General features: G+C 43.8%; 1 protein-coding gene across 3 annotated transcripts; it reads right to left on the bottom strand.

Moving 5' to 3' along the window:
* Positions 1-16,546: 16,546 nt before the first annotated feature.
* On the bottom strand, positions 16,547-42,227 carry ABITRAM (actin binding transcription modulator). Of its 3 annotated transcripts, none has more exons than XM_083188424.1 (7): positions 41,998-42,227; positions 36,129-36,239; positions 28,980-29,031; positions 26,147-26,276; positions 24,310-24,386; positions 23,985-24,054; positions 16,547-17,587 (listed from the first exon to the last, which is right to left on the bottom strand). In XM_083188424.1, exons 2-7 carry the CDS (start codon positions 36,193-36,195, stop codon positions 17,444-17,446), a joined length of 540 nt encoding a protein of 179 aa, XP_083044550.1. In that variant the 5' UTR covers positions 36,196-36,239; positions 41,998-42,227; the 3' UTR covers positions 16,547-17,443. The 3 variants fall into 3 exon arrangements, with proteins under 3 accessions (XP_083044550.1, XP_083044551.1, XP_083044549.1); XM_083188425.1 differs by having other exon boundaries at positions 42,057-42,227; XM_083188423.1 differs by having other exon boundaries at positions 41,859-42,226.
* Positions 42,228-72,089: the final 29,862 nt, after the last annotated feature.

Here is a 72,089-nt window from a genome sequence, read left to right as displayed (position 1 = left end):
TAGGTTACTATTGCGTTGGTGTAATTCTCTATATAATCATGTAGCAGTCACAAGACAAAGAATTTATGTATACACAGAATTGGGGTGAGAAGGGAAACAGTGCAAGATAATTAGGAAAGGCATTATCAGAAGCAATATTACTCTATCAACCCTGGGAGATGTACCATGGACCGGTACCTCCGAGTCACATTCATTTTAAGCGATCACCAAACGGTCAATAATCCTCGAAAAAATGGGGCAGAAAATGTTGAGGAAGGAATTTTTCACAGGTTCTTTATGATCTGCGGCAAGGATCTTTGTATAGATCGTCTCATAGAAAACAGTTTAGGGGGTTATTTTCGTTTAGACCCCTTGGGGCCACAGTGTCTAGGTTATAGATCCACTGGGCTTCCCTTTGTTTCAGACCCTTTACTCTGTCACCACCCCTTGGGGGTAGAGGGATGTGGTCGATCAGCATTGATTTTATAGATGCCACCTGGTGTCCGAATTCCATGCAGTGATTTATATTACAATAAACCCCTAGCTATTATGCTCAGAGGGGAAGCGCTATATCCACCACCAATGTCTGTGGTGTAGAGCGTCCTGAAACAACTATACACCATTGTTTTACCCGGTGGAACGCACGGCCATTTTGGATATTTTAGCTCGGCTTATCTAACCTATCAGAGGTGCCCTGAATACCATGTGATATACCTAATATGTAACTGTGGGGCTTCCGTCACCTCCATACACAGCTGCATCAGATTCTACTATCTACTAGTGCTATATAAGGGAGCTGGAGGAACAGAGTCAGTGTATCCTGACCTCTGAGCTGTGTGGACGTCAAAAGTTGTGGTGTCTTGAGAAAGGCCCTCTAGTGGCCGAAACGTAGACCTACATAACCTAACTGGTAATGGATTACCAATAAAGAAATTGTCACTACGTGAATCCTGGTGAGTGCCCTTATTGGGATTTTTCCCATCATATATATATATATATATATATATATATATACAAATTGGGGGGTAGCTGGCACTCGTTCCAAAACAGGTATACGCCCGGTGCCTTCACAAAAGAGGGCTGCGTCCGCAGGCCTCCGATGGATACGGGGGGGGGGGGGAGTGCGGCACTCGGGACTCAGATCCAAAAGGACGACAAGATCACACAAGGTGTTTTCGTGACGTTTCAGCCAATAAGGCTTTTATCACAGCTGAATAAATAAATGTACAGACCAGTCCAGATCAGCGGCACCCAGCAGACTTCTCTCAGATGAACGACACGGCATACAAGTACTCGTATTTGTATGCCGCATGATGAAGGGTGAATAAACCCGAAAGCTTGCACTTCTGGTGTCCTGTGTCGTTCATCTGAGAGAAGTCCGCTGGGTGCCGCTGATCTGGACTGGTCTATATATATATATATATATATATATATATATATATATATATATATATAGACTTCTGTGGGGTAATGACGCGGCACTCCAAACTTGTAAATTTCCAATTTCTTTATTGAGACAAACAGCAACGTTTCAATGCAGGTGCATTTTCATCAGGCTCCTGATGAAAATGCACCTGCATTGAAACGTTGCTGTTTGTCTCAATAAAGAAATTGGAAATTTACAAGTTTGGAGTGCCGCGTCATTACCCCACAGAAGTCTACATTAAAAGGACGAAGGCAACCAACCAGCAGTTTATTTGGAGGTCGTGCCCGGCCAAACATACAAGTCTATATATATATATAGTGTTTTCTGTCCTTACTTGTTAGCCCGAAGGTTTGTAAATAAGGTAGGCGGCACTCCAACGGTTAAAGGTGAAAAAGGTTATTTATTCACTGATCCATAAGCCAAGCCGATGTTTCGAGGCCTTGAGCCTCTTTTTCAGGGCGTGCAATAGATGAGATAAAGTGCTGTGCAGAAAAAAGAACCTTAGACCATGTGTTTCTTACCTTTTTGTAGCCCAGGTCTGAGGTGTGTAGCGTGGGATTCCCGGCGTCTGTGTGCGCTGCTTCCTGCCGCTGTGGTTCCGCCTCCCTCTGGTTCTGGCCGTTGCCATGCAACGCTGGAAGCTTGCGCTCCACCACGGCTGCCGGGTTTCCTGTGTGTGGAATGCAAACAAAAATAATGAAGACCAGTGTTTAAAACGCACTGGATGTAAGTGCTGTGAACAACTTAAACAAAAATTATGGCTACATGTGTTCTATAATGTGTCTACATTACACCAGTACTGTGTTAACGGTGAAGTTAATATAGGTAATTTTAATATATAATGTTCTGTGCCGTTATTAACCTTGGGCACAAATAATATGCCTGGACCTCAGACCTTACCATTATCCTATATTATATCAATGGGGCAAGCTATAGATAGGGTGTTACTTCAATATTAGGGTCAGGTATCTCCTGAACAAAGGTTATACACAACAAACAGACTTAGTGGTGACCATCTAAATAAAAGAGTTCCACGCTATTTTTTCATTCAGGCCTATAGGGGCCAATGCGTTCAGTCTGTATATCCACTCTGACTCCCGCTTGTTGAGCAGTTTTTGTCTATCACCTCTCCTGGCCAAAGGTGGGATGTGATCTATAATCATACAGCGAAGATCTGCCAGTGTGTGTCCTGCTGATTGGAAGTGTTTGGCCACCGGTTGATTTATATCTCTCCCTTTCAGGATACCTGTGATGGCTGATCTGTGTAGGGCCAATCGCTCCCTAAAAGTACGTATGGTTTGACCAACATATATTTTGTGACAGGGGCAGGTTATAGTATAGATCACATATTGTGATCTACAGTGTAGAATATGTCTGATTTTAAACTCCTGGCCCGTTTGTGGATGTTGAAAGGAATGTCCCACTGTCAGATGATTGCAGGTCGTGCACGACAGGCACCTATAGCACCCCGATTTTTTCTTTTGGATGTCAAATATGGTTTTGCTGGGAGGTTTGGTGATGTTGGTTTTGACTAAATAGTCTTTGAGGTTTTTCCCTCTCCTGTAGCTCGGCATTATCCTCTTATTTTTGAAACATGGGAGTGCTGTGTCACTGGTCACGATTGGCCAAACCGCATTTAGGGCCCTTGGCAGCACTTGGCTGGCTGGCTGGCGTGTAGGTGGTAACAAACGGTATCTTCTGGGCTGTGTCGGTTGTAGTCTTCTTTGCTAGGAGTTGTGTCCTGGATGTTGATAAGACCTTAGCTTTTTGTCTCTGTAATGAATTCATATCGTAGCCCCGGATCCTGAATTTCTCAATCATAGCATCTAGGCTCGCCTCCAATTTTGAAGGGTCACTTGTGATGCGGGCTGCCCTTATCATTTGTGATTTGGGCAGACCACTTTTTAAAGCAGGGGGATGAAAGCTGCTATGCTCTAACAGGGTGTTTCTGTCTGTATCCTTGTTGCAAATATTTGTAGTTATCTTGCCTTGTATGATGGTTATTGATGCGTCCAAATAATTGATGGTTTGTTTGTCCATGTTGTATGTTAGTTTGATTGGGCAGTCCCATTGGTTGATGTCTTCCAATATGTTTACTAATCTTTCAGCTGTATCTGCCCAAATTAACAACAAATCATCTATAAAACACGTGTAAAGAATAATGTTTGAACTGATGGTGTTATCAGTAAAAAAAACTCGGTTTCCTGTTCAAACATAAAAATATTGGCAAGTGAAGGAGAGACATTTGATCCCATTGAGCATCCGGTTAACTGTAAATAATATGTTCCATTATGTAAAAAATAATTTCTGGTGAGGGTCAGTTCGAGTAACTCAAGGTAGAGAGAAATATCTAGAGCGCTGAAATTTACTTTGTACAGAAAAATTCTCATGGCATTGATGGCTTGTGAGTGGGGGATGACAGTGTATATATTTTTCACGTCCATGGTGCAGAGGACAGGATTGGGTGGAAGATCTTTGATATTTGACAATTTGATGAGCAGCTGCGTGGTGTCCTTCAGATATGACTTCTGGGCCATAATATATGGTTGTACCAATACATCCAAAAATTGTGAAATAGGTTGGAATAATGAACCCCTGGCAGATATGATGGGTCTGCCAGGGGGGTCTTTGACATCTTTATGAATTTTTGGGATGGAATATATGACCGGAGTGACGGGATGTTCTTGTTGACTGCTCAACAAGCGGGAGTCAGAGTGGATATACAGACTGAACGCATTGGCCCCTATAGGCCTGAATGAAAAAATAGCGTGGAACTCTTTTATTTAGATGGTCGCCACTCAGTCTGTTTGTTGTGTATAACCTTTGTTCAGGAGATACCTGACCCTAATATTGAAGTAACACCCTATCTATAGCTTGCCCCATTGATATAATATAGGATAATGGTAAGGTCTGAGGTCCAGGCATATTATTTGTGCCCAAGGTTAATAACGGCACAGAACATTATATATTAAAATTACCTATATTAACTTCACCGTTAACACAGTACTGGTGTAATGTAGACACATTATAGAACACATGTAGCCATAATTTTTGTTTAACTTGTTCACAGCACTTACATCCAGTGCGTTTTAAACACTGGTCTTCATTATTTTTGTTTGCATTCCACACACAGGAAACCCGGCAGCCGTGGTGGAGCGCAAGCTTCCAGCGTTGCATGGCAACGGCCAGAACCAGAGGGAGGCGGAACCACAGCGGCAGGAAGCAGCGCACACAGACGCCGGGAATCCCACGCTACACACCTCAGACCTGGGCTACAAAAAGGTAAGAAACACATAGTCTAAGGTTCTTTTTTCTGCACAGCACTTTATCTCATCTATTGCACGCCCTGAAAAAGAGGCTCAAGGCCTCGAAACGTCGGCTTGGCTTATGGATCAGTGAATAAATAACCTTTTTCACCTTTAACCGTTGGAGTGCCGCCTACCTTATTTACAAACCTTCGGGCTAACAAGTAAGGACAGAAAACAGTATTAATTATTAGGAAGGCACCACGGAATATCATATTCTTCAGCAGCAGTGCCGATCTACAGGACAAATATATATATATATATATATATATATATATATATATATATATATATAGCAGAAAAGAGCAACTATTGCTGAGTGCTGGTCTGGATTATTCACTGTGTGGGGGTGTAAGTGTTTTATACGTTCCCTTTATGGACCAGGCACCGGATGTTTTATTTATAAGATATATGGAGTGCCGCCCTGCTACCCACTGTTTTATATATATATATATATATATATATAAATCATAGTTGCCGACTTTTGAGCTGCCCTCTCCGGGAGAGGGCAGCCAGCTCTGTCAGGCAGGGGGGCGGGGCCATTTCCAGGACTGGAAAAATAGGCGGTCCGGGGGCGTGGCCACACAGAAGATGCCCTGTTGGGGGCATGTCTACAGCGTCACGGCATTTTAGCCCCGCCCCCCACCGTGCAATGCCGGTATTTCAGTCATTGCACTGCGGGGGGCGGGGCTAAAATGCCGCGATCGCGGCATTTTACCTGCGGACCCCCCCGCCGAGGGACAGATCGCAGGAGCTGGGGGGGATATGCGGGAGGATTGCCACCCTTTCCGGGGGACCCGATTTCCGGGACCCTCCCGGCCATTCCGGGAGGGTAGGCAACCCTGATATATATATACACACACACACAGTCGATGGCCACGGCACTGGGGACTTCAAACGAATGAAACAAACAGACAAGCGTTTCTGTAACGTTTCAGGCTTACATACAAATAAAGTGAACACTCACCTCTAAATACTGTGTGGCATCACCCCGGCGTCCAGGGACAGCGTGCACTTGTGTCCACGTACATCTTGGTTTTACTGCACCATGTATGGCACACCTTGGACTCTGCAAAAGTCACGCTTTGTGATTTTTTCTAAAAATTTCCACCTCTAATCTATTACTTTATACAAGTTCTACTGCTTCAGAAATTTTAGACTCTATCTACTTGCTTCATTTGGAAAAACAGCTAAGCCGTGTTTTGCATGTTGTGACAAATTGAGAAAAAAAGCCAAGATGTATGTGGACACATCTGTATATATACATACAAGACAGCAGGGTCCGGCACAGCCTCCTAAACAAACGTAGTACTCGGGTGCCTCCAGATGGGGGGTAAGCCTTGATGAAAATGCCATAGTAGGCATTGAAACGTTGGTGATTGTATTGCTTCATTAAAACTTAATTGCTTCAAAGCTCCGGAGTGCCACATTGCTCTTTTCTGCTGTTTACCCCCGTCTGGAGGCGCCTGAGTACTACGTTTGTTTAGGAGGCTGTGCCGGACCCTGCTGTCTTGTATGTATGTATGTATGTATGTGTATATATATATATATATATATATATATATATATATATATATATATATGACAGTGGGTAGCAGGGCGGCACTCCATATATCTTATAAATAAAACATCCGGTGCCTGGTCCATAAAGGGAACGTATAAAACACATACACCCCCACACACAGTGAATAATCCAGACGAGCACTCAGCAATAGTTGAAGAAAGAGGAATTTATTCCATGATATGCAGCAAAGACATACAGCAGCTGTACCCGACAGCTGTTTCAACTGGACTCTGCCAGAGTTATATATATATCTAGATCTATAGATATATATATATATATATATATATATATATATATATATATATGAGAGAGAGAGAGAGAGTACACTTTCCAATTAAGTGTATTTAGTAATTTGCCAATATTATAATGATATCTTTGGAGAACTAATCATAACATAAGTAACCTATTTATGAAGAAAAAATTCTTGAAATTATTTAGAAAAGCAGTTTGTGAAGATTATTATTAATTGTTGCTAAGTATTGAAAGTCTACTGAAAGAGATTTTCCAGAATTGATACTGACCATATTCCCCATTATGAAATGGTTTTTTTTTGGTAGGTTCAATCGCACAAGATTATAAAATTAAAGATATACGGTAGTTTTTAACATAGGCCCTCTGCAGGTATTAGTGTGTGTTTATGTAACACTTGGGGGTGCAGGGGTGTGCCACCACAGACAATTTTTGAACAGAGTATATCGAAAGACAGGGTAGGGATTGTCAAAGGTGTGGTGCACCAAAAGGGAAAAAATAATTTTTACACATAAAATATACCTTTTATTGGTTTCTTTTAAAACTGCGAAATATACAGACTAACATGTAACATGAAACGGTGAATACAGTGATTTTAAAAACTGCACGTGCGGTGTCAACATGCAATGCCTTCTACTGTGAAGATCCACTCTCCTAGTATTTTATACACATATATATCCCTTAAGGTATCTGATGACTGGTATTAGTCTTATTGCAGATATCCGCGGGTGAGTGTATTAATAAAAAAATATATTGAGTGATCTATGTGGGTGTCACTGGTGTCTCTTATTTTAATAAAGTGATATCCCTGGATCCGTGTTTGGGCTATATGGTCATGGGTGTTATCAGGTTGAACCAATCCCCAAATCTCTTGGTGTGTATGATATTCCCAATATGTATGGTGTTTGGTATACACTCAGGTTGGAGATCTGGTATTGGTCTTAGGTAAGTATAATAGACCAGTATTATTAAGGGGGATAGTGTCCCTATTGGGTCCCCTTTATCCTAAGGTGGCCGGCGTACGCTTCGCAGATCTTCCTCAGCCCCTGAGGAAGATCTGCGAAGCGTACGCCGGCCACCTTAGCCGTGCGGTCGCTTCACTTGCATGCCTCTACCTGTGTCCTGATATAGTCCTTGTAAGGACTCATATTGATATACAATCACTGTGTCTCTTATACCAGTCCTTGTAAGGACTCTAATGTCATAATTGTTACAATAATATGTCTGCTTAAGGTGAACCCTACAGCTCCTGGGACTCCGTTGAGCACCTGAGAGGGTTACAGGATCCGGTCTCCAGCCTCGCATGCGAGACCCGATCGCTCCGTTCCCACACGGCTGCTTTCCGCTGACATAAAAGTCATTCATACTTATGGTCATACCCTTGATCTAATTAAATGTAGCGGATCATACTATATGCTGTAATAACCAATGCAACGCCTCATACGGGGTCAATTAACAGCAGGACAGTTAATTATCTTAGACAAACAGTGTCTCTGTCCTTAATTTTGCTGCCAAACCCTGTGGAGAGTATCATTAAAACGCTGCTTTGGATTATATGTAAACGCCATCTACGAGGGCTATTAACAACAGGACTAATACTAATAAAAGAACAAATATTATCTATGTCCTAAAGTGTGCTGTTAAAACCCGTAGAAAGCACTCAATAATTGTTACAGCAACAGACCTATAATTAGGGGATCAATCTGATTAGGTCACCAGCAGACATCTGTATACCCTGGTAAACATTATCCGTGAAATATATGTATAGAACCATTACCGGTGAACTGAGATAGTGCAACAATCTTTAAATTGTGAAAAAGGATTGGCTTAAATAAACACCCAATCGACATAATAAAAAGTATCCTCCCTATATGTGTATAAGCACTAGTATCAGTGAATTGAGATAGTGCAAAAATCCTCAAAATTGTGGTAAAAAGGATAAAGGGGACCCAATAGGGACACTATCCCCCTTAATAATACTGGTCTATTATACTTACCTAAGACCAATACCAGATCTCCAACCTGAGTGTATACCAAACACCATACATATTGGGAATATCATACACACCAAGAGATTTGGGGATTGGTTCAACCTGATAACACCCATGACCATATATCCCAAACACGGATCCAGGGAGATCACTTTATTAAAATAAGAGACACCAGTGACACCCACATAGATCACTCAATATATTTTTTTATTATTACACTCACCCGCGGATATCTGCAATAAGACTAATACCAGTCATCAGATACCTTAAGGGATATATATGTGTATAAAATACTAGGAGAGTGGATCTTCACAGTAGAAGGCATTGCATGTTGACACCGCACGTGCAGTTTTTAAAATCACTGTATTCACCGTTTCATGTTACATGTTAGTCTGTATATTTCGCAGTTTTAAAAGAAACCAATAAAAGGTATATTTTATGTGTAAAAATTATTTTTTCCCTTTTGGTGCACCACACCTTTGACAATCCCTACCCTGTCTTTTGATATACATATTCCCCATTATTATTAATGGGAATATGGTCCCCATTGGTTCATCCTCACATGGTATAAGCCACTTTATGCCATAAGACGGTTCTACAATCCCTTTTAGTCAGCATTTATCCAGCTCTGGACACCTAATGCATGATCAGCGGCATATTCCCAGGAGAAGACTTCTCTTATGTGGCTGGGATCTAACTATCACTGTTCCTGCAAGTTACCTTTAGCCATTTAAATAAAATTTGGTATAGTTTCAAAAAAGAATCCGTACCTCCCTTACTTTATGTTTGGAAAATAATATGGTAACTATGGACCTGATTCGGACCTCTTCACGAGTATACGCAGCCTAGGTAGGAACAGGTAAACGCCATCCCGTCAAAAGGCCCCCCTCCCCTCCTCCACCGCCCAGAGTCCACTCACTAGCATGCAAGTGAATGTGTTCGTATACATATACACTCACATGCGGCCGCACAGATGAGAAATCATGGTAAACCTTACAGGTCATTATGATGAATAAAAATGTTTGCTTGGCAAATTTTGCACCTATTTTGACATTCACTTGGCACTCAAAGGATTAATATATATAGATTTATAAAGGTTCAATACAGAAAGCTATCAGATGTTGTTTACCATGAGGTCGGTACATAGGACACATGGTCACGCATTAAGGTTAGAGGAGAAGAATTTTTGCCGTCAGCAAAGGAAGCATTTCTTCAAAGTTAGGGCAGTAAAGTTATGGAATTCTCTGCCTGAATAAGTTGTGTTGGCAGAATCAATGGATACATGTAAAAAAAAAGTTTAGACAAATTTCTAGTAAAAATGTATACAGGGCTATAACCATAATTCATAAGGTACTATAGTGTACTTAGCTGTAAAAAGGATAATTATTTTGGGGTGTCAGGGATCCTGGCTTATCATTTCTAGGCAGTAATCTTAAACAGGTCATTTACACTGCAGGAAATCTTCTAGGTTGAACATGATGGACTTTTCAACCTCAACAACTATGTGTGTGATTACGTATGTATCTATAATTTTGGATGCAGATGTACAATAAGTCATTATATTAAATGTGTTTGTACAATAACATGTTAACACTTCAAGATGACTGTCTTTGGTACTTGTTTCCTAGCACGGCCACACCGATTTCCATCGGGGTGGTCGTGTCGGAAAAATCGCGTCGGCCGACCCGATTTTTTAATTGAATCAAATGTGAATAGGGTCCCCGGGACCCGATTTTACATTGGATTCAATGTAAAATATTCCCTAGACCCCAATTTTACACCGTAAACCCCACCCCACGATTGACGCCAACCCGAAGCGTGGCAAACACAGCGAGCCCGCGAGGGGCGGCGGTGCGCGTCCTCCGACCTTTTCATTCCCCTACTATCCACGTCGGCGTGGAGTTGAGAATATAAAGTGTGGCGAGCGGACGTGTATAACTTCACAGGTATACGCGTCCGCTCGCCACGCTTCGGGTTCGGTGGCTCCCTGCACTTTATATTCTCAACTCCACGCCGACGTGGATAGTAGGGGAATGAAAAGGTCGGAGGACGCGCACCGCCGCCCCTCGCCACACTTCGGGTTCACGTCAATTGTGGGGTGACGACGGGGCCATATATAATGTGAAATGGGTCATATTGGCCCATTTCACATTTTTTACTACATGCATACATACATACATACATGCCCCAGGGGCAGCTGGGACAGCCCTTGGTTTCAGCGTGGGCAGGGTTAACTCTGAATGGGGGTGACCCCTTTATTGGGGGTCCCCAATCCCACATGGTCCCTGCATGGGCTGACCAGCTATGGGGATTAATGCTTAGGCTGGGGGAACTTGCATAAAATGTTTCCCCTTGCTGTGGCATTACCCTGTTGGCTGCTGGATTCCAAACTACAGGGGACCCCTACACCTTTTGTCCCCCGTATTTTGGGAATTAGGACTGGCCCTTGAGCCTGGTGCTGGTTTTAGCAATCCTGGGGATATCCCCTATGTTTTTGTCCCCTGAATTTCTAAAACCAGGACCTGCTGGTTATGCTCAGGAGGGAGGATAACTACGCCATTTGCCCCCCCCCCCCCCCCCCCCCCCCCCCCCCCCCCCCCCCCCCCCAATTTTTACTTTTACACATTTTTGGGACAGAACCATACACAGATCTCACTGGTCTGTGTATGTTCTATCATATTCAGCATTGTTGAACTTGGTCTATTTTGTTTTGTGATTTTTGGTAATGTTTTCTTAAAATCGCATCCTATTAAATTTGTATACTTTATAATGGGAAAACATCTAGATACGAATTGAAGTGTGAGAAAGAATTGGCAGGTCAAAAAAGTGCAATTTTTACCGCAATACACATCCTATTACATTGGTGAATTTTTCGGAAAATGTGTGGATTCAGCCGCTTTTTTACTAAGAATTGCTAAACTCGAAATATCTCATCCTATTAAATGTCACCCTCAATAGATTCTAATACATAGCTGCTTAAATGAAATATTTTAAACACAGCTTGGCAAGTTGCTTACTTGGTGGGTTTTATTTAATAGACTGATCATCAGATGGTTTTAAATCAACAATAACATCTGATTCAGATATTATCCCCTTGTCTCTAAATTCAAGTTGTTTACTTTTAACTTTTAGTTTGTAATGAATAAAATTATTCATCTTATTTGATCCTTACTCCAATTTATTTCAGTATTTATCTCTGCCTATGGGACATCTGATCAGAGCATGGTTTTCCTCACATCAGGATATGGATTTTGGGTGTGGTATGTTTCACCGACAGTCGGGATCCCGACCGTCATTATCCCGACTGGCCGGTGTCAGACAGCGTGGCCAGCGCAACAAAGCCCCTTGCAGGCACGATGGTGAGATACGCTCGCCACCTATTCTATTCTCCCTCTATGGGGGTCATGGACCCCCACAAGGGAAAATAGCCGACGGCCGTCGGGAACCCGGCCGTCAGTGTTTTAACAGTCGGGATCCCGACGTCGGGTTAATGACTGTCGGGACCCCGTCCGGCACCCATGGATTTTTTGGTGTCTTGGAGTAATGGCTGTTTAGTTTGATTATTATATTTGTAAAATCTCTGAAAATCATTATTTTTATTTTTAAAATGTTCCATTATTTAATTAATGCTCGGGTAATTTTCCTTTCTATTTACTGCTGTACAGTGAACAGTTTTTTTTCTTATTTATATTCCTCACTGTCTCTTTTTACTTGATCATAGAACTTATGCCCATAAAACTGTTTTCTTTTTAGAAATCAATCGCCTTTCATTTTTCTGTATTTTGCATACAATACGGCTTATGTGATTATCCATCACATTTGAGGTGGTTGGAACAGAATTTAGGCATTTTGACTTCTTGGATGGGAATGGTTTTCACAACTTTTCTTCATATAGGGCCTTATTCTGGTTCACTCTGAGGCAAATTCCTTTTCAGATGGACAAAACCATGTGCACTGCAGGTGGGGCAGATTTAACATGTGCATAGAGAATTTAGATTTGGGTGAGTTATTTTGTTTTTGTGCAGGGAAAATACTCACTGCTTTATTTCTACACTGCAAAAGATCTCACTTTGAAGAAAAACCCCACCCAAATCTAATTCTATCTGCACATGTTATATCTGCCCCACCTGCAGTGCACATGGTTTTGTTCATTTGAAAAGGAATTTGCCTCTGAGAGTGAACCAGAATAAGGCCCATAGTGTGCAGTTAAACATTTGGATGATTCTATTGGAATGAAGTGAATTTTACTATAATCTAATTGTTTTACAATCCGAAGCATAAGTTATGTTACTTTTTCTGAATTTGCGCTAGTTGAGTATCTGGAGCATCACATTTGTGGGTTCGATTATACTCTAACACAGTGGTCAGGGAACTCGGTCCTCATTACCCCACACAGTGCATGTTTTGCTGGTAACCCAGCAGGTGCACACATGTAATAATTACTCAGACACATTTTATAAGGTCCGCAGGTGGAGTTAATTATTTCACATGTGATTCTTTGAGGAGACCTGCAAAACATGCAATGCGTGGGGTAATGAGGACCGAGTTCCCTGACCACTGCTCTAACATGATAGTTCTTTTTCTGGCCTTTTTGAAACTCTATTCTTGTTCTTCAAAATGGAGGCTATTCCATGTGAGAAATTGCCCAGAAACAGAAAACATTCAGGCTCGAACCAGAGTTGAAAGAACTGGGAGGCCCCGGTCCACAATTGCGCAAGACGACAAGTACATTAGTTTCTCTTTATGGAACTCGACACCTCATCTGACAGCTTCATCAAAGATTACCTGCAAAATGCCAGTGTCAACATCTACAGTAAAGCGGTGCCTTCATAATGCTAGCCTTCTAGGCTAAGTGGCAAAGAAAAAGCCATATCAGACCAATAAATGGAAAAAATTAACATGGGCAAAACATGGACATTGGACAGTAGAAGATTGGAAAAAAGTGTTATGGACAGACGAATCGAAGTTGAAGGTGTTTGGATCGCACTGAAGAACCTTTGTGAGAAGCAGAACAAGTGAAAAGATGCTTGAAGAGTGCCTGACGCCATCTTTCAAGGATTGTGGAGGTAATGTGATGGGCTGCTTTGGTGCCGGTAAAAAAAATTTGAATAAGGAAGGATATTTTGCAACACCATGCCATACCCTGTAGGAAATTGAATTGATTGGAGCCAATCTCCTCTTATAAAAAGGATAATGACCCAAAGCACACCTCCAGATTATGCAAGAACTAGTTAGGGAAGAAGCAGGCAGCTGGTATTCTGTCTGTAAAGGCGTGGCCAGTGCAGTAACCAGATCTCAACCAAATTGAGTTGTTGTGGAAGCCCATCAAAGCTAATCTAACTTGTGGGAGATAATTAAGGAAGCGTGGGGTAAACATTTCTTCTGATTACCTCAACAAATTAACAACTAGAATGCCAAAGGTCTGCAATGCTGTAATTACTGCAAAAGGAGCATTATTTGGCAAATGCAAAGTTTCAAATTAAAATCATTATTTCTAACCTTGCCAATGTCTATTCATTTTGCAACTCATTTGATAAATAATTCTGTTTTCAGATCTGGCTACCATGTCTGTTGGCTGACAAACACTGTGGAACACAAATTCATGGAACATTCAGATCCATCCAATGCTTCTGTGTGTACAAATGGAATGCTGTCCCTCCCCCCTCCTAAAGTATAACCAGGCTATGCTTAGGAGGGGAAACCCCACCCTGCTGGTTCTAAAAATAAATGGTACGTTTTGGGCCTTATTCAGATCTGAGCTCAGTACAAATTTGTTTGGAAAATGGGCAAAACCCATGTGCACTGCAGGTGGAGCAGATAACACATGTGGAGAGAGAGAGAGAGTTACATTTGGGTGGGGTGTGCTGAAACTGAAATCTAAATTGCAGTGTAAAATAATGCAGCCAGTATTTACCCTGCACTGAAACAAAATAACTCACACAAAACTATCTCTCTCTATACATGCCACATCTGTCCCACCTGCAGTGCACATGGTTTTGTTTGCCCATTTTCCAAACAAATTTGGACTGAGCTCAGATCTGAATAAGGCCCTTTTTGTGAGGTCCCACCGTATTTTAAGAATGAGCACCGGGCTTTTTGTTCCAAAAATACAGGGGAAGAAAGACAAAGGGTCTACTGCACAAGTGGACCGAAGGACTACACGAGATGTAGTTAAGTGTGCCTGTATGTTGAATACAATGTTACTTTCTATGTGTGTCTGTGTGTACTGTGGTTTCTGTAATATTTGTTTTACAGGAGAAACCACATGTACCAGTGGCCCCTTTAATGCCCCATATACTGACACTTGTGGTTCTCTAAGTATCAGTATGCAGGGAAGGCTTCCTGGGAACTTTAGTGCCACAGGTAAATCAATATATCTTATTTTTACACTTAATACTTTCAACTTGGCATCCACCACCCAGAGGCACTGGGGATAGCAATTGTCTTCTAGGGTTCCCTGCAGGAGGGACCACTTTATTGGGTGGGCCCCAATCCCCCAGGAACCCATCCAGGACTGACTAGTTGGGAGCAAATGATACCATCACAGGGACTACTAAAAATGTACGTATAGAAGTTTAAATACAATAAAAACAAATACCCTTGGTGCGGTGAAATTTAAATAATTTATTCTGGCATAAAACACGTTGCGCATCAGCAGGTGTGTATGCAACAAAATACGTACGAATAAAACTACAGATAAGATCATACCCTCGAAGAGTGGCGAGAGCGATGTAGTAACATCTGGGGTGCTCCCTGTGTTTGACACTCACAGGTATGTTCAGGAGGGAGTACAAGCTAATGTCCTGAGTGGTGATAAGTAGATGGTCCAATGCGTTTCAGGCTTTGTCAAGGATGTCTGCTCGTTCACTTGAGTTGAACCTTCTGCTTATCACCACTCAGACATTTTGGCAGACTGATTTCCAGTATGAAGGAGGGTAGCTTTCAAACTTGTTTTCATGGAATCTACAAAATGTCTCCCTTCCTCAGGATTGTGCCTCGGTTCATCTAATAAGGAGTCATGGAGGTTTATCTTGCAAGGAGAAGAGCTGTTCAAATTATCTCCGCTTGTGACAGAAATAACATTTGTTTCTTTTTCTAGGAGATTCCAGCCTTTCAGTGTTTAAGCCAACAACTGTCTGCAATTTACACAAATTAACATTACGAACCATGTCAGTATGTATTCTGTAAGGTTCCATTGTCTGCTAAAGGAAACAGGGGTCCTTTTCTTTATCAACTTCATCAGTCTGTGAGTAACAGGCCTGATGGTTGAAGGAATATCAGGATATTTAACAGTATTCTTAAACTTGCTTGTGATTCCACTGATTTTTGTGGTACAAAAATATAAGTCTGTGGAATGGTCATTCTGTTATATCTATACCAGGGGTTCTCAAACACATTCCTCAGGACCCCACAGAGTTCACATGTTCCTGGTCACCCGGCAGGTGCCTTCATTGACACATTTTAGAAGAGCCACAGGTGGAGCTAATTATTTCACTTGTGATTCTGTGAGATGCCCTGCAAAACATGCACTGTGTGGGGTCCTGAGGACCGAGTTTGAGAACCTATGGTGTATACCAGTGGTTCTCAACCTCGGTCCTCAACAGTGCAAGTGTTCCAGTTCGCCACACAGAATCACAGGTGAAATAATTAGCTCCACCTATGATCTTTTAAAATGTGTCAGTGAATGAGTGCACCTGCTGGGTGACCTGGAAACCGTGCACTGTTGGAAGTCCTTGAGGACTGAGGTTGACAACCACTAGTCTGTACCATTGGAACTGCATATGGCATGTGGCAAGATTTACCATTCAGCCAACTACTAAGCAATGTTTTACACAAAGCCCAAATGATAGAGGGGCTTCAATTTTACACCCAACCTAAATCTCCTACCAGTTTTATTTTTTTATACCAAAGTAGAAATATTTTAAATTCCTGATTTGAGTTAATTCACCACACAAACAAAATTGTTTGTATGATTTATACAACTCCGAGGCATTTTGTGAAGTATACACAATGTAGACTTATAAGCTGGAGGAATGAGGAATAACAGATCTACTTTATTTTCTGGCTAGACCTACTGTAAATAAATGATTCATAATCATGTGAAATACTTCAAAAATTCCGCATTTGCTTATTATGAAAGTTTAAAAACCAAAATAAATCAACTAAAAAAATAAAACACAAAAACCGGTACTTATGTAGTATCTGGGCTCCCATGTTAAAAGCACCCCATTTTTTCATACTCCTACTATCCAACTACGCATGGAGTTGATTTTATATAGTGTGGCGAGCGCAGCGAGCCACCGCGCCCGAAGCGTGGCGAGCGCAGCGAGCCCCGCGAGGGAACGCGTTCTCATAAGAAAAACGGGAGCCCAGATATTACATAAGTACCCAAAAACCTATACACCAGCAAAATGTATAACTTTAAAAAAAAAAAAACATGTTAACTACAAGAAATGTAGCCTTTAGGACCAAAACAAAACATTCTTTGGGGGGCATGCAATGCGACGCCCCTATTTCCGACGTAGTAAATAGTGGCGGCTCTCTATTCAATGCTGTTATTAACAACAGCATTGATGCGGTATCACGGCAGAACGGGCCTGACTTTAGAAGCGGTCAGGCCCGTTCTGCCGATAACGGCCGAGGATTGTCGTTATCCAGGCCGCAGATCGACAATCCACGGCCGTTTTTGCAGCCACGCCCCCTTTGCGGCCATCGGCAGGCAGGACATTGAACCCAGTCTCTCGTTATGCTGGCAATCTGACCGCAAAACGGGCCAGGATCACGGCTGTCGGCAGGGATCGACAGCCGTGATCCCAGATTGCATACCCCCCCCTTTATCGAAATCCACACCAGAAAAGATATTTAAAAAAACATTGATCAGTGAAATTGTCCATTTTTCATTTTGTAGTTTAGGCTACAGAGCCTGCTACTAATGCATTGATTTGTCACATAATGGAGATGCCCGTTTCAACAAAGTTTCTTCATATTGAGTCTGGGATAGCAGACCTTCCGTAACCGTTTTGCTTTCTTCAAATTTTGGTAGCACAACTGCAATGTAACCTTCAGTGGATGGCTGGCATGAAAGAGGAACAAAACAAAAACAGTTACTGATGCAGCAATTATATTATTACAAAGTATCTAACTCCCTCATACAAATCCTGAATGCTTAGGATGAAACACTAATATATTTTACGTTTAGTCTCCCATATTCACAAATCAGAATGCATCAGCGATAGTGACCTTGTATGAAACAAATGCACTTCATATTTAGAATAAAATCCCCAATAACTTACATTACAGAATCTGGAATTATCCAGAACCTTTCTGGTCCCAAGCATTTCAGATATTGGACACTCAATCTATGGGGTAAATTTGCTAAGATTGGAGTTCTATTGGGAGAGAATACATGTCATACATGAAAGTCAAATACCACAAGGAGGAGGATTGAAGCTCTTAGAGAAGGACTGCACAGTCTATAGATAGTAAATATCCTCACTGGGCAGTATAGTACATAATGTGGATTTGTGATGGATGAGAAACATGTTGGCTAATTCTGTGGTATAACAGAGGAATAAGCACACTGAAAGGCTTCATACACTAATTTGAGATATATATATATATATCTAGCTTTAGAACAGAAGAGACGGCACTCACGGATTTAACATCAGTTAAAGGTGTCACATCAGATAGCCCGAGGTGTCGAGGCAATGCGCCCCTTCTTAAAGTTGCTTTGCTGTTAAATCCGCCTCTTCTGTTCTAAAGCTAACTATTGACCCCTTGACTTAATCTTGCTTATAATCGAACAATCAAACAAAGAATTGGAGTCCCTTAAATTGAAATTGGCGACCTTCGAGGCAGTACATAAACCTAACCTGGTGGCCGATCCTGAGGGGGAATGGTATACTAAACTGAACACACAGATGCAGATATATAAAAGAGACTTAATTAGTTTCAAAAAAGACAAATTTTCTAAAGTAGAAGCGGACTACGAGAACCATACCGTGTACCAATGGGTCAGCAATATAAGAGAACCCAGAAATCCGGGGTACAGAAGAAAACCGTTCTACCGCAGAGGTCGCAGACAAGGCATTGACGGGGGCACCTCCAATGAAGGGGGATCTACTACTAACAGTGACTATGATGGCAATACGGATTCACAACGTGGAAAGGGCCCTTTAGGGGCTATAACCCGGTCAAAACTCACACCAGCCCTTGCTCCCGCACCCGTCGAGGTGGTCAGAGGACCAGGATCCAGAAGAGGGAGACCTCCAAAAAGCAGACCGTAATTTTTAATTTATCCAGCTACTCTCTGTCCAAAAGCGAGGTGAGTGTCCTGTCAAAAGGACTCTCGTTTGTTTCGACCAGTCGCTTTGAACCCTTACAGTGGCAGATAGAGGTACATGATCTACAAAGGAAACTACGGCTTAAAGAGCATTTCGAGCGTTACCCTTCTGTGAACAGTGAACCTGATGACATCCCCCATCAAGTTCGCAAATTATTACCAAGGTCAAAATTTGATCCCCCGTCTGTTAATCCCTCTATTAAAACTTTCCTCAGAAGATTGGAGCAGGAGTCTACACCAGACACCGCACGGAGGGAAGGGATCAACAGGAGCAACCTGACCAAAGAGGAATGGGCAGCGTTACATCGGCTGGAAAGTAATAAAGAGTTAATTTTCAGAGCAGCCGATAAAGGGGGAGCCCTTGTCATCCTTAATCTACAGGACTATCTTAATGAAATGTCTACACAACTCAGTGATGTCAAGACCTACTGCAAACTGACGGGTGATCCTACCACCGTATTTAAAAAAGATCTACAGGAGTGTCTTGATACAGCAGTGGCACAACATCTTATTTCAAAAAAATTAAGGGATGCTTTAAATACCTTTGCACCCCAAAACGCCACTCATATACCTGATTCCAAAAATCCACAAGGACCCTATAAATCCCCCTGGCCGCCCTATCATAGCGGCCAGAGGATCTTTGTTTCAATTGGTCTCAACATATTTGGACGCATTATTCCAACCGTGTGTTCAGGAACATTCCAGATTTCTGCTTGATACCACCAGTTTATTGAACAAATTATTGTTGTTGCCCACAATTCCAGACGATGTTTGGTTGATAACCATCGACGTTAGCAGCCTGTACACCTCAATACCGCATGGTGAGGGTGTACAGGCTGTTAAAAAATTTTTGTCTAACAACTCTACTTTTACAGGTCCCAATATACCTTTGATCCTACAGTTGGTAGAAATGGTATTGAGTAGGAAATATTTCACACATGCCAATGGGTACTACCTACAGACAAGTGGGTGTGCGATGGGGTCCCCAGTGGCCCCATCGTACGCGAATATTTATATGTTTTTTATTGAGCAGATGGTGTTTTTTGACGATCCTGAGAGTGCAGCAAATATTTTTTTCTACACCCGCTTTATTGAATGTTTTGGACAGGTACCCAGGAGGCATTCGTGACATTAATTGAAAAACATAATGCAGGTCAATGCCCTATAAAATTTACTTATAGTATAAGTAAAATTGACATCTCATTTCTTGATGTAAAAATAATAAAAAATAAAAAAATAAAATCAGTGGATACTACATTATACACCAAAAGTACAGATCGCAATAATTTGTTACTCTTTAGCAGTTTTCATCCTGCACCTTTAAGGGCAGGGTTACCTTATTCACAATTTTTAAGGATTTTTTGAATTAACAATCAAACTGCAAAAGCGATCGATCAGATTAATATAATGTCTGCAAAATTTATTGAGAGAGGTTATCCGCCAGCCCTCTTAGATGCAGCAAAAGAGTAGGTGTTAAAATTAACTAGAGAGTCCACACTTATCAAAAAAGTTGTTGATCAGAGCCAGGAGAAATTGTTACCTTGGCCAACTGTGTTTAATCCTGAAAGTAAGAAAATCAACAAAATAGTGAAAAAACACTGGCCATTAGTGGCAACTGATGAGACACTGGGGTTGGGTACCACAAGATTGCTCCCATGTTACAAGAGGAGTAAGAATCTGCGTGACTATCTTGTGAAGACCGACCTGTCTGATGTCAACACTGTTAAACCTAAACACTTCTTGCAGCCAAATAATGGATGTTATGGATGTGGATGCACCACATGTGGTTTTTTATTGAGAGGGAAAACATTTCCTCATCCCCATTCTGGAAAGGAGTATGTAATTAGGTTCCATTTGACATGCAAAATGCGTTTTTTGGTATATCAGGCTGTCATACGTGGGCAAAACGGAGCGGACGTTCCGAGAGCGTATGGCAGCCCACAGATCAGCCATAAAATCAGCTTTGGAAGATGGCGGGAGCGACCAACCGGTCGCCCGTCATTTTTTTGAATTTAAACATAGTCTGACGTCCATCAGATATCGGATGATCGACTACATCCCCCCCCCCCCCCCAAGAGAGGTGGGGATAGGGGCAATTTATTGCTAAAAAGAGAATGTGAGTGGATAGTAAGGCTGAATACCATTACACCCCATGGATTAAATGACCAATTAGCGTTGGGTTGTTTTTAACGGTCTCCTAGTAGCGCCATTAATTATTATGAAATTATGTTCATTGGTTGTTTTGGGTAGACGATCAATGAATTCTTTGTTTTTGTTCATGCAATGTGCTAATAATGTGATCTGTGCATCGGTCTATTGGACCTTAGCATATATGTAGTGTCCATAAGCGTATTTAACTGACTGATGTTAGTTATCAGCCTGGATTCTTCCGTATGTCAAATACGGTGTTTCTCTCTGTTTTTGATCAGTGTAAATAGTTGTTTTTTCATTGTATCACATTTTGGTGTCATGGTGACAGCGTCTCCGTCTCCCTGACTACAGGTGGTTGGAGATGACGTCAGTGTGGTGCGTCCCGGCTGGGTGCGTGGTCCCGCGTCCGGAAGTCGCGCTGTTCACAGTGGTTGATGTCTGCTATTTAAGGTATGTACCTTCACTGTATTTGTTGTATGAAGCCTGATGACAATGAAATAAATCATTGAAACGTTGCTGCATTAAAGCGTGTCAGCTGTGATTATGTCGATGAAGTCGTCCCAGAGTGCCGGCAATTACTGATATAGATAGATATATATATATATATATATATATATATATATATATATATATATATATATATATATATCTAGCTTTAGAACAGAAGAGACGGCACTCACGGATTTAACATCAGTTAAAGGTGTCACATCAGATAGCCCGAGGTGTCGAGGCAATGCGCCCCTTCTTAAAGTTGCTTTGCTGTTAAATCCGTGAGTGCCGCCTCTTCTGTTCTAAAGCTAACTATTGACCCCTTGGAAGGCACCACGGTCCATCGATAATCAAGCACGAGTGCCGACCGATTCTATCTATCTATAGACATTGTAGGGGCTCGGCACACACTAAATAAACTGATAAAAATAGTGGAGCTTTAGTTCATGAATTGGTCAATGCATTTAAGCCTGCAGCCCCCTTCACGGGACCCCACTTTTCTGCAGGTCCTAACACTATTGCTCAAACTGGTTACAATACACATAGCTAACACATCAATGCTTGATTCCAGGCATGCTATCTGGTCTAAGGCTCACAGCAGACTGTACTTTTAAAGGTGAGCAGTTACCAACACACCTGTCACTAATCATCTAGGGAAATGGTTAACATAAGCTATGCACTATAGGTTAAAACAGGGTGCATGAGAGAATGTGACCACAATAAGACTAATTTAAATTTTTTTATCTAATAAACAATTTATACACTAAACATCAGCACTATAGTAACATATATATATAGTGCATAGCTTATGTTAACCATTTCCCTAGATGATTAGTGACAGGTGTGTTGGTAACTGCTCACCTATAAAAGTACAGTCTGCTGTGAGCCTTAGACCAGATAGCATGCCTGGAATCAAGCATTGATGTGATAGCTATGTGTATTGTAGCCAGTTTGAGCAATAGTGTTAGGACCTGCAGAAAGTGGGGTCCCGTGAAGGGGGCTGCAGGCTTAAATGCATTGATCAATTCATGAACCGAAACTCCACTATTTATTATCAGTTAATTTAGTGTGTGCAGAGCCCCTACAATGTCTGTTTAAACAATGTGGTCACAAGTCATCATAGGGCACCCCAAAACTAGGAAAGGTGAGTGCCGATGTTATATATACATACATACATACACACATACACACATACACACACACACACACACCTCTCTCTCCATTTATCTATTTTTCTCCCTTACAATATAAATTGGATGCAATGATGTATACCAGGGTGCGACTTTGTAACATCATATTAAGTTCTTAGAAGGGTAACAACCACTACACATCCGAATCCCTTTTTCTGTTTACTTTGAATCAGCCCAAAGTTGCACAGCAAAAGCAGTGATCCAGCACACAGCACGTTACTGCAGCGTATGCTACAGTTGCATGGTGTGAGCATTGATACCGAAACACAGCAAACACTACAGCCTATGCCAGGCATTCCCAACCATGGTCCTCATGGCACACCACCAGTGCAGGTTTTGTAGATATCCAGGCTTGAGCACAGGTGACTTAATTAGTATCTGAGGGATTCTGATTAAACCATCTGTGCTGAAGCCTGGATATCACTAAAACCTGCACTGTTGGTGTGCCTTGAGGACCATGGTTGGGAATGCCTGGCCTATGCTATAGTTGCAGTCAGAGCAGTGGTACAGAAACGCTGCAAACATTATAGTTTATGGCAGTAGTTCCCAAACTGTGTGCCGTGGCACCCTAGGGTGCCTCAGATTGGTGGTCCAGGACCAATGCAAATGACTAATGTTCATTGTAATAGCCAAAACTAGTGCTGGTAGCTGCCAATCATGAACTGTGTGGATGAACAGAAGTGAAACCACACATAATTAAACCCAAGGATGACATAGAACAAAATGTATTTAAATTTATATTTTTTTCTCTAAATTTCTCAATAAGAAACTTTTATTCTAGGGGTACTGTACAAAAATTCTGATACTCCAGGGTACCATGATTTAAAAATGTTTGGGAACCTTTGGCTTGTGCTATAGTTGCACAGTCAGAGCGGTGGTACAGAAACACAGCAAACACTACAGCTTATGCTATAGTTCATGGGTAGCCAACTCCAGGCCTCGAGAGCTACAAACAGTTAATGTTTTCCAGGTCTCTTCACAGAATCACAAGTGAAGTATTTAGCTCCATCTGTGGATCTTTTAAAATGTGTCAGTGAGTAATGAGTGCACCTGTGCAGCAGCTACAGTAGGTTGTCTGGAAAATGTGAACTGTTGGTAGCTCTCGAGGACTGGAGTTGGCTACAACTGCTATAGTTGCGCTGTCAGAGTGGTAATACAGAAACACTGCATGCTACAACAGCATGGTCAGAACGGTGATACAGAAACACAGCAATCACTTTAGCTTATTAAAGCGTTGCTATGAAAACAGAAATGTGGCAAATAATTACCGCAAATAGTTATGTGATTATTTAAATTACCTTTTCTTTCAAAAGTTGAGGATTTTGAAGAATATTTTCATTTACTTCTAGTAGCCGGCCTCTTATACAACTAAAGATATTGGGGACACAAAAAAGAAAAAAAAAATCATACATAAATACAAAGAAAAGCCCGCTGCTACAAAATGTCAGGAGAAAACTTATTCGACCAGTATTAAAATAAATGGTCTGACAATGTATGTGAATTTAATATATAAATACTTAATGGGGCTTTTCATCCATGTTTATTTCTTTTCATATAAATGTGTAGCGCAAACTATAATATATGCTTTATATCAAGAAAAAAAAAAATAATGATGACGATTACCTGTAAATAGTATACTCTTCACCATTTGTGCAAGTAATTCTACATAAAGGCGCAAACTCTGTTAAGAATTGAGCTCCCTGAAGTAAAAAATATAAAAGATTGGCAGTAATAAACAATTTGAAGAAAAAAACCTTTTCATAACTTTTAGGTCCATAAATCTGCAGCTATGTATACAGTACAGTCCATCTATTTATGCAAGCATACAAATTACAAGTGGATTTGTTTTCCTTCAAACTTAACATGAATTAATGGTAACTAAAAAAGATTATTATAAGAGAAAATGGCTAAACTGCCATGGACAACAAAATTCGGTACTTGTATACTAGCACGGCGCCCCGATAATTAGTCGCCCGATTTTTAAATCGCATCGCATGCCATACACCCGATGGCATGCGATTTTAACGCATATATGGTATTAAATTGTATAAGCTCCCTAATGGGTGCTTACAATGCACCCCCACACCACCCCCCCCCCCCCCAAGTATAAACGTGAACCCGAAGCGTGGCGAGCGCAGCGAGCCTGCGAGGGGCGGCGGTACGTGTCCCACGACCTTTTCATACCCCCACTATCCACGTCGGCGTGGAGTTGATTTTATAAAGTGTGGCGAGCGCAGCGTGCCACCGAGCCCAAAGCGTGGCGAGGGGACGCGGATACCTGTGAAGGTATCCGCGTCCCATCGCTGGACTCGCTGCGCTTGCCACGCTTTGGGCTCGCCACACTTTATAAAATCAACTCCACGCTGACGTGGATAGTGGGGGTATGAAAAGGTCGTAGGATGCGTACCGCCGCCCCTCGTGGGCTTGCTGCGCTCTCCACGCTTCGGGTTCACGTTTATACTTGGGGGGTGGCGTGGGGGTGCATTTAAGCATTGTAAGCACCCATTAGGGTGCTTATAAAATGTATAATCGCATCCCATCGAATTGTATGGCATTGTATGCCATATACAATTTTAAAATTGTATGCCATTGTACAACATCGGCCGATATCGCGTCGCATCGCATGCGATATGGTCTGCGATGCGATGGGCGCCGTGATAGTACACAAGTACCCAAAATTCCCTATAATAGAAAGTTATGCCTGGTACAGTATCTTGGAGAGATAACTTACTCTATATATGATCTTTAGTGTACTCAAACACATTTTGGGTTTAGTATTTTACACGGAAGAAACAAACAAATATAGAATCATATCTAATTGTTCTGAATGTTCTACAACAAGCCACTGTTGCCAAATGGAATTGCATGTCCTGCCAGTGTGGACTGGTTTCATATCCAATATCGCTTTCAGACTGCAAATGGAGGATTGCACCAGGACTTTTAAACTGTTCAGTCCCGGTACGACCCTGCATTTTGGTCTGTTCAGCCCTCCTTAGCAAACCGGCAATGCGGGGGCAGAGGAGGAGGCAGCATTTACAGCTGGCGCTGCTCCAAGCACTGCCTCCTCCATTGGTGGGAACGAGAAACGGGTTTCTCGACCAGATTACCAGTTGACACCGCAATGCAACACGCCAACGAACCGGTAAGAACCCTTACTATTTTACAGCTTCGTATTGCCATGTTGCTACCGGTTTGAGGGACCTGGTAAGCCCTTTCAAATTGCACCAGTTAAGAAACAGGCATGAACCCGATAATTAGGTGCGATGTGAAAGGGGTAGAAGTTGGGCCTAATTAATTTCTAAAATGTTCAATATTTTATAAAATAAGGAGAAAAAAAAGGTAATATACATTTTAAATGCCATTCTGTTCAAAAAAAAAAAATTAAATTATTAACACAATATCTACACATCTACTAGCTGTACTGAAGGGGAAAAGCAAAGAAGAATTTGCATATACTCACCCGTTTAGACTTTCCTGACACTTTGTTCTGCAGCCTGCTGCAATTGCTGCTGATCTGGTAATTAATACTAGAAATTTCCTTCCAACTTTTAAGAACAGGGTGACATTCTGCCAATGTAATGACACAGATTCTAAAGAGATATTACAGGGAAAAATACAAAAAGGAAAGTAACACTCAACAAGTGATTTTCAAATACTGTCCATGAAAGTTAGGTGCTGATTGGCTGGACATTTATCAATCTTTATCACCCTCACGCTTATCTCCTTTTAAGGCTTAATATATCTGCCCATTAACACCGCAGATGGGATGAGATACCTGGCACAACTCATCTGCACCAACAGGTGTAGCATACGTCTTACTCATATCACTGATGCAGCAAACACCACTCAAAGTGTACTAGGGATATTCTACAGAGTCACAGATGCACATTGGAACTTGCAGCTATCAGTACATCGTAAAAAGATCCAGACTCATTCACACACACTACCACAAAAGTTTCTGGAATATCCCAAAGCGCTTTATCCAAGATTTTTTCCCTCTCTTATCTCATTTGGATGTAATACCCAAAAAACAGAGCAAGAAAGAAATAGTGTGATACCATTAACACATTTCTCTATCATAGACCATGATATGGACGTTTTCAACTCGTACCAGAATGTTTTGTCTACTGGTGTTGTAGACTTTAAACGTTTGATGAGGGAAATAAAAAATCATCTTGGATAAAGTGCTTTGGGATATTCCAGAAACTTTTGTGGTATTGTATGTTTTGCGATTGAAGTGGTTCTTCAATAATTTGCTGAATTGTCCTGAAGCTGCTTTTTTAGCGCATGATATTGGTTTGAAACTCTTTTCTGTCATTCACACACACATATTGTGTATCAATGTAATCTAGCAAAGCCGTTCTGTAGCTTCTAGTTGTTCTAATGATGTGAATTACATGCATAATTTGACCAAGACAGACGCTTCACGTGGCTAAGTTGGTTGGGATGGGACATGCTGAAAGCATCTGACTGAACCCACGGTGTATGAGGGCACATCTGCATTTGGGGGTTGCGATCCACTAATTCAGGCGTGTCCATCCTGTGGCTCTTCAACTGCCCTGACAGTTTTAGCATTCCCTAATAGCAAAGTTGTGGTGGGTATGGGTCGACCACTGAAGGTTGACAGGCCTTTTGTCGACACAGAAAAAGGTAGACATCCCTAAGGTTGACATGGTCAAAGGTCAACACAATCATTAGGTCGACATTGGGAAGGTTGACATGGGTTTTTCACGTTTTTGTCCCAAATGTCAACATGGCCGACACGAACACCATATCGATGCACCGATTCGCTCACCATGCTTTAGGCACACTATCCTATTCTCCCTCCATGCCCTAGTGGATGGCAGGACACGAAATACCGCCTGTCAGCACATGTTGGCTAAAAAAATAAACGTGAAAAACTCATGTCGACCTTCTCAATATCCACAAGATGATTGTGTCGACCCTTTGACTGTGAAACTTTTCCTTAATCGGCCTTAATAGTGTGGACATAAAGACTGTATACCGCCATGGCAGGGCATGCTGGGACCTGTAGTGTCTAGAGCAGTGTTTTTCAACCACTGTGCCGTGGTACACTAGTGTGCCTTGAGCTGTTCTCAAGCGTGCCCCCAGATCTAGAGATGCCCAAACAAGTTTACAGCCACCACCAGTTCAACTGTTATTTACTGGTCTCTTCTTTTCATGTAAAGAGCCAATGTATTTTATTTTTGTTACCTGTGGACACCAGTGTGATTGTTTTTTATATGGGGGCCAATAGGTTTGGGTTTTTTCCTGTGGGGATCTCATGGTGTGCCTTGGCAATTTTAAAATCTTATTTATTTAGTGTGCCGCAAGGTAAAAAGGTTGAAAATCACTGGTCTAGAGGCTAGAGAGCAACAGGTTGGCCAGAACTCCATTATTCATTCAAAGTCATTTAAAAAAATGTAAATATATATACATTGGTGAAACCCTGCTGCTGGTCACTTCTTCACGATCCCCATATTTTGATGAGATTGTACATCAGAATTATCTGCTGTGAAATTCGTGCAATTTAAAAGTCACTCCTGATCTTTTCCGAATATTGGAAACCAACCGGAGCGCTTCATGAATTACCTGCCTCCAGACTCTATCTGTATAGGACACATATAGTTTCTGCTGGCTACATTATCTGCCCCTGATGAAGTCAGGAACTGACGAAACACGTTGGGATATCTTCTCCTGAATTGAGCAGCACTTATTTGAATCTGTACAGCATATGCGCTATCTTTTTCTGTATTGAACAGCATTTATTTGTATTTGTACACCATATGTATTTGTGATACCCTATAATGGGTTTTTACTCCTATTTTTATATTAAACGGTTAATTCCGATCTGTATCTGTTGGATATTGAAAAGCGCCCTCTGAAACCCCCTTCTTCCCATTTCTATTTCTGGGTCTTGTCTAACAGAGGACCTCTCAGAGGTGCGGCTTTCACTCTATAGAGCGCAGAAAGGGGTTCCCCCATTTGTTATATATATATATCCATGAGAGTAGCAAGCTGGCATATATACATAGGGGATCCATGAGAGTAGCACGCTGGCGTATATACATAGGGGATCCATGAGAGTAGCAAGCTGGTGTATATACATAGGATACCCATGAGAGTAGCAAGCTGGACACCGCTGTTCACCAAACTGCTGTGCTACTTGTTCAGCCAGATCCTTGTTTTATACAATATGCCTTTGGTTAATAGCTGACAACATTCATGACATTAGTGGAAAATATGCAACCAATGGAACTAAGAACTGAACACAATTTTACAATGGCCTTTACCGGTTGGAGTGCTGTAATATACAGAAGTCTTCATAATGCTTTCCCTTTACATCTGAAAGACAAGTCATAGATTAATATAAAAACACAAACCAGCCTAAGGTATAGTAATCAGAAAATAAAAGCAAAGCGTTTCTCAGTAGTGCCTACTTTTACAGTCACCCTAGCATTGTAGAGTAATCGCACATTTGCAAAGCCATCTGTGAGATAGATAAGAATACCTTATGCAATAGGAGACTGCTCATTTTACTAAATGAGACAGTGCACACATTGCAGCATATCCAAGTGTTTAATGGCAATTAACATCACATTGTAAATAATTAAACAATTTAGAATCCTATATAAATCACTACTTTGTCACATGTATCCAAAATAAAAATGAGAAAAATATTTAGACAAGGCACATTATTAACCACCTGAGTGGTATGCCCGGAAAATTTTCGTGCTCAGCTGCGCTGCCGCGGCGGGCTGTTCCGGAAAATTCCCGGGCATACCACTTAAATGAAGGTGTCCGCAAGTGGTGTCCAGGTGTGCACCACTGGCGCATCACCTGTCCGGGCACCCCCCCAGTGGCCGCTCTGCTGTCCCCTCCCCTCAATCCCCCTCACCTCTCAGCTCCGGCTCCCCTGCCCCCATTAGTTCTAGTAATTGACAGGCGGCAGGCTCGGGGTGGCTCGGAAGAGTTCAGGCACCAGAGTCCTCTCGAGCCGCCGCGGAACATCCCCGAGCCTGCCACCTGTGTGATCACCGACAGGCGGCTGGAGCAGCGGTGGTAGGGAAGCTCCGGCGTACTAGCGCTGGAGCGAAGGTGAGGGGGGACGGCGGCTTCCTATGATCTGTGGTGGGTTTTGCTGGGGCAGGACAATCTGCCCTGGTAGGTTTGTCCTGCCCCAGCAAAATTCACCACTGAAGGTGTTAATTGGGGAAGGGCAAAATTAAGTGTGATTATTTATAGAAATACAGCTCTGAGGCAGCACAACATTATTGCACTGATGGATTTGTGGTCGTCAACTTTCACAAACACCTTATTTTATCCATTTTCAGAGCTTTGGGAGAGATAACCTACCAGCCTATCAGCTTCTTACTTACATTTTAAAGGCTATGGGCGGGATTATTAAAATACATCGCCGCCCTTTGCCGCCATGCTGCCGCATATGTACTAACATATGCGGCTGGCATCGCGGTGGGGTGACGGAGGCCCCCCGCGATACCTGTACGGTGTCTCCATCACCTCCCTGCCGCCACGCTCTCCTCTCACGCCGGGGACAGCTATGCATGCTGTCCCCGGCGCTTCCTCCTCCCCCCTGCAGCCGGAAGGATGTCCAGCTGCTTCACTAGGGGGAGGCAGGGCTTACCTTCCAGGGTCCAGGAGGACCCTTCAGGAAGGTAAGCCAGAGGGGGGGTCGGCGAGGCGGCGGGTTTGCGTCGGCAAAAAGAAGCCCATAGGCTTCTATAGGGTATCGCCACCCAAAGGTGGCGATACCCTTCAGTGCGGTATCATTTTTGATACATTGGAAAATGCGGTAAAACCGGGGTTTTACCGCATTTTCCATTTGATACATCTTGCCCTATGTTTGAATGAGATAGCAGCTGATTGACTGGTACTTTAGATCTCGCAATTTTATTTCAGAAGAGCTTCCATAAATACTCCACTCAGTAGTGTTCATTGTAGCACCCTTCATCTGTGACCCAGTGACACAATGTACTTTATTTAATTTTATTTTTTTCTAAATTTCTCAATAAGAAACATTTGGCCTAGGGGTGCCTTGAAAACATTTTGAAGCTCTAGGGTGCAGTGATTAAAAAAAGTTTGGGAACCACTGGCTTAGACAAAGTCGCTTAGTCAAAATCTCCAGTGCATCTAGCCAAAATCTCTCCGAAAATTGCTTAGTCAAAATTGTCCATTATTCAAAATCTCCCCATGTGTACACACCTTTAAGGGCTGTAAATACTGTGAGATATTGGCTAATGGACAATTTTGCCTAAGCAAATTTGACTAGATGCACTGGAGATTTTGACTTAGCGATTTTGTCTAAGTAATATAGTCTATGATCTAGTCAAAATTGCCTTGCCTGCACAGTCAGTCAATATCGTCTAGCATAGATGAAGCAGGAAAAAAATAGGGAGATTTTGGCGGTACTTATGTAATATCTGGGCTCCCATTTTTCTTATGAGACCGCGTCCACCACGCTTCGGGCACGGTGGCTCGCCACACTATATAAAATCAACTCCATGCGTAGTTGGATAGTAGGGGTATGAAAAAATTGGGTGCATTTAACATGGGAGCCCAGATAATACATAAATACCATTTTGGCTAATCTAATCTGTTAAAATCTCTCCATGTGTACACCCCTTTAGAAACTAGCATTGGCTTAAATTTGCAGCCACAGGTGGAAATAATTGTAGTACTACTACTACTACTACTACTACACACAACTATTGGCGTTATTACTGCCATTTATGTTCACATATGTATAATGACGCACATTCAATTTTTTATATTGATTTTAAGTGTGCATGTGTGAAATTGATAAAAGGCATATAATACTAAAAATGGAGATTGCCTTCCATCTTCTGTCAGTGGGAGAGAGACGCAAATGATGCAAGCCCTGACAGGCACAAAGACTGCAGATGGTAGTACATACACTATTGTGTTTAGGTTTGTAGGTAATAGGCATGATGAACTTTTATATAAGACTGAATTTTGTGGTAAGATATCAAAGTCTGAGTAATTAGATTTGTTTTGTTTTACCTTTTTGGGTCTTCCTTTTTTGGGGCGGTTTTGGCCCATTTGAATTAATGTTGCTGTGATTCCAAATCGGAATTCTAGTAAACTCATGTTTGTGTTCTTGCTATATTCGAAAAGTAATCATGCATTTACTATGGAATCATTAAGAAAATGAAACGCCATCCTAGGGTAAAATTTGGGGATTCTCGAATTGAATGCGAGCAGTGATAAATATTCCTATCACATATCTACTCCCCCCCATAAGCTTGTTGTATTGGTTGACAGCAGACAACCTTTCTGGGGTTCTATTTCTGCATATGTAGAGATCATACAGACGGATACTTGTATTCCTCTACTTATGCTGCAGCATGTATGCCACGCAAAAGGGGCCCACCAGTGGGTAAGGGTGCTGAAATTTGCGTGCTGTGTGGCGCTCCCAGCAACAGCTTAAGTGTGTGCATGTATATGAACAATATTATTATCTGCCAACCACAGAATTGTCACATTGTCTGATGTGGATCAGTCACTCGTGTCTCTAGGCTACTGCTAGTCAAATCAGCACATTACTAGCTTTGATTGGCTCTATTAGAAAGTGACAATGCCAATCAGAGCACAATCCTTACCCCTGCAGCCAACTATGGAAAACAAATAGACCGGTCACAGTCCCACACTCAGGGCCCGATTCTAGTTGACTTGGTAAGCTGCGAAGCTCGCAGCTGACCGCATCCCAGAGTGCCCGCCCCCCCCCCCGCCACCATATCCTGTTGCAACCATGCCATGTTTTATGAAAACGCATCCCCTCACATGGCCCGCTGCTGGAGATATCATTCGATGGTCGCTGACCATTATTTCTCCAGGGCTTGCAAATATAAGTCAATGGAGACTGACATATTTGCGGGCTTCTGTCAGCCGTCCACCCCCGGCACCCCGCATTCCCATGGCCCATTGCCACATGGGAATGCAACATAGTAATTAAGGCTGTAAAAACATGTTAGTCCATCGAGTTCAAAACTATCTAACTTCTAACTACTGACTTGAGTAAGGAAAAGAGAAGATAACTCTTTGTTGGGGCACTGCTTTTTTAATAATTGATTTAAAATGTGTTTTTATTAATATGCATTAAAATACAGTGCAATAACCCAGCAAAATATTTGTTTGAATAAAAGGGGAAAAGGGGAGGAAAATGGAATAAAAGATGAAATAGGGACAAAGAAGATGAAAAAGATGAGAAAAAGTTTTTTTTTAGAATTTTCACAATTTGTTTGAAAGTATTAGCACCTTAATATAGATATGCGAGTGCATATTGGTAGAATTGCACACTTATAACTTACCCTTTTCTCAACTTTTTCATCTTCTTTGTCCCTATTTCATCTCCCTTTTCCCTTTATATTTAAACAAATATTTTGCTGGGTTATTGCGCTGTATTTTAATGCATATCAATAAAAACACATTTTAAATCAATTATTAAAAAAACAGTGCCCCAACAAAGAGTTATCTTCTCTTTTCCTTACTCTGTGATTATTCATAACTCTAGGGAGCACCACCAACACAGGTATGGCAAACATTGTAGTCTAAATATAACTGGATGTTGGTCCTATATATGAAATTGATAATTCTCAGTCTGTGCAAGTCGCTTTCTCTGTTTTTCCAATTAATTATTAACTTGAGTAAGTCATATCTATAGGATTCCCTTAGTGGCCAAAAATGCATCCAGTTTTGATTTTAAATCATTAACAGTAGTTGCTGTAACCACCCCCACCGGCAATGAGATCCAGAATTGTACTGCTCTAATGCTCTTATTAATGCAGTTTGGAATTTCTTTTCCTCGAGCCTCAGTACATGCCCACGTGTCATATGTATAGGCCTGTTAGTGAACAAATCCTGTCCCAGTTCCATATGATTCCCAATCCTGTATTTGAACATAAAGATCAGATCACCTTTCAATCTCCATTTCTCAAGTGAAAACAATCAGTCTGGTTAACCTATCTTTGTATTCTAGTGATTCGAGACCTTTTACTAGCTTAGTCGCTCTTCTCTGTACCTGTTCCAATTCATTTATGTCCTTTTTAAGGTGTGGTGCTCAGAACTGAACACAAGGGGGTTTATTCTAGTTCATTCTTTCTGACAAAATCCTTCTTAGATGGACAAAACCATGTGCACTGCAGGGGGGCAGATGTAACATGTGCAGAGAGAATTAGATTTGGGTGATTTATTTTGTTTCTGTGCAGGGAAAATACTGGCTGCATGATTTTACACTTCAATATAGATCTCACTTTGAAGAAAAACCCCACCCAAATCTAATTCTCTCTGCACAAGTTACATCTGCCCCACCCGCAGTGCACATGGTTTTGTCCATCTAAGAAGGATTTTGTCAGAAAGAATGGACTAGAATAACCCCCAATGTTCCAAGTGTAGTCTCACAAATCACTATCACATTGGCATCCCTTGAATCCATTCCCCTTTTAATACATGAGTGTCTGGTTTGCTTTTGCTGCTGCACTTGAGCAGTGCGCACTATTACCCAGTTATTCATCTATGATGTCCCCCAAGCCAATACAGCAGAATTCCCTATAATAACTCCATTTAGCCTATAAGTAGCTTGTCAATTTTTGTTCCCGTAATGAATTATTTTACGTTTATAAACATTAAACTGCATTTTCCACCTTTCCAGTTTATATAAGTCACTTTGTAGTGTTTCCACATCCTCTCCTGAGTTAATTTCCTTACTCAATTTCGTGTCATCTGCAAATATTGCAATTGTATTCACTATGTCACTTCCAATATCATTAAAGAATATATTAAACACGGTGGGTCACAATAATGAACCTTGCAGGACTCCACTTTGGATCTTACCCCAGCTGGAATGTATGCCATTTACCGCCACTCTCTGTCCCCGATTGTGCAACCAGTTTTTAATCCAATTACAAATTTGAACTCCAAATCCTTAATTACCTAGTTTCATTAATAACCTTTTATGAGGCACCATGTCAAAAGGTTTAGCAAAATCAAGTAGTATTACAGCAACAGATTTCCCTAAGTCCAGCCCCCTACTGACTTTTAGCTATTTCAAATTTGACTTTGCTGTTAAGCCACATAGGTTTTCTTTTAACATTTGTAGTTTTATTTACCCTAGGAATAAATTCATCAGTGCCCTCCAGCAGTATTTTTTTTTTTAAGTTTGCCACCTTTTAGTAGTATCCATACCTCTAAATAATTCCTTCCAGTTTATATACTTTAAGGACTCCTCAAACTTATCAAAGTTTGCTTTTCTGAAATGTAAGGACCTAGTTGCTCCAATATAATTATCTTTGTTAAAATTTAAATGAAATGTGATCAAATTGTGATCACTGTTCCCCAATGTCTCCCTTATAGTTATGTTAGTAAGAATATCCCCATTGTTGCTACTTGACCTATCTTTCCAATTTATTTCTGGGTAGTTCACTAATAATAATAATGATGTGTGTGCCAAAATCCTTGAGAATGAATTATATTAACCATGATATTGAGATATTGGGGTATATTCAATGCCAAATGGTGAGCTATGACGGCGAGCAGTGCCAATAGCTCGCCGTTATAACTTGCGGGACAGTATTCAACTGCCCCCCCTTAACTCGCCATTTCCACCGCACTGGTTCTTTTCAGCGAGGTGGAAACGGCGAGGCTCGCTGCATTTGCAGCGAACCTCATCGTTCCAGGGAATCCTCATCGTTCTGACAGCAAGGATTTTCCCGGAACATAGAATATGGCGAGCAGCCAGCAAGGGGGTTAAACGGCTATGATGGCTTGTTCTTAGTGATCCACAACTAAAACAAGCCATCCTCGCCGAAGGCACTGGATACCACCCATTATGTTATAATGGAATCAAACACATTTTCATTGTTTTATATCAGTGGTTCCTAACTTAGGTCCTCAAGTACCCAAAACAGCTCACATTTTTCAGCCCAGGTCCAGGTTGCTGGAGCACTGTTTATCATTAACTGTCACATTTCAAAAATCCACAGGAGACAAAAAAAACGTGAACTGTCAAGGGTCCTTGAGGACTGGGGGTAGATGTATGAAGCAGTGATAAGGGAGAACTAATAAAGTACCTGGTATTTTCTCACCGGCCAATCAGCTCCTAACTGTCCCTTTTCAAACCCAGCCTGTTGCTTAACATTCAGGAGCTCATTGGCCAGTGATAAAGTCCCAGGCACTTTATCACTGCTTCATACATCTACCAGAGTTTGGGATCCACTGTTGTTACACTATAATATCTTTAATGACATCGTTATCATGATTATTGTTAACAAAAATTGTCTAATGTGTACCCAGATTAACAGTGAATATGTTAAAATACTTGATCTAAAAGTGCTAGAGCATTATGCCCATAATAAAGTACTCAGAAACAGTAAAAAAAAAAAAAAAAATCTATCCCGTCCTTTTACCTGCTTTGTACCATCGTGTAAAATAACGATCAACAACAGATGGGAAAGCTGTACACCCTTCAGCCATTTTTTAAGATGGACGAAAATACAGTAACAGTTCCACACTCTGGCCTACAATAAAGAGAGAAAAAAGGAAAAATATAAGACACTTCAAACATCTAGAATCCATAAACTACATTTTGCTCATTACATTGTGTGGCACTTTATATACATTTTAAAACACATCCATAGATATATTTTGATAATAGAATAAAAATGAAGAAGAATGAAGAAAATTGAAGTCATATTTTACTATTCAGGGCTATTAAATCTTAAGCTGGGTACACAGCAGAAAATGTCACCCAATCTCATGAACTGAAGCAACAGATCCAGTAAATCGTCTAGCAGGCCTGGCCAACCTGTGACTCACCAGCTGTTGTGAAACTACAAACCTTATCATGCTTTGCCACAGTTGTCATATTCCCTTATAGCAAAACTGTGGCAGGGCAAGCTGGGACTTGTAGTTTCACAACAGCTGAAGAGCACAGGTTGGCCAGGCCTGCTAGACCAGGGCTGGGCAACACTGGCCCTCCAGATGTTAATGAACTACACATCCCAGGATGCTTTGCATTAGTTTTGCTATGTGGCCATGCTGAAACTGATGCAAGGCATGCTGGGATGTGTAGTTCATCAACATCTGGAGGGCCGGTGTTGCCCAGCCCTGTGCTAGACGATTTACCCAAAATGCCACTTCAGCATGTCACATGGCAGCCCCCCCCCCATTTATTGTTTTTCTAATGCTCGAGTCATTAAAAGTCAGTTTACAGGGTTTAGCACATCTGTAGTGTATGAATCACAGAAGACACAATATATATACCTGTACACATATTGTTTTTATGGCACCACAGCCTATTACAAATTATTATTATTTTTTTAGATAAATGTGTTTGTTTTTAGACTGAGCAAATAAACAGTAATTTTGCATTTTAAACATTTAGCTATTATTATATGTTGCCAAAAAATGAAAAGGGAAAGGTCTCAACTACAGGCAAAGAGAAATCCTATAGATTAGTCCAACAGACTGTGGAGTAAAGGTCCATACACACTGGGCGACTATCCCCAACGTGTATGGACAGCGATGATGAGAATCATCGCTGCAGGGAAAGCATACACACTGTGCAGCTTTCCCCCTGCCGGCGCCGACGGAGGACGACGTTGCATAGCGCAGCGCTATGCAATGCCGTCCTGAAAGCCGCTCATCTGCTGGTATTACCAGCAGATGAACGGCTTTCCCGGTGATGTTGCGGGAGCGCGCAGCAGCGCTCATCGCCGGACCATACACACTGGGCGGCTTTGAGCTGAAAGCCGCTGAAACCTCCTGTTTTGAAAGCACAATTGCAGGTGTTATGTTTACTGACTGAGGCACAGTAAGAAGATGCAGTGCAAGGAAGCATTAACATCTCAGATACCGAAGTAGGGGAGTAAAAACTGCCACCTCCAGCAATCACTGCCAATCACCCACAGTGCATCAGCCTAGGGCTAATGCGCTGTCTCTCCTCTGGATAACTCACTTGGGTATGCACAAGATCTGCAATAGCTCACATGAAGCCCGAAGCTGGCAGCTACCACAGCCAGGAACAGCACTGTCCCAGCTGTGGTGTATGAGCAGTGACACCTCCAGCTGTCGTTATTGATAGCTGCAGATATCATACAGTCAGCGCTACTGACTGTTCATACACTGCCCCTTGTTATCTGCATGCTATCGTGTAGAAGCCCTGATTGTGCCCCTGTCACCTTGCACATACCTCCTCCCTCATGGGGTTGGCAAGAAGCGCTCCAGCTGTTGATAAACTACATACGGGGCCGCACTCAGAGCGGCTCCCATTGCGCCGTCCACCTGTGTCTGCTAGAATGGGGTAGCACCCAGAGGCAAATGAATACACAAAAATGCAGCTGCATTTTTGTGTGTATTCATTTGCCTCTGGGTGCTGCCTTCTACCATTCATTCATATTGGGACCTCTGTGGAGGTTTCCAGACATTCACCGGAGCCCTTTGGATGAAGAGAGAGAGAGAGATATAGATATATATATATATATCTCTTGAAAACTATTGTAATAAAACGAAACATCGCTATGCATCCAGCCTAATGTCATTATTTATGTTTGCAGCACCCTTGTCTATCTATATAAATATATATTATTTTTTTTACTCCATGCAAAGGCACTTAACCCCAGGTCTCTGCAACCCAAAAAAATTACTACAGTGCCCTGTCCCCTGATGCAAAAGTCTTTACTATGTAAATTGCCTTGTACTGTAAAGGCCCAAGTTGCACACAATCCCACGTGAACCCCGATACACCCTATGCGGTCCTTTTTGCATAGGATGCATCATATTTGATCTCAGCCAAGCCTGCCTGCGATATACAGATGTAGCCACTCTGATTAGATCGGCTCCAGGTGATCTGATTGCCAGCCGCCGTCCTCCACCAGTCTACACCGCCCTCGCGCGCCCCATTCTCAGCATGGGATGCGCAAGTGCATCCACTATGGCTATGTCGCACTGGCTAAGGCTTGCTTCATCTGTATCCTACGTGCGGCACAATCTCCAATGCAATGTGCACACAACCACAAATCGCATGTCAAATACATGTAATTTGGATGCTTTTTATGCCATTAACCCCTTGAGTGGTATGCCCGGAGATTTTCCGGGCTCAGCTGCGCTGCCGCAGCGGGCTGTCCCGGAACATCTCTGGGCATACCACTAATATACAATAGGTGCCCGCCAGTGGTGTCCAGGTGTGCACCACTGGCGATCATCCCCCAGCCTGCCGCCGACGTCACTGCTGAATGTGACAGGCGGCCGGCTAAGGCAGCAGCGGCAGCTCCGGCGTACTAACGCCGAAGCAGAGGTGAGGGAGGGGGGCTTCCAAATCCCTGTGGTGGGTTTTGCTGCCCCAGCAAAAGCCACCACTCAAGGGGTTAAATCACCACAATCACATAAAAAGTGACAAATTGCATGTATATCACCCTAGCGCACAGGTTCTCATAGAAAGTCCTCAAGAACCCACACAGTGCAGGTTTGATCATGAAATCAAGTAAATTCATTAGCACCATTTGAAGATATTTTAAAATGTGTCAGTCAGTAATGAGTGCACCTGTCGGGTGACATGGAAAACGTGAACTGTGTGGGGTGAAGCAGTATCAGCACAGATAATAGCACTTGCATTGCTTCTCCCTCATACTGACTATTCATTCACCTACCCATGTTTGTGTGTACTGCATGCCATCCAACTTTAAGTTTCTTGGAATTGGGCGCTACAGAGCTGGAGGCACCACTGTCCCGAAAGGCGGCGGAGCCACAGGAGGGATGGTACTTCCTCATCTTTGTGGCCACCGCTTAAGCTACGGAACTTATGTAGTGCTGACTTTACTAAAGGTAATAGATTGTGGGGTGGACCCAGGGTGTTGGTGCGATTTTTAACGGTTCCCCGAAAATCTTTATGTATCGGTTAAGTAGTGGCGATAGTAGCAGTGGCCGCAAAGATGAAGAAGTACCGGACATTGCATAACAGTGATGATCGCCGGTTTCAACTACCCCATACAGGACACCGTGACCTGTGTGGGGTATGGATCAGTAGGTCACCAGCATTATGGTCAACAAGCATTAAGCAGAAACCATTAGGTCAACATGCGTTAAGGTCGTCATGCAGAAAGGTCAACAAGATTTTAGGTCGACAGGGTCATTAGGTCGATGTCAACACAGTCAACATAAACACTAAAACGTAGCACCGCGTCCCCTCGCCATGCTTCCGGTACACTATTTTATTCTCCCACCACACCCTAGTGGATGGTAGGGCATGAAATACCGTCTGTCAGCACATTTTGGCTAAAAAAAACAAACAATGTTGACCCAATGAACCTGTCGACCTGATGGTGGCATGCTGGTGACCAATGACCGCACCCCCTGCATGTGGGACAGTGGAGAATTATCAGGACTGTCCCGCTGTAATTGGTACAGATTGCAGGTAAGGTACTGGTAGACTAGCCACAGGGATCAAACCTCACATCTGCAAAAGAAATCAAAATGCAGGTGCCATGTTTGGTTACTGGTAACGATGTTTAACTATCCCCCGCATTAGACTTGCAGGTACTTGTGTACCATCACGGCTCCACCATATGTAGTGGCATGTGATGCGATTTTTCCGTGTTTATTATGAAATTGTAACAAAAACTGCATGCCATCGCATGCCATGCGATTTTGATCACAAATGCATTTAAATTAGTAGCAAACATGTTAAATGCACCCCAAATGTCATTTTTCACACTGTACCACCCCCACTATCAACGCGAACCCGAAGCGTGGCGAGCGGCGGCGGTACGCGTCCTACGACCTTTTCATACCCCCACTATCCACGTCGGCGTGGAGTTGAAAATAGAAAGTGTGGCGAGCGCAGCGAGCCACCGAGCCCGAAGCATGGCGAGCGGAGGCGGATACCTGTGAAGCCCGCGAGGGGACGCGGATACCTATCCGCGTCTGCTCGCTACACTTTCTATTCTCAACTCCACGCCGACGTGGATAGTGGGGGTATGAAAAGGTCGTAGGACGCGTACCACCGCTGCTCGCCACGCTTCGGGTTGGCGTTGATAGTAGGGGTGGTACAGTAACAGATGCCCTTTGGGGTGCATTTAACATGATTTTAACACATGTCAATGATTTATGTGAAAAATGGCAGTACTCTTTACTTAGCACAGCGCCCATCGCGGGCATTGAATGCACTAAAAAAAAATCGGGTGCGACACGACCGACGCCCGCGATTTTCCATAGGGAACAATGTTAAATGTCTCAATTGACCCGATTTTCCTGTTCAATGCCTCAATTGACCCGATTTTTCCATAGGAAACAATGTTAAATGGCCCACAGAGGCCAAATAGGCACCCTGAAGTGTGAAATGGCCCCCACAATTGTTAACGCCACCCCACGATCAACGTGATCCCGAAGCGTGGCGAGCGCAGCGAGCCCGCGAGGGGTGGCGGTACGCGTCCTACGACCTTTTCATACCCCCACTATCCACGTCGGCGTGGAGTTGAGAATAGAATAGTGTGGCGAGCGCAGCGAGCCACCGAGCCGGAAGCGTGGCGAGCGCAGCGTGCCCCGCGAGGGGACGCGGATACCTGTGAAGCCCGCGAAGGGACGCGTTTACCTGTGAAGGTGTCCGCGTCCGCTCGCCTCGCTGCGCTCGCCACACTATTCTATTCTCAACTCCACGACGACGTGGATAGTGGGGGTATGAAAAGGTTGTAGGACGCGTAACGCTGCGCTCGCCACGCTTCGGGTTCACGTTGATCGTGGGGTGGCGTTAACAATTGTGGGGGCCATTTCACACTTCAGGGTGGCTATTTGGCCTCTGTGGGCCATTTAACATTGTTTCCTATGGAAAAATCGGGTCAATTGAGGCATTGAACAGCAAAATCGGGTCAATTGAGACATTTAACATTGTTCCCTATGGGAAATCGCGGGCATCGCGTCGGTCGCGTCGCACCCGATTTTTAGTGCATTCAATGCCCGTGATTTTTTTACCTGCGATGCCCACGATCAAAATCGTGGGCGCCGTGCTAGGTAAAGAGTACCAAAATGGCATCTCATCGCATGGCATGCGATTTTTTCATATACGATGCACATATTGGGAGCCATGATACTACACAAGTACCGAATTGCATAACATTTGTTCTCAACTAAAAGTCCCAACACACCTTGCAAGACTCTGTTGGTAAGGTATGCTTGAACTTGTAGTTCCACAACTGCTGGGTCCCTCAGGTTGCTTGCTTCTGCGATAGCTGGATGAGGATGCTCAGTGACGCGACCCACAGCCAGCAGTGTTACCTATTTTACCTGCAGCTATAGTGACTGATACACGCACACAACTACAGCGCTGCAGCTTCCGTACACACCACGTGCTCTGCGCGGCGCTTCCTGTACAGGCAATGGGGGAATCAGAGCTTTTCCCGGATGTTGCTTCACCCCGATATAGCCTGGAGCTGGTGCGTATGGAGATGAAAGAGGAAACGAAAAGGAAGTGTCTGCGAGGCTGATGGGCTGTCTCTGCGGTTAGCCACGCCCCCGTATCGTGACTGCTACACTGGGATTATAAATTGACAGACCATTAGATCAATTAAACCACGCCCCCTGGCGGGACGGTCTCTGCCTACCTGACTGCTTTTGTACAAAGCAAAAGCACAGGTCAGGACTCAGGACAGAGAAGCCTGGATGGATTGGGAGAGCTATAGTTTCCGTTCCCCCCAACACGTCACAGGCGCAAAGCCGCAAACACACAAAAGGAGGAGGGTTGTCTATGAAAACTGTGAGAGAGTCACACCACCAACTACTTAGCTCCAGTCTGACGTGTTACAGGCTTTGTTATTATCACTCTGCACTTCTATCTTCTATCTATCTAAAGGTGCCCATACACGTTACAATTATTGCATACAATATTGTATACAATATCGCATCTCATCCGATCTCGGTTTTGCGATGACATCAGATGAGATGAGATCTAGTACAAAAAGTATGTGCAGCACATACTTTTTGTACTAGATCTCATCTCATCTGATGTTATTGCAAAACCGAGATCGGATGAGATGCGATATTGTATACAATATTGTATACAATAATTGTAACGTGTATGGGCACCATTATCTCCAATGTTTGATAAATCTCTACCATAGTCCTGCTTACAGTTATTGGCATATTAGTACAGGCTGTTTAATAGTGCACGTGCATTTGCAGCTGTCAGCTCAGCTACAGAAATTATCGCCTTAACCCCTTCCCGACATTTGACGTACATTTACGTCATGGTCGGGATGTACTTCCCGACACATGGCATAAATGTACGTCATGCCATTTAACTGTCACCGCATCTAGAGACGCGGTGACAGAGGGACGATGTCTGCTGTCCCTGACAGCAGACATCTTCCCTCATTGCCCAGGGGGGGCAGCGATGCCCTCGCCCATCGGCGATCGCTGTGATTGGCTGTTCAATGTGAACAGCCAATTACAGCGGTTTTCTGTGTACCGGCGAATAACGTTCGCCGGTGACACAGGGATCGGTGGTGATTGGTGCTGTAAAGTACAGCACCAATCACCACCGGGTGTAAGGGTGACACTGGTGGTCACCCCACCTGCCCCCTAAGGCTGTGATTGGTCCGTCGGACCGACGGACCAATCACAGCCATTTCACCTCAGATGAAATAACGGAGACAGCCCTGCAGCCGCCATTCCGGTCAGGAACAGCGTGCAGAGCGGTCTCTGTGCCCTATACTGACCTGATCAGCGTTGGTGCCAGCTCCTGGTGTGACTTCCTTGTGTGACTTCCTTGTGCTGCTGCTGCTGCTGCAGCAGCGTCATTGTGTCAGACATTTAAATTGTGTGCTTTAATTTTGTATCTGCTGCCCCCTGCTGCCCCCCTTTTGTGCTGATCACTATAAACTAAGTGATCAGCACCTTTTTTGGGGTGCAGGTTTTTTTTTTTTATATATATACCCTGTCAGGTTGCACCCACAGTTGTGTGCCTGCTGCCCCTCACTGCTAATCAGTGTTGCATCACTGCTAATCAGTGGTGCATCACTGATCAGCAGTTTTTGTTTTTTTGAGGGTGTTGTGGGTTTTTTTTTTTTTAATTTTTTTTACACCCACGGTGATTTTGTGGGTGTCCTGTGGCCGCTGAGCGCTGATCAGTGACGTACATCACTGAACAGCATTTTTGGCACAGGGTTGATATAATTTTTTTTCAGCAGTTTTTTTTTTATTTATTTTTTTGGGAGAGTGCTGTGGGCTTTTTTTTTTTAATTGTTTTTACACCCACGGTGATTTTGTGGGTGTCCTGTGGCCGCTGAGCGCTGATCAGTGACGTACATCACTGAACAGCATTTTTGGCACAGGGTTGATATAATTTTTTTTCAGCAGTTTTTTTTTATTTATTTTTTTTGGAGAGTGCTGTGGGCTTTTTTTTTTTAATTGTTTTTACACCCACGGTGCTTTTGTGGGTGTCCTGTGGCCGCTGAGCGCTGATCAGTGACGTACATCACTGAACAGCATTTTTGGCACAGGGTTGATATAATTTTTTTTCAGCAGTTTTTTTTTTATTTTATTTTTTTGGAGAGTGCTGTGGGCTTTTTTTTTTAATTGTTTTTACACCCACGGTGCTTTTGTGGGTGTCCTGTGGCCGCTGAGCGCTGATCAGTGACGTACATCACTGAACAGCATTTTTGGCACAGGGTTGATATAATTTTTTTTCAGCAGTTTTTTTTTATTTTTTTATTTTTGGAGAGTGCTGTGGGCTTTTTTTTTTTTATTGTTTTTACACCCACGGTGCTTTTGTGGGTGTCCTGTGGCCGCTGAGCGCTGATCAGTGACGTACATCACTGAACAGCATTTTTGGCACAGGGTTGATATAATTTTTTTTCAGCAGTTTTTTTTTATTTATTTTTTTTGGAGAGTGCTGTGGGCTTTTTTTTTTAATTGTTTTTACACCCACGGTGCTTTTGTGGGTATCCTGTGGCCGCTGAGCGCTGATCAGTGACGTACATCACTGAACAGCATTTTTGGCACAGGGTTGATATAATTTTTTTTCAGCAGTTTTTTTTTATTTATTTTTTTTGGAGAGTGCTGTGGGCTTTTTTTTTAAATTGTTTTTACACCCACGGTGCTTTTGTGGGTGTCCTGTGCCCGCTGAGCGCTGATCAGTGACGGACGTTACTGACCAACATCTGTGCTCAATTTTTGGCGCAGGAGCTTTTTTTTTTTTCTTTTAAACTTACACGTGTTAAAGCACTACATACACACTACATACCCCCGTGTTGAAATAAAGTTTGTACCCCCCCCTACACTATACACGTGTTGAAACACTTAAAAATAATAAAAATGTCCCAATCATCGCAAAGACTGTTTTCAGCGGAGGAGGCATATGCCCTTCTTGCCTCTGACACTGACACAGCCAGTGAAGTAAGCAATGAATTGGCATTTGTCTTAAGCTCCTCTTCCTCCTCTAGTGATGAGGGACCCCCTCAAAGACGCCCCCGTAGAGCAGCTTGAGACCCCCCCCCCCCAATGATTGATCTCGTATGGACCCCACCACCAGACAATTTTGAGCTCCAGGTTCCTGAGTTTTTGGCCAACCCAGGAATCCAATTTGATAGTACAGGCCTCAAAGAAATTGACTTTTTCAAAGTCTTTTTCTCTGATGATTTTATAAATTTAATGGTGGACCAAAGTAATTTATATGCCCAGCAGTTTATTGCCCAAAACCCCACGTCATCATTTGCTAGGTGGACCCCTGTAGATGCAGTAGAGATGATGACGTTTTGGGGTCTGGTGTTACATATGGGCATAGTTAAAAAGCCAGAAATTAGGCAATATTGGAGTACAGATGTTCTGTACAGCACCCCACTTCATCATATGGCCATGACCCGGACTCGTTTTGAGACGATCCTTAAATTTTTGCATTACAACGATAATGCACAGTGCCCACCCAGAGATGATCCCACCTTTGACCGGCTATTCAAAGTCAGGCCGGTCATTGATCATTTCAGCGCCAAATTTGCTGAGATGTACATCCCCCAAAAATTCATTTGTGTAGACGAGTCACTTATACATTTTAAAGGAAGGGTTAAATTCCGCCAGTACCTTCCCAATAAGAGGGCAAGGTATGGCATAAAAATGTATAAGCTGTGCGAAAGTACCTCAGGGTACACCCACAGGTTTAGGGTATATGAAGGGAAGGACACAAGAATTGAACCGCCAGAATGCCCCCCCTCCCTCGTAGGTGTTAGTGAAAAGATTGTCTGGGATTTAGTGCACCCCTTCCTGGATAAGGGTTATCACCTCTATGTGGATAACTTTTACACCAGCATCCCCCTGTTTAAGGCCCTTGGTTCAAGAGGTACAGCAGCTTGCGGTACTGTGCGCAAGAACCAAAGAGGCCTCCCAAAAACGCACGTTGCCCAATTACTGAGAAAGGGTGAAAGCAGGGGAATATGCACCGAAAATATGTTGTTGGTCAAATATAAGGACAAGAGGGATGTCCTTATACTGACAACAATTCACGGAGACAGTACCACCTCCGTCCCTGTACGAGGTACCAGTACCCACACCTCAAAACCTATTTGTATCCTTGATTACAATAAGTACATGAACGGAGTGGATCTTTCAGATCAGGTACTGAAGCCGTACAGTGCCCTGCGGAAAACAAAAATCTGGTATAAGAAGCTGGCCGTGTATATCATCCAGATGGCACTGTATAACGCTTACGTACTATTCCGTTCTACCAGCCAGACGGGGACATTTATGCACTTTCAAGAGTAAGTCATAAAGGGCCTAATATTTGGGAACCAGCAGGCAGAGGGCCCCAGTACTTCTAGTACTGGCCCCAGTACTTCTAGTACTGGCCCCCGTAATGTATCAGGGCAGCATTTTCCTAACGAAATCCCCTCCACTGGAAAAAAGGGCAGGACACAAAAAAGGTGCAAAGTTTGCTATAAAAAGGGAATACGAAAGCAAACTATTTTCCACTGTGAAACTTGCCCCGACAAACCCGGCCTATGTATGAAGGAGTGCTTTAAAATATACCACACATCTATGGATTATTAGGTTCATCATTTCACCGTGCTTCGGGGGTCTTGCTAATGCGACATAGCACCCACCATTCATTCCACCAGAATCTGTGCGGCAAAATCCAAATATCACTCCTTCCCTTCTGAGTCCTGCCATGCACCCAAATGGTATTTTTTGGTCACATATGAGGCATTGCCGTACTCGGGAGAAATTGGGGCACAGATTTTGGGGTGCTTTGTCTCCTTCATTCCTTGTGAAAATGAAAAATTTTGAGCCAGAACTGCATTTTTGTGTAAAAAATGTAATTTTTCATTTTCACAGCCCAGTTGTACCACAATTGGTGAAACCCCTTGGGGTTTGAAATGTACACTATACCCCTAGATGAATTCCCTGAGGGGTGTAGTTTGCAAAATGGGGTCACTTGTGGGGGGGTTCCACTGTATTGGTGCTTCGGGGGTCTTGCTAATGCGACATAGCACCCACCATTCATTCCACCAGAATCTGTGCTGCAAAATCCAAATATCACTCCTTCCCTTATGAGTCCTGCCATTTTTTGGTCACATATGAGGCATTGCCGTACTCGGGAGAAATTGGGGCACAGATTTTGGGGTGCTTTGTCTCCTTCATTCCTTGTGAAAATGAAAAATTTTGAGCCAGAACTGCATTTTTGTGTAAAAAATGTAATTTTTCATTTTCACAGCCAGTTGTACCAAAATTGGTGAAACCCCTGGGGGTTTGAAATGTACACTATACCCCTAGATGAATTCCCTGAGGGGTGTAGTTTGCAAAATGGGGTCACTTGTGGGGGGATTCCTAAGTTTTAGCATCTTATGGTGCCTAGAAACCTACATGGTGCCTAAAAAATAATCTCATAAAAAGGAGGCTCCAAAATCAAGTAGGTGCTCCTTCTATTATGAAGCCTGTGGTTTGGTCAACGTGCACACTAGGGCCACATATAGGATATTTATGAAAACAAAAGAATTGGGGGAATCAATTTTTAGTCACATTTCTCTAGTAAAATCTACTGTGTTCCTTAGAAAAATGTATTAAAATTGAAAATCTGCAAAAAAAATGAAATTTTTAAATTTCACCTACACTTTGTTTTAATTCCTGTGAAACACCAAAAGGGTTAACAAACTTCCAAAATGCTGTTTTGAATACTGTGAGGGGTGCAGTTTTTGAAATGGCATAATTTATGGGGGTGTCTCACATACAAGTCCCTCAAAGTCACATCAAAACTGAACTGGTCCCTAAAAAAATCAGTGTTTGAAATTTTCTTGAAAATTTGAGAATTTGCTATTCATATTTTAAGCCTCCTAGTGTCCCAAAAAATTAAAAGGAGGTTGAAATAATGATGGAAACATAAAGTAGACATATGGTCTATGTTAGTTATTAACTATTTTGAGTGGTATGATTATTTGTCTCACAAGCAGAAAATTTAACATTTTGCAAATTTTTCAATTTTTTTACGACATTTTGGTATTTTTCACAAAAAAACACAGACTGTATCGACCAAAATTTACCACTAACTTGAAGTACAATGTGTCACGAGAAAACAATCTCAAAATCACTGGGATAAGTAAAAGCAAAAAAAAGTTATCCCCACTTAAGTGATACATGTCAGATTTGAAAAAAAGGGCTCTGTCAGGAAGGCAAAAACAGGCTGTGTCGGTAAGGGGTTAATAATATTTCCCAACATTTTGAAACCACAGGTCGGGACTTTGCACACACGAACGAGGACTTATGCTGGATACACACTGAGCAATTCCAGGTTCCACCAATGTTTTTAACTATATTGGCGGTTCCCCGGGCGTAATGATATAGTGCATACACACTGTTGTACTTGTGTACTAGCACGGCGCCCCGATAATTAGTCGCCCGATTTTTTAATCGCATCGCATGCCATACACCAGATGGCATGCGATGCGATTTTAACGCATATACGATATTAAATTGTATAAGCACCCTAATGGGTGCTTACAATGCTTAAATGCACCCCCACGCCACCCCCCAAGTATAAACGTGAACCCGAAGTGTGGCGAGCGGTGGCACTACGCGTCCTACGACCTTTTCATACCCCCACTATCCACGTCGGCGTGGAGTTGATTTTATAAAGTGTGGCGAGTGCAGCGAGCCACCGTGCCCAAAGCGTGGCGAGCGGACGCAGATACCTGTGAAGCCCGCGAGGGTACGCGGATACCTCGCGGGGCTCGCTGCGCTCGCCACGCTTCGGGCTCGGTGGCTCGCTGCGCTTGCCACACTTTATGAAATCAACTCCACGCTGACGTGGATAGTGGGGGTATGAAAAGGTCGTAGGACGCGTCTCGCCACGCTTCCGGTTCACATTTATACTTGGGGGTGGCATGGGGGTGCATTTAAGCACCCATTAGGGTGGTTATACAATTTATAATCGCATCCCATCGAATTGTATGGCATTGTATGCCATATACAATGGCATACAATTTAAAAAATGTATGCCATTGTACAACATCGACCGATATCGTGTCACATCGCATGTGATATGGTCTGCGATGCGATGGGCGCCGTGATAGTACACAAGTACCCACACTAGCCTTTATTCTGATTCACTTGCAAAGGCAAATTCCTGCTCAAATGAACAAAACCATGCTGCACTGCAGGGGGTCAGATTTAACATGTGCAGAGAGAGTTAGATTCGGGTGGGCTATTTTGCTTCTGTGTAGATAAAGTACTGACTGCTTTATTTTTACACTGCAATATAGATCTCACTTTAAAGTAAACACCCCACCCAAATGTAATTCTCTCTGCATATGTTACATCTATCCCCCCCCCCCCCCCCCGCAGTGCACATTTTGTCCATTTGAGAAGGACTTTGCCTTTCCGATAACGGTCAGCGACTTCACACCCCCCCACTCTATACATGTAGTTATTGCCTAGATAGTCAAGACTGGGCTGCATGGAGGGGGGGAGGGGGGTTAATAACAATGTACGGGAGTGTTTATTATTAATGACATTGAGCATACAAACTGGACGAATTGCACTATATATAGTTAACAATACTACTATATCACCTGGTGCGTACGCAGAATTATCATTATGCCCAATAGATCACATTAGGGATGACCATTGACCATCAATACTTCTAAACCATCAATAGTTTCTTACTGATGACAAATACTTTTGCCATCGATGGTGAAAAACCACATAGTTTCCCACCATCGATTGTAGCCTTAGATTAATTTAAAAAAGAATGGTTCATTACAATTAAACAGTACTGCTCCCAACTCACAAACAGGTACATTTATTAAAGCTTCTAAAAATGAAAAGAGGTGATGCTGCACATAGCAACCAAAAAGATTGGGGGAATTTAACTAAGATGTGAATTCTACTTCCCATGTGATGTTGCTATGGGCAACGAATCAGATCTGTCTACTATCTTCTAGAGCAGGCTTTCCCGACCATGGTCCTCAAGGCACACCAACAGTGCAGGGTTTAGTGATATCCAGGCTTGAGCACAGGTGACTTTATTAGTACCTGAGTAATTCTGATTAAACCATCTGTGCTGATGCCTGGATATCACTAAAACCTGCACTGTTGGTGTGCCTTGAGGACCGTGGTTGGGAAAGCCTGCTCTAGAGGGTGCTAAATAAATAAGAAGTAGCTTCTGATTGGTTGCCCATAGCAACATCACATGTGAAGTAGAATACACGTCTTAGTAAATTTCCCCATTATGTCTATCAATTCTCTATTGCATCCTAGAAAATGATAGACAGAATCAGGTTGGTTGCTATACGCAACATCACCTCTTTACATTTTTAAAAGCTTTAGTGAATTTAGCCTACAGAGTGGGTTATTAAGAACTGATCACTAGTGTGCAAATTCACAATCCTATCAAACGGGCATACATACGGATTGTAGCGCACATGCATGAGACCAAATAGCATGAACAAATATCAGTACTTGTGTACTTTCACGGCTCCCATCGCATGCCATCGCATGCCATATGTAGTGGCATGCGATGCGATTTTACCGTGGTTTTACGCATTTTTAATAAAAATCGCATGCAATCGCATCGCATGCGATCGCATAAGATCGCATGCGATCTGATGCGATGCTATGTCATTTTTCACTGAAATTATGGACATGAGTTGAAATCATGTAAAATGCACCCCAAATGTCATTTTTCACACTGTACCACCCCCACTATCAACGCCAACCCGAAGCGTGGCGAGCCCGCGAGGGGCGGTGGTACGCGTCCTACGACCTTTTCTTACCCCCACTATCCACGTCGGCGTGAAGATGAGAAAAGAAAGTGTGGCGAGCGCAGCGAGCCACCGAGCCCTTCACAGGTATCCGTGTCCCCTCGCGGGCTTCACAGGTATCCGTGTCTGCTCGCCACGCTTCGGGCTAGGTGGCTCGCTGCGCTCGCCACACTTTCTATTCTCAACTCCACACCCAACGTGGATAGTGGGAGTATGAAAAGGTATGACATTTGGGGTGCATTTTACATGATTTCAACTCATGTCCATAATTTCTGTGAAAAATGACATCGCATCGCATCAGATCGCATGCGATCTCATGCGATCGCATGCGATGCAATGCGATTTTTCCCTGTACGATGCACATCGTGTGAGCCGTGATTGTACACAAGTACCCAAATATCTCATTACTAGGGACAGGATTATATGCATTTGCATATCTGCATATGCATTTGCATATCTGCATATGCATTTGCATATCTGCATATGCATTTGCATATCTGCATATGCATTTGCATATTTTGCCCATTCTCACTGGATATTGCATATTTTACCTAAAATCTAGTGATGGTGCATATTTTAGGCCCCGCCCTCCTCCCACCCACGAGTCACAGCACTGCTTTGCTCTGTTGCTGCTGGCCAGGTAATGGTAGAGTGTGCAGGCTGGGGCAATATGTGCGCAGTGTGGGGAACCATGGACCTTGACACTGCTGTAGGCTGCCAATCCATGTTGATAAAAGTCAGTCGGGGCGGATGCAATTACGAATCTCCTGAACCTTTTGCTGCCCCTGGTCCGGGACTTTACACCAAGAGACAGACTTCTGCAGCAGAGGAGGCGGGCGGAAGGGTTGTGACATCACGCGGTGCAGAGAAAATGCTGTGTCACAGTGAGTATGCGGCGCAGGGAGAAAGCCTTCCACTGCGCCGCCCTCACATGCTATGCTGACATTTGATCCATTGGCGCTGGAGATGAGGGTCCATGTACTTGATGCAAGAAGAGCTTTGGACCCTGCTGTATGCTGTAGCAGCCAGGAAGACAAAAAATCCTGTGCACAAATCTAGACATCTGCAGATGCTGTGGGCCTATTTTTGAGGTTTATTTGCAACTAATTGTATGCTGATTTTTAAATAAATAAGTTAAAAATTACTTTTTTATTATTTAATGTGGCATATTTTAACACTTTTCATGCATATTTTAAATATTTTTCATGCATATTTGAATGCGTATTTCAAGCTTTTTTTGTTGCATATAATCCTGTCTCTACTCATTACAATCTGGCAGACAGCAAGACACCATTTGGGGGTGGTAAGTAACCGTTTTCTGGAAGTCTCTGAAAAAAACGCAGGTGTGCCCAGGCATTTTCAGGGAGGGTGTGTTATGTCAGTCTTGATCAGCTTGTCTCTGTCGCAGAGTTGTGGAAGGGTCAGAGTTACTCACACTTGCACAAACTGGGAAAATCGGTTGGTCGGTTGTGAGTGAATTGCGTATGGATGTGACAGGATATCGGACTGTAACATTTTCATTAACTCACAGATTAGGGCCAGAGTGCGCCTTAGAGGGAATTGAAAGGCCTGCCACCTTGACATGCTCAGCTGTCACTCAGCCAATCCACACCCCAACTTTTGCTCAGAAGCCATTGCGCATGTTTGTATGTAAAATCATCCAGTGCAAAACTTTGGTCAGTACCACATTGAATAGATACTTACCATTGATTATGTCACCATCACTATCAATGGTGACTATTGGTGGGGCAACGATGAATATTTCAAGGTCACAAGTCATGCCACCATTTCTTGTCATGCTGATGGTGGGCACAGCACTCTGGCAGCTGATAGGCTGCCCCCAGCCTCTCCCACCCAGCACTAAATGGATAGACTGATTTTACTTTCAAATAGCCCTTACTAATAGGCTAATATTAATAACATGTACCCCTTCTTGCCAAGAAGATGGTACTGACACATACCTCTTCCTAACTAGCTTATGTTACTGACATATATCCCTGCCCGACAGGCTACTGTCACTGATATATATACCCAATCCTGACAGGCTGATGTTACTGACTCATATCTTTAACTGACATTCTGATGTTACTGATGTATATCCCTTTCTGACAGGCTGATGTTACTGACTCCTATCCCGTCCTGACAGGCAGATGTTACTGACTCCTATCCCGTCCTGACAGGCAGATGTTACTAATACCCCTTTTACACCGATGCAAAAACCCAGGTCCATTTACACGGAAATCCTACGCAGGGCCACCACTAGGCAGATTTAGGCATTTTCCTGGGGCGCCAGCCACTGGAGGACAGCACTAGGGAGCAGGCCCCCCTGGAGGTGGTGAGATGCTCCCTCTCTCTCTCCCCTGTCCCGTCCGGGATAAATAATGCCAAGACACAATAATGCAATACACTTCCAAGCTGGAGGAAGGTCAACATGACTGTAGGTCAACAGGGTGCTTAGGTTGACATGGGGAAGGTCGACAGTCAAGAGGTTGATGTGGGGTTTTTCGCTTATTTTGTCACAAATGTAGACACAGTTGACATGGACACTGAAACGTAGCACCGCGTCCCCTCGAATAGCTCGCTGCGCTCGCCATGCTTTGGGCACGTTGTCTCGATACGCTCAGCACACTATTCTATTCTCCCAGCATGCCCTAGTGGATGGTACAGCATGAAATACCGCCTGTCAGCACATGTTGGCTCAAAAAAGAAGTTAAAAAACCCCATGCCGACCTTTCCATGTCAACATAATGCTTGTGTCAACCTAATGACCTGTTGACCTAACCCATGTCAACATTCAGTCATGTCAACCTTCCTCCATGTCAATCTTCAGTTATGTTGACCCTAATGGATGTTGACCTAGTGGTGTCAACCTAATGCTTGTAGACCTAGTGACCGTATCCCCTAGTCTCCATACAAAGACAAACTCCATACAAATAAGACTTTGGTGGTAATCAAATCTATGACCTCAGTCCTGTAAGTCACCATGCAAGGGCCACCCTACGATTAACACTCGGTGGCACGGCTGTCCCCTACAATCTCCCCAGCCTCCTAGGCATACATTGCCTGTTAGGCACCCGGGCCCTACTATTCCCACTACAGGGACAATGCTAGCCCTGCTGCTGGCTCCCGGCTGCTCTCGAGATCTCACAATAATAGTGAGAACTCGCGCATGCCCAGTGAGCCGTCTAGGGGAAGGGAAGTTTTTTTTTAAAATGTGCTTGCACAGCGCTGACAAGGCCACCAATAAGGAGAACAGTGGACACAGGACATAACGGCTTTACTTATTGGCGGGTGTGGTATATGTGCCCGAGAGTCGGGATTCCGACAGTCATTAGTCAGATGTCGGAATGCCGACTGCACAGCGAGGGGAGCGCAATGAAGCCCCTTGCGGGCTTGCTGCGCTCACCACTTATTTTATTCTCTCTCTATCAGGGGCAAACGCAGGATTTTCAGAAGGGGGTTTCCAGAGGGGCGGAGCAAAGCACGGAGATGGACACTTAGGTGACCCAGTATATGCGGGGTCAGTTAAAGTATTATAGATAGACCAAATTTATATAAATAATAATAATAATATATATATATATATATATATATATATATATATACACACACACAAACACACATACAGTATATATATAACAGCAGTGTAGACCCCTGGGCATAGCAAGGTATTGGGGCCCCTACCGATCCTCCAGCGGTAGGGGTGGGGGAAGCTTTGATGTCCCGCGGGTGGTAGGAGGTATTATATAAACCGCTCAGCATGTAGGGCCTGGATCAGTAATTTCCACTAATTACCCCTTTACTGCACAGATGGTGGGAGATGGGGTGGGAGAAGGGGGCATTGGGCTGAATGAAGGGGCCCTGATACATAACTTTCCGGGTGGTAGAGGATGTTTAATATGCAGAGGAGGGGTGTATAGTGGAGTGGGCTTATTATTCATAATTTTCTGGTGGGAGGACAGCTTGCTTGACTGCAAATATATCCAGTTCCTGGAAATAGATTTCTTAGATTTTAATTGAATTAAAAACTAGAGAATCCCACCTATCAAATGTTATTGGGGACTAGGTGATCAGAGTTCAGGAGGCAGAGCAATCTGCCAACGAGGATATAAAACTACATACCAGGTGTGTGGAGCTGGAGCAGTAATCAGCTGCTGGAAGGCTGATATCTCTGGTTCTGGGAACAGTAGAGACAAGCTACTAGTGTCCTTCAAAGGGGGAGAGTCCGAGCTTTCGGAATATACCCTCAAAAACTCTAAGTCAGACAGAACCTGAAATATCTGACTGGGAATAGCAATTAACAGGCTTGGATGGGGACCACTATTTTGAAGTGAGATATCTCCAGTTCCCAAGGGCCGATTTTTAAAATTCTTGTACCCCTGGAAAGAGGGGACCCACAGCTTTCAGCCTAGGTTCCTTAGACTCCTGGGGGCTTTCTGGGTACTCAGAAACCCCCCTGCGTGCGCTACTGTCTATGGGGGTCATGGACCCCCACGAGGGAGCAGTCCGGATTCCGACGTCGGAGTAATGACTGTCGGAATCCCGACTGTCGGGGAGCCGTCCGCACCCCTTATTGGCAAGGGGGAGGTTAATACATTTGGCTTTTACGGGTGCCTGATTCTCCTCATTATGCCAGAGAAGCGGGACCCGTTATTTTACAATCGGTATGGGCACATTAATACATCTTTCCCTCAGTTATTTGGCTGCTTGATTATTTACTTTGGTACTTATGTAGTATCTGGACGCCCGATTATCGCATCCGACCAAATCGCATGCGATGCGATGCGATGGACCCGATTTTCCATAGGATTCTATGGGAAAAAGGGTCCTTTTCATTTCCCCACTATCCAACTACGCATGGAGTTGGATATAAACCTGTGGCGAGCGTAGCGAGCCACCGAGCCCGAAGCGTGGCAAGCGCAGCGCGCCCCGCGAGGGGACGCAGATTCGTTAAAAAGTATTCCGCATCCCCTCGCGGGGCTCGCTGCGCTCGCCACGCTTCGGGCTTCGTGGCTCGATACGCTCGCCACAGGTTTATATCCAACTCCTTGCGTAGTTGGATAGTGGGGAAATGAAAAGGACCTTTCTCCCATAGAATCCTATGTTAAAATGGACTCAGTCCATTTTAACATTGAATCCTATGGAAAAATCGGGTCCATCGCATCGCATCGCATGCGATTTGGTCGCATGCGATGTGATGCCATGGACCCGATTTTTTAATCAAGCGTCCAGATACTACATAAGTACCTTTACTTTTTGTACAATGCTGTGGGTGAATAAAGCATGTAATTGTCTACTGTTAAAAACCCAGGGCCTTATTCTAGTTCACTCTTTCTGACAAAATCCTTCTTAGATGGACAAAACCATGTGCACTGCAGGGGGGGGGGGGGCAGATGAAAAATGTGCAGAGAGAATTAGATTTGGGTGAGATATTTTGTTTCTGTGCAGAGTAAATACTGGCTGCTTTATTTTTACACTGCAATATAGATCTCACTTTGAAGCAAAACCCCACCCAAATCTAATTCTCTCTGCACAAGAAACATCTGCGCCACCTGCAGTGCACATGGTTTTGTCCATCTAAGAAGGATTTTGTCAGAAAGAGTGAACTAGAATAAGGCCCCCAGTGAGGGTGTCATTATCTTTGAAATAAAAATAGTAACATCTCTGGGTCTGATTCACAGATGTATGCAACTGCTGTCACAGCTGTGATTTACTGCCTGATTCAGACTCACTAAACAAAGAAAAAAAAGCATTCACATGGGCAAAACCATATTGCACTGCAGGTGCGGCTGTTGTAACATGCAGAGAGGTTTAGATTTTGGTGGGGTATGTTTAAACTAAATTGCAGTGTAAAAAATAAATCACCCAGTATTTACACTGCACAGAAAAAAATATAATCATTGAATCAGCCCCACCTGCAGTGTAGCATGGTTTTGCCCATTTGCGTGCTTTTTAGCTTTGCTTACAAAGCTGTATCGGGCCCTTAATACATAGTGGTATGCAAAAACAATAGTTATAGTAGACTTACCATTGTTTACTCCAAAGGAATAACCATTTGGTATAGGTAGAATGGAGTGCACCGGAACCAAACAGGATGCACTAGTCCTTCTTCCCCTATATCCCACCCAAAGGCCCCAGGCCTGCCAGTTTAGTGAACGAGCCCAAGGCAGGAGCATGATAGAGCAGAAGGAAGAATGGAACACTCAAGAACACACTCATATTAGAAGAGGAAAAATAGTGACCATGTTATAATAATACCCATAAATCCACAGAATCCAAGAGTTCAAACTGTACAGCCTGAAGCACCAACCATAAATAACATGGAGCAACCAGAGAGACAGAAAGAAGTTGTATTTGAACAATCCCTGAAGTAAGCATAGGCGAATCTAGGGGGTGGTCCGGGGGTGCACAGGACCACCCATTAGCCCATTTTGTAGCTGAGGGATGGGGCTTTCCAACGAGTCCAGCTCCATGTCTCTAGCCCCCTGGGAACCGGAGATACGGCCAGGCAAAGCTAGAACGTTTTACCTATAGGATAACATGGGACCCGCTAATTCCGACCCCTACCCAGTTCAACGGCTGCCAGTTCCCCCTTCGGCATCACTGAAGTTCGAGGTTGATCTCAATCGAACCCAAATCGCTGGGCCTTCAATCTGATACCAGGCTGGATCCATATGGGTTAATTGGTTCCAGGGATATTGAGGTTAAACCGTTTTTTTATTCATATCTTAAATGTAATTTCATGACTGTTCATGTTCTTTGAGGGCAGATTTCTCTGGAACCAAACAGCCCAGTTTCACGGGACCAAAATCATTCGAAGCCAACTCAAAAGTTCTTCAATATGATACTGGTCTCATGTAAATGGATTAGTTGGTTCCGAAGATATAGCTGGTTGGTTAAAGGGGGGTAGGGAGAGGGGAGTGGTTGTCTCTCCCCCTCACACCAGAAAATGCAGGGACTAGGCTGGTGTATAAGGTGTCAGCCTGGGAATGTCCCTGCATGATCCTGGGACCATAATACCGGGTAAATCCCTGCATTTTCTGTTGTGAAAGGGGTATTATTTCAAACAGCCGTGACCTGCAGTGCTCTGAATACAGCTGGGCAGCCCCCTGCTCTCTGCCCAGCTGTCAATTACTGTCACCCCTGCAGCTTCCGCTCCAATTCTTCTCCCCGCTTTCACCTCAGCCCCCCCCCCCCCTTTAATCATGTGGTGCCAGTGCCCAGCGTGCTCCCCCGACATCATGCACAACAACAGCGCGCACAATATTTAAAAAAGCCACTCGGCTAGAGGGGACACCAGGAGGGGAGTGGGAGCATGCTCTGCGCTGCACTCTGCTTCTCTCCCCATAGAAGCAGCTGCCCCGCTCTCCATCTCTCCCTGCAGCAGCAGCGAAGGCTCATATAAAAATTTACAGTAAGTGGCACCTTTGGGGGCATTGCTTAAGGGACGCTACAAGTGGCGGTATGTGGGGGCATTACGCATAATGTGTGGCTTAATGTGTAAGGGGCATTACGGTGTGCAGCATCATGTGTAAGCGGCATTATGTGTGCAGCATCATGTGTAATGGCTACTATGGTGAGCGGCATCATGTGTAATGGGTACTATGGTGTGCGGCATCATGTGTAATGGGTACTATAGTGCCATCTAGCAAGAACCCCCTAGCAATGAGCACATAGGTAAGCAGCACTTATGTGGCAAATATGTAATGGGCATTACGGTTTGTTATATAGTATGTAATGGGCATCATGATGTGTGGCACAATGTGTAATGGGCATTATGGTGTGTGGCCTTATGTGTAATTGGCATTACGGCGTGTGGCTTTATGTATAATGGGTATTACGGAGTTTGCTAAAATGTGTAATGAGCATTACAGTGTATGGTCTAAAGTGTAATACCACACCCCTTTTTGTGATGCCACACCTCCTTCTCATGAGGCCACACACCCTTTTTGACGCGCGGCTACGCCGCGCAAAGGTCCCCCTGCTGTTATGTCTAGATCTGGGACCACCCATTACCATAATTCTAGATTAGCCTATGGAAGTAAGGTCTGAACATTAGGCAATAGTAGTTTTCACTGAAACCATACAGAAAGAAAATTCTCTGCACATTTTGCTTCGCCTGCAGTGCACATGGTTTGCTCATTTTGAGAACAAATTTGCCCTGCAATCAAGTCTGAATTAGACGCCTAAAGTACAAGTGCCACATTCTGATGATCGGCAGATGGCTGTTGTGTATTGTCCATCATCTTCTTTCTTTTTTTCTGTGCTGGAACTAGTATCTGTATAGGTATAGGGGTTCAGATTATAGGGTGGGTCTGGGAAAGTCATGGTGTATATTGGCACAAATGACCAAGTTAGAGGCAGGTGGAGTGTCCTTAAAATTGATTTCAGTGGAGACTTCCGGTTCCGGCTTCCATGGGACCAGCAGCAGAGTGCTGAGCTCCCTGACCGCCCCGGCCAGCCAGCCACACCACGCCGCACAGGACCCCTCAAAACGCACCAGAAACCTGCAGGAAGCCCCCGCCGGCACCCCAACCCTGCCGATGCAGAAATTATTTGCCATGGGGAGACTACAGCAGCACCGCCAGACCGCTGCTACGCTGGACGCCACATCCAAGATGGCCGCCGCCGCACAACACTCGAGGCAGCAGCCACAAACAGCGCAGACTGAGAAGGGTGAGATGTCTGCCCAGCCCCTACAAGGTCCCACCAGCACCCCAAGCCTACCAATGTCTAAGTCCCTGCCCCAGGGGAAGCCACAGCAGCAGCGCCAGCCCGCTACAGCACAGGGCGCCACATCCAAGATGGCCGCTGACACACAGCACACGAGGCAGCAGGCACAGAGAGCACAGGCTGAGGCAGAGGAAATGTCTGCCCAGCCCCAAGTAAGTGCTGGAGAGGCCCCCTTTATACCCTCCCCAACGCCACCCCTGGGTTCAGCATTATCTTATGCAGATGTGGTCAGAGCTATACAGGACACTATAAACCCCATTCTGGATGCACACGCTGCTAAGCTGCAGCAATCTGTACAGGACATCACAACTTAAGCAGGTCTCCAAAAGGGTTACTGCAAACGAGACTCACCTAAGCTTTCCAGGACATCTCAGCTTTAAAAACCACCACGGAATATCTGCAGAAATCCTCCTATTCCATGCAGAATAAACTGGACGATCTGGAAAATCGTTCCAGAAGGAATAACCTCCGTATTCTAGGACTCCCTGAAACCCTAAAAGGCCCTGACCTATATGCCTTTCTCTCATCCACCCTCCCTGATCTACTGAATGTTACAGAGGCCTGCACGGGCATAATCATTGAGAGGGCGCATAGGCTAGGCCCACCTCGCGATGACCGCACCAACAGACCCAGCCCGGTGATCTTTAAATGCCTCAACTTCCAACACAAAGAAGCCCTATGGATGGCATTTAGGCAAAACCGATCCCTTCAGTGGAATGGGAATAAGCTTCTGATTTTCCAGGACTTCTCCGCAGAAGTCACGAGAGCGAGAAAGGAGTTCTCCCCGCTATGTACCAGACTGGTAAAAGACCGAGTGAAATTTGCGCTACTATATCCCACTAAGCTGCGTCTGTTTTCAGGAAATTCTTTTCAGGAGTTCAGTACAGTACAAGACGCAGAGGCCTACCTATTGGAGCAAGCCCAAGCCTCCTTTTCACCGGCGGGCCCTGATGACACCGAAACTGATTGAGGCCAGTGACTTCATCTGAAACCCACTACCTGACGTCCAATCTACAACTGCCTTATTGTCCACCCCCATCTCATTCATCAGGGGACACACATCTTAGTCACTCCCACGCTGGACGTGAGATCGTTACTTACTGGCCCTAACCTGGATTCGTCCCCCCCCCCTCCCCGTGAGTCACTGGACTCTTTGGCTCTACGAGACTTATCCATGTGGACGGCAGCTTCCCCGATCACAGAACTTACTTAAGTTCTATTGCAAAAGTTCCAGTTTTTCTTTTTTGTGCGAATTTATTTTTGCATCTGATTTCCACCAGCTTTATACTGTTTGTCTCTCTTAACGTATATTGATAAGTATGTTATATTTAGCGGTTTTGTTTCGGCGCCAGTTGTGGGGCCTGGAGACCACGTTGGTCCCGACCTCAAGCTGGCCCTGAAAAATTATATCTTTTATGGCCGGGGCGAGCCTTGTGGCTCATGTATCTGTTTCGCTCCCCCCCCAGGGGGCATGGTACCCAGTGGCCGTCTCTGCCGCTGGGACTCCAGAAGTCTCTTTGTATGTTTTGCATTGTTTGTTTTCCTTGAGGAGCTAGGGTGCGGAGGGAAACCCACCTTGCCCACGCAAGATCTACCCCTTCTTACTATGTTAAACTTGTGGGTCCCGCCTCCTACCCCCTGGTTGCTCCTATTCCCCCTCCTTTCCTCGTGTTCTTCCCTTCTGTCTTCTCCCCCTGTCTTTTTGATAATATGTCTAGAGATGATCAGATTCATTTTAATACACAGTGTTGTGTGGCTCGGGTATTGGGCGGTTGCACTGTATGGAAATTCGGTCAGCTTTTCCCACCCATTAGATGATAATGGCTAATTTGAAGATGGTAACATTGAATGTAGGTGGCTTCCACGTCCCTTCTAAGCGTAAGAAGACATTGCTTTACCTTCATAAGCTACAGGCGGATGTGGTGTTTCTCCAGGAGACACACCTAACCCCCCAGGAAACTTTAAAATTAAACACAATGGGTTGGTCACTTTTGGCAGCATCCCCATACAACTCAAAATCTAGAGGGGTTGTCATTTTAACTAACAAGAGCGCCCCAACTCAGGTGCACTGCACTGTTACTGACCCGGAAGGTAGATGGGTACTCGTGGACGCCACCGTACACTCAACTAGGATCAAGATGTGTAATGTATATGCTCCTAATACCTTTTCCAAACTGTTTTTTAGGAACTTGGTTACCCTGTTAACACCATATATGGATACTACTATTGTATTGGCAGGTGATTTCAATGTTGTGGCCTCCAATGTGCTAGATAGGGACTCAGTAGCCAAAACCAGACGTCCCCCCCCCAGCCATGGGATCCAATATCTGATGTCTAGTCTTCACCTGACGGATGTCTGGAGGGCTTACAACCCGGTAGAACGCGAATTCACATGTCTGTCCGCAGCCCACAGAACACTGTCTCGAATAGATTACATGTTATTATCCACACAGGCCTTTCCCTGGGTTCAAGATACTAAAATTAAAACGATCACCATATCGGATCACGCTGCATGCTGGTTCACCTTACACTCTTCCCAAGACAGGGGCACATACATAAACTGGAGATTCCCTAGCCACCTAGCCAACTCTACTAAATTTAGATCCCTACTTGAATCCACATGGATGGACTACAAGCAAAATAATGAATCCACATCCATTGCCTCCCCCCTCATGTACTGGCAGGCATCTAAACCTGTACTGCGGGGTGCAGTAATCTCCTACACCTCCCACCTGCATAAAGAAAAAACTGCGCACTATTTAGAGGCGCAGGCATCTTTAATGGCAGCCTATCAGATTTTTAAAACGTCACCAACCAATGCAAACAAAATAGCGTTTACCCAGGCCAAAGCGATATTTGATGCCCTTCTGACTAAGCTCGAGACTAGGATCTCCTTCCAGACCCAAAGCAAATACCATAGATTTGGAGGTAAATCCAATCGGCTTATGACTAATCTGCTACAGGGCCAACACCCCCCTACCACTATCACCGCCCTAAAGGATGATACGGGCACCCTTCATCATAAAGGAAGCGACATCTCAGCGGTCCTACATAAATTCTACTCGCAGCTATACACCTCCTTAACTGTAGACCAGGCTGGTAAAATGGCCTTTTGGGCCTCCACCTCAATCCCGACCCTAGGGACTGACCGTGCCACCAGTTTGTTGGCAGATATTTCGGAGGAAGAGGTATCTAGGGCAATTGGTCTCCTTAAGCCAGGAAAGGCACCGGGCCCTGATGGCCTGACGAGTGAGTACTATAAATTATTAGCTCCCAAACTGGTTACCCCATTAACAACCCTCTTCAACTCTTTCCTCAAAGGCACTCCTCAACCCCCATACTTTAATTCGGCACTCCTCAAGCTTATCTTAAAACCAGGCCGAGACCCCACCCTCCCCTCATCCTACCGACCAATATCACTTCTAAACACTGATTACAAGATCTACACGAAAATTTTAGCTGATAGGCTAAAAATTCTACTCCCTGAGATCATTCACAAGGACCAAACGGGCTTCATATGGGGCAGACATTCGGTCTTAAACATTAGGAAGCTCCTCACAGTCATGCAATACCATCAGTCATTGAAATCCCCATCACCTCAGGCCATCCTCTCCCTAGACGCCGAAAAGGCCTTTGACATGGTCTCCTGGGACCATCTTATCACCACACTGCAAAATTTTCAGTTCCCAGATCCATTTATAACCGCAATTATGAATCTCTACTCCCAATCTACATCCCAGATTCTGACCAATAATTACTTGTCTCCCCCGTTTAACCTGAAGCGAGGCACTCGACAGGGCTGCCCTCTCTCCCCACTCCTTTTCGCTCTGGCCCTAGAGCCCCTGGCTATTAAACTAAGAGCCTCCTCCGCGGTAACAGGAATTAAGGTTGGAGCCAGAGAGGTGAAGCTAAGTCTGTTCGCAGACGACATGCTTCTTTTCCTATCGAACCCCCCCAAATCTATCCCGGAAGCCATGGCAATCATAGACCATTTTGGATCCTTCTCGGGACTCAAGGTTAACTATGAGAAATCCCGTATTCTACCCCTAGCCTGGCCCCCATCATACCCTGATTCCTTCCCAGCATTGAGTCAGTTTAGCATTTGCACGGCCCCGATGAAATATTTAGGCATTATGATACCATTGCACCTTAATGCACTATACACTTCCAATTTTAAACCTGTATTGCAGGCCATTGCAAAACTATTAGAAAGATGGCACACTCTCCCTTTATCCCTCTATGGCCGAATCACGGTGATCAAAAGTGTAATTTTCCCTAAACTGTCTTACCTGCTGCAAATGCTCCCCCTCGCCCTCACTAAAGCAGATCTTTCCCGTTATAATACTATGGCCAATAAATTTATTTGGATGGGGAAAAAACCAAGAATGCCCCTTACCAGGCTATTCCTTCCTAAAGCTGAGGGGGGATTTGCCTTACCCCAAGCGCAAAACTTCTCCCAAGCCGCCCACTTCAGATACGCCACAGATTGGCTTCTGAACAAGTCGTTATACACCAATGAGAACCTGGAACGTGCCCTCTTCCACCCTTTTGCTCCAGCAGCCTTGCTCCATACCCCACGCACCAAGCTTCCAAGCGTTATAAAAGACAACCTCCTTTTCAAAGAAACATACACAATGTGGATCACCATCCATAAAAGATTTGCTAGGAACCCAACTAGTAGCCCCCACGCTACGTTCTGGGGCAACCCGTCCTTTGCCCCAGGTCTAAATAATCACTTATTTCTGGAGTGGCGTCAGAAGGGCATCGCAGTTATCTGCAACGTTTTTGACCCAGGTGGAAAGATTCTCTCTTTTACAGAACTGGCCGACAAATTCCATCTCCCGCGATCCCAATTCTTTATGTATCTGCAAGCCCGTCACTATGCCCAGTCTTTACCCCCACCTTTTACATCTCCAGTCACCACAGATCCTATCCTTAGTCTGCTAGCCCCACACAACGTCCTGGGCTATAGAATAAGAAATCTATATCAGTCACTCATTATACTCCCAAGAGACAAGCTCCTCCAAATGTTGGAAATTAAGTGGAAAACTGATATCCCCTCACTCCCACCGACCCAATCATTACTAAAAAATCTCCCCACCACTCTCAAACACTTGCAGTCTGCTTCTCTTCAGGAAACCCACTTGAAATTCCTTAACAGGGCCTATGTATCACAGCGACAAAGGAGCCACTTTGTTCCGGGAGATCTGGGTCTCTGTCCTAAATGCAAGATAATAGGGGCCACCCTTTTCCATAATTTTTAGGAATGCGGCAAGATTAGAATTTTCTGGAGGAAAGTCCTGGGTTTCCTGAATACCTTATTTAACCTGCAATTCACATATGATCCCATCCCCATCCTTTTCCTTAACTTTAAAAATTGGACACTTGGACCGCATAAAAAAGGATAATACCACTTATTAGCTTGATACTGGTCCAGTCTAAAAAAACTGATCCTGACCCACTGGATCCACAGGGTTACCCCGTCGCTTACGGAGTTGAAACACTCATTACTGAAAATCATGTATTATGTACGTCAGGCATCCCTACATGATATTGAGAAAGGTGTGATTCGTTTCTATGCTAAGTGGGACTTCTTTATTCAATCTTTAGACCCAGAAATACAGTCTTCCATTCAGAAGATTTTCGAAAATACCACTTGGATCATGCTACGCCAGATTACATAGTATTAATCGCACTCTGAACCCCCCCCCCCCTTTTTTTATTTATCTCATAGTGAATGCTGTATTGTCTCATTTACTTGTCATCTTCCCTTCCTTGTCCTCCCACCCCCCCTTTTTCCCCTTCCTCCCCTCTTTGTTCGTATGTGTTTAAATGTTCAGTTGGCGGTTTATGGCCAACATTATGTTATGTTGGGAGAAAAGTCCAATTTGAAATAACGGCGGGAAATGAACCACCGTTACATGGTAGGGTACCACATACGTGGCCACCCCTGAGTTAATTCTCCATCTCTCCGTCCTAGTTAGACCTGTATTAGTCTCAAAACTTTCTACGGTGGCATTGTCTACTACTGACAAGTTATGCTTTAGTAATTTATATTCATAGTTTGCGAGATGAGCAGACCGGAGACTGTGTACAATGCATGCCGGAGACCTCTTCTGATGTAACAGTTTACCTGTATTTGTATTTTATTATTATTTGTTTTGTTTTCTCTATTTTCAAAAAAAAAACTACAATAAAACGTTTATAAAAAAAAAAAATTGATTTCAGTGGCTGTAAGCTAAAGGCAAGGACATGCAAGGTAAGTTTCTCAGAAATAATAGGAATTTGGTACTGACATTAATTCCCTTTCTCTGAATCCATATGGGACACTGAAGTCACTACACTGAAGTCACTACGCTGGTGTCTTGGAGGAGTCTGCATTTTAAGAAATTGAAGTGTAGCATGGCTCCTCCCCCTCTATCCTCTCCTCTGACCTCAGTTTTCATAAACTGTGCCCAAGAGGAGAAAAGAGACCAGGGAATATCTGAGTGAGAGAGAAACGAAACATAACTAAAACAAATGTGGAGGACGCAAAGGTGTCAAACCTAGAAAAGCGGATGAAGGTATGAGGACCTGACCAAGTAGCTGCCCTATACAACTGTGAAATAGACACACCATGGGCAACCACCAATGATGGACCCACAGAATGGGTAGAATGAGCCGAAATTTTATTCAGCGTTAACTTTGAAAAATTAACGTGGGCTTGTTTTATGGGGCGATAAATCCAATGAGCAAGGGTTTGTTTTGTCGCCGGCCAACTCCTCATGGCAGCATCATACAGTACAAAGAGAGAATCAGATTTCCTTCAATCCTTCGTTCTGTCCACATAAACCCGTAAGGCCTGAACAACATTCAAAGAAGCCGACTCTCCTGCCAAGGAAAGTACGACAATCGGCTGGCTTAGTTGATATGCCGACACAACCTTAGGCAAGAAATCCAAACTGATCCTAACTTCCGCCCTATCTGGATGGAACACCAAATACAGCGAGCACTGTATCTTTTGCTTAGCCATGCGCAAACACACACACATACACACACACACAGGCCTCTTTCACTCAGATGTATACACATACGCTTCTTTCATTTAGCCGCACATACACACCCGTCTTTCACTCAGATGCATACAATTGCCTCTTTCACTCAGATGCACACACACGCCTCTCACTCAGATGCACGTACGTTATCGCTCACACACATGCCTCTTTCACACAGATGCACACACATTTATCACTCAGAAACACACACGCCTCTTTACCTCAGACACACACACACACCTCTTTCACTCAAACACGCACACACCGGTTTTACATAAAAATACACACTATTATTTTAACTAAACAAATGCAACTTTCCCCCAAAAAATAACAAAAAAATGAACACGCACCTCATCAATAATCTACAAACACATATAATCATTGCAGCCAACATTTATTAAAGACGCACACACATACTCTCTCTATCTCTCTCTGTGGCTATTTTTCCCATGGTGCAGCAGAGTGCTTTAGCCAGCCAACCAGCTACTGTACAGCCTGCAGCTCCCCCTAGTGTCAGCCGGATGCCAGCTCAATCTCTGTGTGAGGGCAGAGGAGACAGCTGCCATATGTCAACTCCTCCACCTGCTTATGAAAAAATTTAAAACTTTGGGGATGAATCAGCAGGCAGTGGGAGACAATGGAGAAGTGCCCCTAAAGAGGAAAAACCCGGTGGCAGCGGAGTCCATTGTCTCTTGCAGTTCTGACACTGACTAATAGAGGGTACACACGGTGAGATATGCACTATTTTTCTATTCGATTTTGTTTCTATATCGAAATCGATTGCTTTTAGCAGCATTCGATGCAGATCTGAACCCAATGTTTACTGGAAATCGAAAAGAAAAAAGTCTTGCTAGGCAAGGCTATATAGTAGAAATCTAATTGAAATCGAATGCCAGATCGAATAAAATGGCATATCGAATTAAGTTCTAAATCAAACCGTGTGTACCCACTAGAACACCTTAACCTCTCACTAATTTGATGCCTTGGGGGGGGGGGGGGGATTATGTTCAGCAGTTCAGTTTTGCTCTATGGGCCTTATTCAGATCTGAGCTCAGTACAAATTTGTTTGGAAAAATGGGAAAAACCATGTGCACTGCAGGTGGAGCAGATGTAACCTGTGCAAAGAGAGTTCAATTTGGGTGGGCTGTGCTGAAACTGAAATCTAAATTGCAGTGTAAAAATAATGCAGCCAGTATTTACCCTGAGCAGAAACAAAATAACTCACACAAATCTAACTCTCTCTGCACATGTTACATCTGCTCCACCTGCAGTGCACATGGTTTTGCCAATTTTACGAACAAATTTGTACTGAGCTCAGATCTGAATAAGGCCCTATGGGGGTTATTCAGGTTGATTCGCAAGGCTGCGAATTCGCAGCCTTGCGAGTCCACCGAACCCCGCCCGGCGAACGCATGCCCCTCCGCCGCCCCAGCAAAGTGCGGCTTCGCCCGCACAGCAGCGAATGGATGTTTTGCATAAACATCCATTCGCTTTGCTGGGGTGTCCGCCCACATCATTCGATGGTCGGTGACCATCGAATGATGTTTAGCGTGCACGCTTATATAAGTGACTTTTGAGTTACTAACATTTGCGTGCACGCTGGCGCCATATGGGCGGGCAGCTGACATCCGGTGATGTCAGCTACCCGGCCCACACACCCGCGTCACTGCCTCATTACCATGAGAACGCCCAGCGTTCTCATGGAAACACCCATGGAACGCTGGGCGCACGCACCATGCGCCTGCACATTCGCAGAAACACGCCTGCGCAGACGCACAACATCGGTACTGCGTGCGAATGCGCGCAGTACCGATGAAATCTGAATAAGGCCCCATGTTTGATTAGCAGTGCATCTACATTTTATTATTCTGTGTGAAACTACAAGTATTAGTATGATAGAAACTCTTATTATTTTGGAATTATTGTGTTCAATCCAGTCTTTTGTTCTGGTTCAGACAGGTAGATAAATATGAGGCATGTGCCAGCATTTCCTCCATGTGCCAGAATAAGCAGCAGTTATACTATGCTAGTGTTTGTGTGAGCTATTTACAATAAGAGAAATATTAAAACTGACAAATAACAGTTTAATTTCAGGAGTCAGATTGATTGAAGAAAAAGAGCTTTGTGGAAAAGCCATTGCCTTCCTTAATTCCTTTGAAATCAAGTTTCCTGACACTTGTTACTTTAGCAGTACCTAACACACTATGATTTCACAATATGAAGCGGAATTTCTAGAATGTATTTTAGAAAACAATGTGTAATCTTATATGAAATTGGAAAATACTCTATAAAATTGGATGCCTTAGGTGATGTTGTATCTGTGTAGATATTCAACTGTCTTTCTAATTACCCAGATGGCTGACCACATTAATTTCTTTCTTACTTATAGGCTCATATGTCAAGCAGACTGTGTCCTGGAGCTCTGTGTAAAGTTCAGTTCTGTAACCACAGACATTCATCTTGACAATCTGTGCTTTTATTTCTGCTGGCCTGAAAATTAGTGTCATCATGGTGTACATGTCTAAGGCATGTTCTTTTAATACTACATTTTCTGAGACATGGTTTAAAGTAAGTTTTTATAAGTAAACCACTTTTAATAACTTTGCTTCATGTTCATTCGACAGTTTATGGATTTGAAATGTGTAACTTTAGCATAGAGGCAATTATTTACACAATAATGTACAGATGCTATATACTGTATATGTTGCTGTGCAATGTGTGTGCACTAATTGCACCAGCAAATGAGACTATGGGGTGACTCTTGTTGACTCGCAATATAGTGATATCTGCCCCGTCCCGATATTTTGGGGACTGCGCATGCTCTTTGATGCACATTTGCAGCCCCCCTTTTCGAATTACTTTGGTGACTTGCATAGTCGCCGAGCTATTCGCAATCATAGGAGGCAGACGCAATGGGTGTGCCCACAAAAACTCTGGGTGTGCCCAGTAAAACGCTGGGCGTCCCCATGCGAACGCAGATGGGCCAATGCCTGCCAGGGGCGGGTGATTGACATCACATGACTTCAGCACCTGCCACGTTCTCAGAGCCGCAAATTTAGGTCAGTCAAGACTAACTTATATTTGTGAACAGGGGAAAAATCATTCGATGGTCGCCGACCATCGAATGATTTTTGACCTGTACGCTCCCGTTCCGGTGGGGATGTTCACGCGGTGGCAGGCATTCGCTTGCATGTGGGCATTAGAGGGCTCACTAAGCAGCGGATCTTTAATGCTTTTTGAGCTGTAGTGAATCAGGTCCTCAGAGGGGCAGATGTATTAAGCCTGGTGAAGTGATAAAGTGGAAGGTGATAACACACCAGCCAGTCAATTTCTAAATGTCAATTCCAAACCCAGCCTGTAACTTGACAGTAATGCTAGGTACACACCAGAACAATCCTATTTGTTAGCAGATCATGAGCAGGTCATGTGATGGTCGCACGTTCTGTTGGAGCATGCGATCTGCATAAGATCTGCTAACAATCCGCATCCGATCCGATCCCAATCCGATCTGGATCTGTATCCAGTTGAATGGATCGGAATCAGATCTAAACATACCAAACATGCACAATTTACCTACAATCGGTCGGAATTGGATTGAAATTGGGGGAATCGAGGCCAAATCGTTTTGGTGTGTACCCTACATTAGGAGCTGAGTGGCTGGTGCATTACCACCTTCAACTTAAATACTTTACCAGGGTTAATACATCTGCCCCTCAGCCAGGGCCGGCGCTACCCGCTCAGCACATCCTGCAAAGCAGGTAGACGCTGGCCCCGAGAGGCCTTCCCCCCTCCACATTACTCTGACACTACTCCTGCCGTCTTGAGTGTCGCATCTGTAGGGGGCACCTGGCTCCTTCATTGTTACCCAACTGCTTTAAGTCCACCGCTGCTCTCCCTCCTCCACATGATTGACAGTGGCCATGGCGTCACCCTCCTGTCTGCACACTATTTCCAACTCGGCGGCTCCTCAGTCAGGCTGCTTCTGTAAGGCACGCACACTACATGTGTGCAGCCTGCAGAGCGCCGAGCCTAGGACACAGAGGGGGAACGCCGACATCATCAGAGTGTTCCCCCTCTGTGTCCTAGGCTCGGCGCTCTGCAGCCTGCACTGTGCTGTGTGCATACCTGACAGAAGCAGCCTGAGTAAGGAGCCGCCGTGCCGAGTTTGAAACAGTGTGCAGGCTGGACTGGTGATGCCGTGCCACTGTGACAACATGTGTGGAGAAGTGAGAGCAGCGGAGGCAGCAATGTATATGGTACTTAAAAATAAACAATGTACCCCAACAAAGGGGAGGGGGAAATCGATAGGTACATATACACAATGCTGTATCATGATGTATGTAATGTATGTGCTGGGTCGATCCCCCAGGGATCGTCAGCGCTGAGAGCATCGGGCACTGCAGCTGGGAATCACCATAAACATCTATGCACTGTTAAGCCCACCCCCCAGACTACTCATTGCTGGCGATTCCTGGGGTATCGATCCAGCACATACATTACATACATAATTACATGTATGTATATATGTGCCTAGCGATCCCTCCCTTCACTGCTTGGTCAGCGAAGCACAAACTGAATTGGAGCATGACACAGGGGCGTTATGTGTATGGGCACTAATCTGGGTATTATGTGTAACCATCTCTACTCTGGGCATTATGTATATGGGGCATTACTCTGTACATTATACAAGTGCGCTACTCTGGGCATTATGTATATGGGGCATTACTCTGTACATTATACAAGTGCGCTACTCTGGGCATTATGTTTATGAGGCACTAAGGGCATTATGTGTAAGTGTCACTACTTTGTGCATTATGTGTATAAGGCACTACTCTGGGCATTGTGACAGCGCAACTACGCATTGTGTAAGGGGGCGCGTCTGTGGACATTATGGAAGTTATTCTGGTTCACTCGCAAAGGCAAATATGGACAAACTGATATCTTTATTGCAGTGTAAAAATAAAGCAGCCAGTATTTACCCTGCACATAAATAATATAACACCCAAATCTTACTCTCTCCCTGCAAATGTTACATCTGCCCCACCTGTAATGCACATGGTTTTTTCCATTAGAGAGTGAATTTGCCTTTGCGAGTGAACCAGAATAACCCCCTATGTGTAACCTGCACTACTCTGGTCATTATGTGTAAGCAGCAATATGTATAAGCAGCATTACTGTGGGCATTATATGTAAAAGGCACTATTACTGTTGGCATTATATTAGGGGCACTACTGTGTGTAAATGAAACTAGTGTGTGGTGTGATATGAATCAGTGACACTACATGCAGTGTAATTTGAATAAGATTATCCTGCTGTGTGCCGTAATTTGTACAAACACTCCTTGTAAGAACATACAGTACCCCTTTTT

This window comes from Crinia signifera, chromosome 5 (genome assembly GCF_055691185.1).
Source record: "Crinia signifera chromosome 5, ASM5569118v1, whole genome shotgun sequence".
Classification (NCBI taxonomy): Eukaryota; Metazoa; Chordata; class Amphibia; order Anura; family Myobatrachidae; genus Crinia; species Crinia signifera.
This window is presented reverse-complemented; position numbering and strand designations above follow the sequence as displayed.

Bases quoted from the DNA above. Each gene is read 5' to 3' on its own strand.
- ABITRAM (XM_083188424.1), bottom strand. From the start codon at position 36,195: ATGGCTGAAGGGTGTACAGCTTTCCCATCTGTTGTTGATCGTTATTTT. The intron at 29,032-36,128 runs GTAAAAGGACGG...CTTGTCTTTCAG, and splicing joins TACACGATGGTACAAAGCAG to ATGTAAAGGGAAAGCATTAT. The intron at 24,055-24,309 runs GTAATCGTCATC...CAATATCTTTAG, and splicing joins GAAGAGTATACTATTTACAG to TTGTATAAGAGGCCGGCTAC.